This window comes from Primulina eburnea, chromosome 7 (assembly GCF_022965805.1).
Source record: "Primulina eburnea isolate SZY01 chromosome 7, ASM2296580v1, whole genome shotgun sequence".
NCBI classification, from domain to species: domain Eukaryota; kingdom Viridiplantae; phylum Streptophyta; class Magnoliopsida; order Lamiales; family Gesneriaceae; genus Primulina; species Primulina eburnea.
In genome coordinates this window covers 13,894,455-13,966,543 of record NC_133107.1, presented here as the reverse complement: position 1 = coordinate 13,966,543, position 72,089 = coordinate 13,894,455, and the positions used below count along the sequence as shown (strand labels likewise).

Sequence of the window (72,089 nt, the reverse complement as noted above, 5' to 3'; positions counted from 1 at the left end):
GTGAACCGGATCAGTAGATAGATCAGGTTGTACAGATTCTTTTAAAGCAATAGTGACCTCCGGATTGATTTGATCAGCAGAGTGATCAACTGTAGAAAATTCCTGAACGACTGACTGAATGACTTCATCAATGTTTCCCAATTGCAGCTCAGCCTCAGAATACATCTTAGGAATATTAGTTGTAGGTGCTGTCTTGGATGAAGATGGAGCAATTGATGAAATACCTTCTGGTTGAGATGAATAACCAGCAAGGTCCTTGACTAGGTTTGCGGTTGAATTGTCAGCTGGAGCTTCTTCAGCAATTTTTTGAGATATTTCTGGGATGATCAGCTCTTGACCCATTTCCCAGTCTTTAATTTCTGCTTGCAGTGTTATCAGATCTATTTCAATTGAGCATAGACTGCCTTGTCGTTGAATGCAGTTGGACTAAGGGGATTAAAGTTTTGCCTGAGTTCAGCAACTATTTGCTGCAACTTTTGTTCCCGAGATAAGTCAAAGAAATATTTCTTCCTTTGTAAAGCTTGCTGAATAGAGGAAGCCTTAACTGTTTTTAACACTAGTCGTTCTAGATCAATAAATCTTTTCAACTTGGATTTATTGCACAGTTCCTTAGCAAAAACATTAACTCTGAAATTGACCCATTCCTCAAAAACTTGGTGCTTCTCTGCTGCAAATGTATTGACTTCTTGCCAGATGAGGTCAATGTGAGTTTGAATTGCATTCGAGGGTCTGGGTTCTTCTTGAAGTTTACTCTTGCCCTTGGAGTCACTCAAAATGTGTGGGATAGTTAATCCTGATGTAGTTGCGTCAATATTTTCTCTGAGTATTATTCCGGTGGGTCTGGCAAATGGCAAAGAAGAGTAAGGTGAGATACTAATCAGTGGAGCTTTGACCCCTGGAAGTTTTGATGATTTGCTGGATGCAGTGATGTTTGGCAGAAATGAGGATAATGGTAACTGATCCTCAGTTAAGGATGCAACTGAAACTTCCTTTGAGAAAACATCCTAGATTTGCTGTTGAGCTCCTGTATCCATTACCTGATTAGTGGATGTGGGTTTATCATGATCAACTGATTTGGTCTTCAGTGTCCTTGGTTTCTTAAAAATTTGAAGAGGTAGAATCTTCTGACTATCAGGATCACTGAGAGTCAGTTTGCGTTTTGACTTTTTCTTTAAGTTCTTGGCAACTTTGACTGATTTGGGAGCAGCCTGATCCACCCCAATTTCCTTCTTGATCTTATGAATTTCTCTGGAGAAAGATCTAATTTGGTTTTTGATGGTAGAATGTTTTTAGCATGGAACACCTTGAATCTTGATAATCTGTCAGAATCATCAGCAATTAACCCTTGGTTTTTCAGCAGATAACTGAGCTGGACAGCAAAACCTTTGGATTGCTTAGGAGAAGAGAACATGTTCTTCAAAATAGTGAATAGAAAATGCTTCCAGTTGATTCGTCGTCCAGTCATGATTACGGTGATGAGTTGAAACTTTTCCAGAGTCAGAGCAGCAAGCGACCCAGCCTTCACCAAAAGCCCTTTGGCTACAATGTCTGCCAGCAGTTGCACCTCGTGCTTTAACTCCTTTTTGGGATCGGAAACTTTGATTTTCAATCCATCTGCAGAGAGTAAAGTTTGCATCTCTTCGATTTCCGATGCTTTGATCTCAGAAATTTTTGCTAGCCCATCAGAAGGCAGTGAAAATAAATCTCCAAAAGAATCTTCAGAGATGATCATTAGTTTGTTATTGATGGTAGCAGCAATGTTTTCATCAGAATTGATGAATCCTGTTGAATAGAAGTCGTGAAGCTCTTTGGGATAAATTTTCTGAGCGTAGAGACCCAAAAAGGGTTTTAAGCCTGCTGATTCCAGTTGCTGAAATACTTTCTTTACATCAGCGTCTGTAATGGACATAATTGAGTTGAAGTTGATAGCCATGGCGTTCAAAAGATGTGCTGGAATCTATTAAACCTCTGTATAGTGTCGTCTCAACTGATATTCCCCCTTGATCAGTGTCTAATTTAACTGATGAGCTCATTGAAGTGCTTGCTGATGAACAAGATTCCATGCCAAATTTCTTTAGCAATTCCTTGGTATATTTGGTTTGATTGATAAATGTTCCTGAATCCAGTTGCTTCACTTGTAAACCAAGAAAGAATGTCAGCTCACCCATCATGCTCATCTCGAACTTATCCTGCATCAACTTGGAAAATTTCTTGCATAATTTGGGGTTAGTTGACCCAAAAATAATGTCATCAACGTAAATTTGAACAAGTAAGATATGATCATTTTTCGAAAATTTAAACAAAGTCTTATCAACTGATCCAACAGAAAAATCATGATCAGTTAGGAATTTTGAAAGGGTTTCATACCAAGCTCTTGGAGATTGTTTGAGACCATATAACGCTTTGTTCAAATAAAAGACATGATCAGGGAAGTTATGATTGACAAAACCTGGAGGTTGTTCAACGTAGACTTCTTCCTGTAATTGGCCATTTAGGAATGCACTTTTCACATCCATTTGATAGACTTTAAAGTTCTTGAATGATGTATAGGCAAGAAATATTCTGATTGCTTCCAGTCTTGCAACTGGTGCATATGTTTCATCATAATCAATTCCTTCTTCTTGTCTATATCCTTGTGCCACTAGTCTTGCTTTGTTGCGCACAACTAAACCATCTTCGTTCAGTTTGTTTCTGTACACCCATTTTGTACCTATAACAGTTTTAGAAACTGGTCTTGGAACTAAGTTCCAGACATTGTTATGAACAAACTGATTTAGCTCTTCTTGCATTGCATTAATCCAATTAGGATCAGCAAGAGCTTCGTCAGTTTTTGTTGGTTCTAATTGAGATACAAAAGCTGAATGAATAAATAGATTGAGCATCTGATTTCTTGTTCTTACTGGATCAGATGGGTTACCTATTACCAGTTCTGGAGGGTGTGATTTCTTCCATCTAAGTTCAGCATTTGTTGCTTCACCGTCAGCAAATTCTTCGTTAGTTAACTGAATGTTCTCAGTTTCAGTTGGAGCTGATTCAGTTGTTAACTGATTCTCATTAGTTTGCTCCACTAACTGATTGTCAAGATTTGCTTCCAATTCAGCTGGTTGATCCAATATCTCAGGTTCAGGTGTATGAAAGATATTTTGATTATTACGACTTTTGTCTGAGTCACCATCTTCCAGACTGATATCTGTAAATTGATTAGCTAGCTCAACTTGATCAGTTGGCTTATCAATTAGTGTTGTTTCATCAAAATCAACATGTGCAGATTCTTCAACATTTAAGGTTTTCTTATTAAATACTCTGTAAGCTATGCTAACTGATGAATATCCAAGGAATATTCCTTCTGCAGATTTGACATCGAATGCTTTTAGATAATTTTTACCATTGTTATGAATAAAACATCTACAGCCAAATATTTTGAAGTAAGTGATTATGCTTTTTCTTCCATGCCAGATCTCATATGGTGTTTTCATGTGATTTTTATTAATCATTGATCTGTTCTGAGTGTAGCATGCAGTGTTTACTGCTTCTGCCCAAAATTTTTGAGAAATACCAGAATCAGCAAGCATTGTTCTAGCAGCTTCTTTAAGAGTCCGATTCCTTCTCTCAGCTACACCGTTTTGCTGAGGTGTTCTTGCTGCTGAGAGCTCATGCTTGATTCCAGTATTTTCTAAAAAGCTTGAAAGTGTTTGATTGATGAATTCAGTTCCTCGATCAGATCTGATTCGATCAATCCCAACTGATTTTTCATTTAAAAGTCTTTTAAAGAGTTTAATCAGTTGTGCAGCCGTATGGTCTTTGGATTTGAGAAATATAACCCAAGTAAATCTTGAAAAGTCATCTACGACCACCAAGGTGTATTTCATTCCCCCTAAGCTCATGACTGATATTGGACCAAAGAGATCCATGTGCAATAGTTCTAAGCATCGGGATGAAGATTTACAGCTTTTGTTTTTGAAAGAAGATCGTACTTATTTTCTATACTGACATGCTGAACAAAGTTTTTCTTTTGAAAAATTTATTTTGGGCAAACCAGTTACAAGTTCATGCTTACTCAGATAGGCAAGGGATTTAAAATTTAAATGATTTAACCTTTCATGCCACAACCAGTTTTGAGATGATTTAGAGGCAATAAAACATACTGGTGCATAAGGTTGATCATTCCAGCTGACTTTGTAAGTGTTTCCACTTCTTTTACCAGTTAGAATAATCTCTTCAGTTGAGTTTTTGACTGAACAAGAGTGTTTGTCAAACTGAACTGAGAATCAATTATCGCATAACTGACTAATGCTTATCAGATTATACTTAAGATTCTCGACTAATAAAACATCATTAATGGTGAAGTTATCATGGATAAGCTTACCCTTACCCACAGTTTTACCTTTGGAGTTATCTCCAAAACTGATGTTTGGACCAGTGTATTTGACCATTTGAGATAATAAATTTGAATTTCCTGTCATGTGTCGTGAGCATCCACTGTCCAAATACCATATTGATCCAATGCTTGTACCTGCTATCTGCAATCAAACACAAGATAAGATTGTGGTACCCTTTTCTATTTGGGTCCAAAGTTGATTAGTCCTTTAGGAATCCAGACTTGAATCAGTTTAACTGACCGTCCTGTTGCTGTATTCCATATGGTCCTTCCTTGTCTGTGTGTGCTTGGTGTATGGTGTGTGGATGATACAACATGTGTTTTGCCCTTTTTCAACTGATTGTTCAACCGATATCTTCTCTGAACTGGCTTACTGTTGTAGTAGTTTGAGTAGCTATTTGAATATTTTCTGCTGAGAGTTTTTAGTTGCTGACTCCATGAGTCAGTCTCACCCTTTGGATTATATCCAATGCCACATCTCTTGCCTTTATTCATATTCTGAGATGGCTGTTCAATCAGTTTACTCGGCTCTGCTTGTTCTTGTACCATAACTGATTTTACAAAGTGAATATATTTCCCTTTGTTCATATTCAGTTTTGGTTGAGTATATTGGGAAGACGAATCATCTTTACTACAGAATCCTAAACCAGTTTTATCATCAACTGATTTCTGAGAATTCTGTATATTAGTTAAAGTTTTAGATGATTTGTTCCAAGCCTGAATAAGCTCATTGTGCTTTGAATTTTCAAGCAACAATTTTTGAATCATTAATTGATCCCTGCTTCTTTCATTTCTGAGTTCAGCAATCTCCCTTTTCAGACTCAACATATCAACTGATTCATCAGTTTTTGTTTTATCGTCTTTGGGATCATCTTGCTTTGCTCTGGTTTTTTCAAACAATAAAGCAAGCTTTTGATACTCACTGACCATGTCATGAAGAGTTGAGATGAGTTCTTCTCTTGTAAAATCAGTTGAACTAAAATCAAATAACTGCTGATCGCTTGATTGATCTTCTATGTTATCAGCCATCAGACATTTTACTTCTTCCTCATCCTCACTAGAACTGCAAGAACTTTCTTGTTCTGACTCTTCGCTGTCAGTTTCTGCCCATTTGGCTTTGCTATCTTCAGCTAGGAGTACTTCATGTTTCTTTCTGTAAGGCTTCTTGTCGTCCTTAGATCTCCTCTTATGCTCATACACTTTCTTCTTTCTTTCAGTTGAGGCTTGATTGTCTTTTTTAGGCTTGAGACAGTTAGCAATAAAGTGACCCGATTTGCCACAGTTGTAACATACATTAGACTCTTCTCTGGAGTTGTTTCTTTGATAATTCTTCTGAAAATTTCCTTGATTTTTCCTCATGAATCTTCCAAATTTCTTAATAAATAGTGACATAGCATCATTGCTCAGTTGATCAGCAGCTTTCTCAACTGAACCAGTTGGTTCACTTCTAACAGCAGTCAAGGCAGTAGTTGCTGCTGGGGTAGATGGTTCTCCTTCTCGAGTTTGAAGTTCAAACTCATATTCTTTCAGGTCAGCAAATAAATCATGAAGTTCAACTTTGTTTAGGTCTTTGGATTCCCTCATTGCCATAGTTTTGACATCCCATTCTTTGGGAAGTCCTCTGATTACTTTCAACGCTACTTCTTTATTTGTATACACTTTTCCAAGTGCATTCAGTTCGTTGATGATACAGCTGGTTCTTTCATCATATTCGTGCATTGTTTCTCCCATCTTCATTCTGATGTTGTCGAACTTCTGCACAGCAACTGAAAGTTTGTTTTCTTTGGTTTGTTCATTGCCTTCGCAAAGTTGAATTAACTTTTCCCAAATTTCTTTGGCGGTTTTGCACATTTTGATTTTACTGAACGTTACTTTGTCCAGTGTCTTATACAATATGTCTTTTGCAACATTGTCTAGATTTGCCTTTCTCTTGTCCTCAGTAGTCCACTCATCTCTGGGTTTTTCAATTCGGTGGGGTGCCCCTTCAGTAATAGCAACAGCTGTGTTTGCTTTCAAAATCTTCATGGGTCCGTCTGTTATAACGTACCACATGTCATCGTCTTGTGCAGCTAAATGAGCCTGCATTCTGATTTTCCAGTCATCGAAATCTTCTCTAGAGAACATATGAATCTTGTTGAATGAGGACATAGTGATCAGATTGAGTATAGATAGTCTTTGATAGGATATGCCCTGCTCTGATACCACTTGATAGGATCGGATATTGACTAAGGAGTGTTTAGAAGGGGGGGTTGAATAAACACTTCTAGGAATTTAAATGTTCTTCGAAAAAGGTAGTTCAGTTTTATTACAAACTGAACCAAGTATCCCGTCGGTCAATAACAATCAGTTAAACTGAATAATCAGTTGCGGAAAGTAAACTGATTGAAAGATAGAGTATCTAACTGAAAATGAAAAACTGAAGTAAAGACAACACAATATGTTTCTGGATGTTCGGAGATTTGAATAACTCCTACGTCACCCCTTTTATCTCAAGGATAGGATATTCACTAAAAGACTTTGATCGAGTACAACACTTGTACAGACCCACTTCAGTTAGGACTTATCTACTGCCTAAACTGAAACTCTTAGTATAATACAATGATCTCTGTGAGTAACTGAACTTAGCACTTATTGAATTATCAATATTACAGAGTGCTAGTTTGCTCAACTTGTAGCCTTGATTGCTACGAATAGATCTAATAAGAGTGAGCTGAGATTTTGACAGAGTAATAGCAAGTTTGAGATTGATAGATCGTCGTCTTTTCTTCAACTGCTCTTTAGTCATATTTATAGACTTATCTTTCAACGGTAACTTTGAATTTATGTATCCGTTGATTGCCACTTCATCATTTCTTGGACAGTGTTCTTGATTGCTACTTCATTATTGATTGTAAAACGGCGTTTTAATTTCAATAGCCGAAATACGTTGTTCTATGTGGTGCGGCTTTCCATATTCAGTTGCTGTCTGATATGTCTTTCTGTCTGTTGAATGATCTTTCCCGAGGTATCTTCAGTTGAGAGACTTTAATATTTTCGGCTGAATATTTTAACTGATCAGTTCTCAACTGATCAGTTTGTGTCAGCTGATTTCAGTTGATCAGTCCAGCTGCCGAATTTGCTTTCGCGTATTAGTTGATTTAATCGATTGATTTATGTTTTTGTCAAACTCCAGAATTTAGTTTCCAACAGATATGTTACAGTCAAAGAAATCAAGAAAAAGTCCAAAACGTAAGATGTCACGTCCAAGGGTAAAACGGTCTTTTTACACCGAAAAATTATTAAACGTCATGGCAGTGCTCTATTTGCTATTTTATATGCTAATATGATTATTTCACATGTTTATGAATTTTTATATGTTGAAATTATGATTTTTAAATGTTTATGAATTATTAAGGTTTAAATTGGACATTTAAAATATATGTTTCATGCCTGGTTTCAAAATAAAAATGATATTATATGAATGTTTTTATCAAGTGATGGAAATACAACATGTTGAAGGATGTGAAGAGATTGTGACTAAATATGTTGGAAATATCGTGAGGGTTATGGTCCCAGTGGAAGCCCGACGACCGTGTTTCCTTGGATACGAATACGAATATTTTAATACATTGGCCAGGGCCCAGATGACCGGTGAGAGTGTTGCTGGTGTCCCCCGCCGCCCAGTACTGTGGTTTTATTTAGATGGATGCATCGCCAAATACGATCAAGAATACGAGGTCACAATCACGATCTAAATTCAACAAACACGAACATGAATATGAATATGAATATGGATACGAATATGGATATGAATATGCTCAGGATTACATGTTATGTTTATGAAAATATTTAAGTTTAAATTTTATGCATTATTAAAAAAATTATATTTTAAGTACAATTATTTTTCACTGTTATATGTTAACTGTATTGCGCATTACTTGATATCAAGTATATGATGTGTTGACTCTTTATACTCACTAGGTGTGTATGATGCAGGTGATGTTAATAACTATGATATTGGAGGTCTTGATGGGTGACTTGCTGGATTGTCGATGTACATAACCTGAGGATCAGCGCTTCTATTTTCCGCAGTTAAGTTTATGATTTTACATTAAAGATTTTGACGACATTTTATTTATGCTTTTGAGAGATTTTTGAGAGGTTTAGTATGGGCTACACTTTTCAACATTTATTGCTTTTTAGGTTTGGTAAAACATTTTACGATTTCTGGTTTGACTATTCCCTTTGGATTTCCAAACACTAGTTGGATGATTTATTTTAAAATGGTGCAAAAGTACGAAAATGTGAGAGTTTATTTCTAGTAATTTTTAAGACAACGAATAAGCAGACGTTTCACAGTTAATTTATCTACAATGGAGTTTATCAGTTCCTGAATTCTATGTTTTGATAACACCAAAAAGGGGGAAATTGTTGGAATTAGAATTTTGGAGTTTGACAAATAAATATTTTAAAGATTGCAGAGATTGACTCAACTGAATTAAACTGAAGATGCCCAAACTGGTAATTAATGCGCTAAATAATCAAAGGCAGTCGAACTGATCGGGAATGTATCTTCTTAGCTGCGAAACGTGGAATACGTTGTGGATTCTTGACATGTCCGGAAGCAAAGCAAGTCGATAAGCTAGGGTTCTGACTCTTTCAGGAAATTTGAAGGGTCCGACATACCTTGGATATAGCTTTTGAGATTCGCTGAATCGAGCAACTCCTTTCATAGCGGAAACTTTAACATATGTTTTCTCGCCGATTTCATACTCCAATGGTCTTCACTTTAAATTAGCCCAGCTCTTTTGTCGATCTTGAGCTGCCTTGAGTTTTTACTTGCTAAAAGCTACTTTATCAACAGTTACTTGAACAATTCGGTACCGTGAAATCTTTCTCTCCGATTTCAATACTTCCACGACAATTGTTATCGGCAAATTCAATCAAAGGGGGTTGTTTACTTCAATTTCCTCTGAAGTCTATGGCACGTGCCCTAAGAATATCTTCAAGAGTTTGTATTTTTATTCTTAGTTTGGGATTTACAAGACATGCTGGCAGTGATCTTGGTACTCATGGCTTCCCGAAAACATTTTCCAAAATCGAAAAGAATTTTTGGTTTCTATTGGACAAAATTCTTGTCGTAACACTATGTAGTCCGCGCATTAGCTATCTTGTTAGTCTTAGGTCATAATCTTTCAATAGCCCGATTCACCTTCTTTGTCTCACGTTTATTTCCTTTTGTGTGAACGGTATTTGAGGCTTTGGTGATCGGTAAATATCTCACATTTGACACCAAAGAAGTTGATTCTCCGGATCTTTGGCACAAATATAATTGAGGCTAATTCAATATCATGTGTTGGATAATTTTGCTTAGATAATTTTAATTACCTTGATGCATAGGTAATTACTTGCCCCTCTTGAAAGAGAACACATCACAATCCTCTTTTGATACGTCATTGTAAATCTTGAAATTGATGACTTATTCGAGAAGTACTAATAATGGCATAGAAGCTAGTTTCTTTTTCAGGATCTAAAACTCTTCTCACATTCTTCACTATAACTGAATTTAGAGTTCTTCGGAGTGAACTTGGTGGGAGGAAGAAAATCCTTCAACACATTTCTTAATAGCCAACTCATCCTAGAAAGCTTCGAATTTTTATTCCAGTTTTCGGTCAAGGCCAGTCCATGATTGTCTCCACCTTCTTGTGACCCACTGATATGCTCATTTCAGAGATTATATGACCCAGGAATGTGACGCTTTTTAGTAAAAATTCACATTTCTTAAATTTAGTATATAGTTATTTTTCTCTGAGCATTTGCAGAGTAAGACGAAGATCTTCCTTGCGGTCTTTCTCACTTGTTGAATATGCAGAATGTCATCAATAAATACTACGACAAACTTGTCAAGGAATTTCTTGAACACTCTGTTAATGAGTTCTATGAATATTGTTGGAGCATTGGACATAACAAAAAGAATTATTATGGACTCATAGTGTCCATAACCTTTTCTTTTTAAGGTTGTTTTAGGAACATTCTCAGCCTTGGCCTTTGGTTTTAGTAGTCTGATATTAGATAGAGCTTTGAAAAGATCTTAGCTCCTTTTATTGATTCAAAAGGACATCTATTCTTGAAAGATGACATTTGTTCTTGATCTTATTGAGTTCTTTGTATATCGACACAATATCTTGTACCTTCACCATTCTTGTGTACCAATAAGAGTGAAGATCCTCAAGGATAGGCATTTGGTCTGATTTGTTTTTGTCTAACAAATATTGGAATCTATCTTTTAGCTCATTGCGTTCAACTGAAGCCATTCGCTAAGGTTCCTTAGATTTTAGTGTTGCATAAGCTATCAATCTACTTTCGAATTCTACTTCACGGTCTGAGATAATTGGAAGTAACGTTTCTGCCTTCTGGAGCTCTCGTACCACATGAATATTTTATAACTTGATATCAATTCCTTCTTTTTCTTCTCTCATTACTGCTAATTAGACTTCTAAGCCATACTCCATGGCTTTCTAAGTCTAAGAAGCAGAAATGAAGTATTTTTGTTCCTTATCCTTGCCATGAAATACGATTTATTCTTGTATTGGAGTTTGGCATTCTTTCGCTGATAATCTATCATTGCTTGATTCTTGCCCAACTAATCAATTCCCGTAGTACACTGAATAAAATCGGAATGGAATAAATTATCATGATTATCATCTCAAAACTTAAAACCAATATAGAATCTTAGAACATAACTCCTTATCAGCTTATTGACTCAAGTCCCCAGAGTTATAACCTAGTTAAAATTTATTTCAACCTTGTACGAAAGAAACTAATTCCTCAAATAATTCTTCTTTTACTAAATCTTTCTTTAATCAAGACTATGAGCCTAGCATGCTTCAACACAAAAAAGTTTTGTTGGATGTCTTTCTCCTCAAATCTTCTCCCTTTTGTTGTACTATATGAACAGTCAGAATTTATTATGTATGCTACAATTCCTCGATGCCCATCAATATCTTACTTTATTTTCATAAGAAAATGACCTAAAAATAATATAAATTTCTTAATAGATAGTATTTCTTACGTTCATAAGATATTACAAATCCTATATATTTAAATTTAGCACTTAGCATCCTAAATTTAATGTACATACCGTTAATTATTGACACAAAAATAAAATTCTACATCTGAATATCAAAACTTATATAATTCTTATATCATATTTTCATAAATAATCTATTATCTTCGAGTCAAACATTTGATCTTAAGTCGGAAGCTTATCTTCGATAGGTGAATTTCCAAAATTGTAAGTAAACTTATATCACATAGGTATATACCTAAAAATATAAGTCAACTTATATCTTATAGGTACATTCCCAAAAATATAATTCAGCTTATCTTTGTACATTCCCAAAGAAATGTTACAATTCTTTATTTTCATATCATATAACCATAATATCATTCTAGCCTACCTTATCATCTCTCCATTGTCACTGTTCTTTTTCTGCCACATCAATAGGTGCTTCTTCTTCTTCTTCTTACACGCTTTCCACGACAAGGTGCATATAGTTATTGAAACTTCTGCTATTCGTTTTCTTAGATCGTGCTAGAAATTTTTTTTCTCCTTAATATCCATAATTCAAAATATACATATATCTAAATACTTTAAAATATCTTGACACCATTTAAAAAAAAAAACATCCAACTAACATTTAAAATCCAAGAGAAAATATTTTAAAGCATAAAATCGTCAAACGTTTTATCAAACTAAAAATATTATTTGAAAAGTATAGCACATACTATAACCTCTCAAAAATCTCACATAACATAAAAAAAAGTTTTAAAAATATCTTTAACATAACTTAAAATCATGAATCGTAAACTAGTGCGGAAAAGTAGTGTAGGTCCTCGGGTTATTTTCACCTTCAGTCCAGCAAATTCAACCATCAAGACCTCCATAAACATTATTATCATAATCACCTGTATCAATCGCACCTATTGAGTCTAAAGACTCAACACATCATATTCTTGATATCAAATAATACTTATAAAAATCACATAGAACAGTGAAATATACTCGTACTTAAAATATCGTTTTCATGAAGAAGCATAAACTTCAAACATTTACATTTTCGTAAACATTTTCATGATGTATAATCTTTAAAAATATTTTCATGATCATTTTCCATAAACAGTTTCATATATATATTCATATCATCCTCAACATATTCATATTCATATTATCATCAACATATACGTATTCTTTTTTCCTTTCATTGAATTCAGATCGTTAATTGTGACTTACGTGTTCATCAACGTCTACGTCTACGTGTTGGGCGATGGATCAATCTACATGTAACCACAGTACTAGACGGCGGGGACACCAACAACACTCTCATCGGTCAACTAAGCCTTGGCCTTACGTACTAACATATCATCGTATTGATATACATATTCATATCTGTATTCAAAGAAACACGATCGTCGGGCTCCCACTGAGACAATAACACTCACGAAATTTCCAACATATCATCATATTAGTCAAAATTACTTCACTTCTTTCAACTTTTCATATTATAATCACTTTATAAAATTTAAAAATGCGTGTAACGTTTTTCTTTTAAACCAAACATGCAACATGTCTTTTAAATGTCCATAATTAAACCATAAAAATTTCATAGACATTTAAAAATCATAATTTAACATATAAAAATTCATAAACATCCATAATCATTGAAAATAATCACATTAGCATTATAAACAGCATTCAGGACACTACCATGACGTTTACTAATTTCTAGTTGTAAAACGACTGTTTTACCCCTGGAGGTAAAATTTCCTGTTTTTGACATTTTCTTAATTTCATTGACTCTAACATGTCCTAAATAATTATTTAAGCCTACGTGAGTTTTCATATTTTTATTTAGCTTAAATCGAGGTCTTTTAATTTAATCTTTAAATATGACGTATTAACGCGTTTTAATCCCGAATTAAACCAAACCTTAATATAAAATTCCCAAATTAAAAAATTAGACTTTTAATAATTATTTGAGCTTAAATAATTTTTTTTCATAATTTATAAAGCTTGAAACTAGGAGTTTCAATTAACTCGTTAATTAGCGTTTCGTGAGGCGATTAAATCCCGATTAAATCCAAAAACTCTTTATTTTTATCCCAAACTTTAAACATAATATTTTTAGTATTTATTCTACCCTTCCAAGTCATTAATCACACCCGTGGACCCATGGATTAAATTTTAGCTTCATAATTTTCATTTTTGACCCTTTATCGAACACACCGAGCCATCTCCTAATTCACTCGAGCCACGCCCGATCCAAACCCGAGACAACCCACCTAGGAACTTTCCTGACCAACCCAGCCCGTAAAGACAGCCCTGGCCCGAACAAAACACTTCTGAAACTTACCCAATTCTGCCCGTGTGTGTGTGACCCCCAAGCACCTAATGACTCCTAGCCCACGTAGGACACTTCCAACCGAGCCACCACCAAGCCAACCTCACCCTAACCAACTCTGGACCATGCCCAGACCAACCCAAGCCTTGACCCCACGCACGAGCAACTTGGATCAGCTAGCAGCAGCTGCGCGCCTCATGTACCTCTCACGTTTTACCTGTTTGCTCGTGCCAGCAGTGACTCAAGCCACTCCAGCCCCTGTCCGAACCATGGACCACCCTACTTAGACCCTAAAGGGCCCACCTGGCTCAACCCTAGGCCAGCCGCAAGCACCCTTTTCTCAGCCATATCAAAACCTGTTGGTGAAAACTCCCCTCATGCTAGGACTCTTCCAGCACACCTAGCTTGAGCCCTAGCCGCCCTAGGACCTTTACCAAGACCTAACCATGATCCCTAGGACCCAACCACCAGGACGGGTTGAGCCACCTTCACCCATGTATAAAACCAAACCCTCTTGAATTTAGCACACCCACCAACCTACGGTTCCAGCATTGTTGTTCATGTTTGCAGCGTTTTGGTGTGATTAAGTCTCTTTAAACTTGCGTAAACACACAACCCTAACCCTTACTAATCATGGCAGCACCTTAGATAAATAAATTTTATAAATTTTGGATCAAAATACATGTTTTAAAAACCATACAATATGCATATATGAAAATATTAAAGTGCGTGCCTTGTTTTTCTTTCAAAACATGTTCAAATAATATTATGGTGTGATAGATGTTTGAAGGAAAGATATATGGCGTGTCTTTGCGTTTTAAACGCACGAATATTTGATGGCGATGCGAAGAACGGTGGCGAAAGAAAACCCTTGGCTGAATTCCTTGAAGCTTCTTCGAATTTTTCTTCAAAATATTTTGTGTGTGTTGTCGTGTGTTTGGGAGTGTTTTTGTGAGAGAAAATTCAGAAAAGCGGCATGGGAATTGTGTGATAATGGGGGAGGGTTTTGAGTATTATATACTAATTAATTCACTAATAAAGGCTTAGGCCCATTAAGCATACAAATTAAGACAATTAGTCTTTAATTAAATAATAAAAAATATTTTGTTTAATAAATTTTGTGAATTTAATAACCACGTTGCCAAACGTTCGTATTTTTGTTGAAAAACCAACACCGATAAAATTTAAGTCCCGGCGTATAAATTCACCTCAAAACTCCTTATTTTCAAAAATATGAAAAAGTATCAACCATATTTTAAATAGTTAAAAACAATTATTTAATAAAAACATTTTATGGTTTTCAGCCCTCGGTCGTCGTTCCTCGATCGCAACTCGAATAACTTTTAAAAATACATTTTAACGCAACCATATAGAAAAATATATTTTAAACATGCAAATATGCACAACATAATTAATTCATGCAATTAAAATATTTAATTAAAATACAAAATAATTTAATAATTCGAGCATATGGTTTATGTGGACCTTTAAATTTTCGGGGCGTTACAATCTGCCCCCCTTAAATTGAATTTCTTCCTCGAAATTCGCTTATCCTTGATAACCCAAAGTTTAGACATAGTTCTAGTATCCCAAACATACACGCTTCCGCTGCACTACTCTGATAAAGCTTAAGCTTTAGAATGTCCTTACGTCTCCTTGATCCCAATTAGTTTTACCTTCTAAATTGCAAATCTCAACTTAAAAAGACCCACGATGACTCAGTGATATGTTATTATAACCTCAAATTTCAACTTTTCTTAAAAATCCCAATATTAAAATATGGATGATCACGCTTATCGTATGTTACTTTCTTAATTTTATACCCAAATTTTTCATCAACCTATCCAACTTCAATCTTAAATCCCAAACACATCCGCTAACGCTTATATTTTTCAAACCTAATATCGATTCATCCCATTATACCCTTGATTAAAAATTCTTAGTAACCCAAGATATCTCAAGGTTCTGAATATTCTTAAAAGTGTAATTCATCAAAAATCTTTCCATTTAAACCATTCAATTCACACTTATTGCTGAATTAGTCCTCAAATTCCTCAATAATTGCAAAATAAATTCTAAATTTCCTCAAAAATTATCTTGTTTGGTCCTTAATTTCAATAATCTTATGATTAACACATAAGTTCTTGGCATTCTTAATTTTAAACTTATTTACCCAAAAATCATTTCACATAACCAATTTTATCTTACATCTAAACTTAAATTCACAATTTATACATTTTTATACTCCCAAAGTCGTTACAGTCCTAGAATAATTATTCTTTAGGTGAAATTCACAAAATTAATTCAGCTAGTACCCATGAGTCATCCGTTTTTCCTTAGAAAAATCTATGTGTCCCAAAAGCATTCATAATAATCACGGTTAACTTATGAGCCAAACAGTAGGACGTCAATACTAAAACCCCAAAAATCAACATAGTCCAATTCCACCACAAAGCCAACATGCATTAAAATCAATTAATTTCTTATTTCATATCGAATCACGTACAAACATTTCAAAGCATATAAATCTTATATCCTCATAAAGCTATTAAACATGTGACCTAAACATATAATTCATTTAATCATGCAAGTAACAACATGTAAATCATATAAAGCATGTAAACCTACAATTTGAGGCTTGACGACTGATCTTCCCGACGCTGATAGTGGCACAACCCTTTACAGAACCATTGCTCTTATACCAACTGAAACGTCTGCTATTTGTTTTTCTTAAATCGTGCTAGTAATTTTTTTTCTCATTATTCTTCATAATTCAAAATATACATATATCTAAATACTTTAAAATATCTTGTAACCATTTTAAAAATAAACATCCAACTAACATAAAAATCCAAGGAAAAATATTTTACAGCATAAAATCGTCAAACGTTTTTCCAACCCAAAAACATTATTTGAAAAGTATAGCTCATACTATAACCTCTCAAAAATCTCTCATAACATAAATAAAAGTCGTAAAAATATCTATAACATAACTTAAAATCATGAATCATAAACTAGTGCGGAAAACTAGCGTAGGTCCTCGGGTTATGTTCACCTTCAGCCCAACAAAGTCAACCATCAAGACCTCCATAAACATTATGATAATAATCACTTGAATAAATTGCATCTAGTGAGTCTAAATACGCAACCCATCATATTCTTGATACCGAATAATACTTATAAAAATCACATACAATAGTGAAAAATAGTTGTACTTAAAATATCTTTGTCATAAAGATGCATTAACTTCAAACATGAACATTTTCGTAAACATTTTCATGATGTATAAACTTTAAAAACATTTTCAGGATCCTTTTTCATAAACATTTTCAAAACATATTCATATCATCCTCAACATATTCATATTCATATTATCATCAACATATACGTATTTTTTTTCCTTCCGTTGAATTCAGATCGTTAATTGTGACTTTTGTGTTCATATACGTCTATGTCTACGTGTTGGGCGATGGATCCATCTACATGTAACCACTGTACTGGGTTGCGGAGACACCAGCAACACTCTCATCGGTCAACTGGGACTTGGATTTACGTAATAACATATCATCGTATACATATACATATTCATATCCGTATCCAAGGAAACAAGATCGTCGGGCTCCCACTGGGACCATAACCCTCACGAAATTTCCAACATATCATCGTATTAGTCACAATTACTTCACTTACTTCAATGTTGCATATTATCATCACTTTATAAAATTTAAAAATGCATGTAACGTTTTTCTTTTAAACCAAGCATACAACATGTCTTTTAAATGTCAATAATTAAACCATAAAAATTTCATAGACATTTAAAAATTATAATTTAACATATAAAAATTCATAAACATAAATAATCATTGAAAATATTCACATTAGTATATAAAACATCATTCAGGAACTGCCATGACGTTTACTAATTTCTAGGTGTAAAATGACCGTTTTACCCCTGGACGTAAAATTTATCGTTTTTGACATTTTCCTAATTTCATTGACTCTAACATGTCCTAAATAATTATTTAAGCCTACATGAATTTTCTCATATTTTTATTTAGCTTAAATCGTAATTTTAAATTTAATCTTTAAATATGACTTATTAACGCGTTTCAATCCCAAATTAAACCAAACCTTAATATAAAATTCCCAAATTAAAAAATTAGACTTTTAATAATTATTTGAGCTTTAATACAATTTTTCCATAATTTATAAATCTTAAAACTATGTGTTTCAGTTAACTCGTTAATTAGCGTTTCGTGAGGCGATTAAATCACGATTAAATCCAAAACTCGTTATTTTGATCCCAAACTTTAAACATAACATTTTTAATATTTATTATAGCCTTCCAAGTCATGATCCATACCCGTGGACCCATAGATTCAATTTTAGCTTTATTATTTTTGTTTTTGACCCTTTATCGAACACACCGAGACATCTCCGAATTTACTCGAGCCACGCCCAAGCCACCTCAAGCCAACCCACCTAGGGACCCTCTTGACCAAGCCCAGCCCATAAAGACAGCCATGGCCCGAGCAAAAAACTTCTGAAACTTGACCCAATTCGGCCCATGTGTGTGTGTGTGTGACCCCTAAGCACACCGAGCCACCACCGATCCAACCTCACCCTAACCAACCCTAGACCACGCCCAGACCAAGCCCAGACCAACCCAAGCCATGGACTCCATGCACGAGCCACCTAGATCAGCTACCAGCAGCTGCACGCCTCATGTACCTCTCACGTTTTACCTGTTTGCTCGTGCCAGCAGTGACTCCAACCACTCCAGCCCCTGCCCCAACCATGTACCACCCTCCTTAGACCATAAAGGACACACTTGGCTTGGCCCAAGGCCAGCCACGAGCCCCCTTTTCTCAGCCATATCAGAACCTGCACGTGAAGATTCCCCTCACGCTAGGACTCTTCCAGCCCACCTAGCGCGAGACCTAGCCATCCTAGGACCTTTCCCAGGACCTAAACATCACCCCTAGGATCCAACCACCAGGACTGGTCTAGCCACCTGCCCCCATGCATAAAACCGAACCCTCTTTAATTTAGCACGCCCATCAACTTACGGTTCCAGCATTGTTGTCAGGTTTGCAGCGTTTTGGTGTGACTATGACTCTTTAAAATTGTGTAAAACATAACTCTAACCCTTCCTAATCATGGCAACACCTTAGATACATATATTTCATGAATTTTGGATCAAAATACATGTTTTTAAAACCATACAATATGTAGAACCCGAAAATCAGATTACGTATAAGCCATGCATAATTGCTACTATTTAAATTAAAAATGAATATTTTATATAGATATGAAGTGTTTGATTCATTTTAATAAATTTTAAGTCATGGTTATTTATTTTAAAGGTAGATGTTTAGTTTTATCTTTTGAAGATAAATACGCGAGGTCGGACCGGAGTTTGGAGATTAGAGATAAGATTAATAATAAGAAAAATATTCCTAAATTTAATTTAAGTCAAAGAATGATTTAATTTAAAGAAAAATAAGGTCTTTGGGATTTAATAAATTAATTAGAGCTAAGTTGGTAAATAAGTTCTTTATGTTAAAATTTAATTAAAGCTTAATTGAAAATATGTAAACATAGGTGAGTGAATTAATCTAGGTATAAAATATTCAAGAAATTAAATATAACATTTAAATACTTAAATGGTTAACCATGCAATGCCATACAAGAGTTCATTTTAAATTAAGGTATAAATCCACTAAATCATATAATAGATGTATTTAACCTCAAGAATTTAGAATACAAGATTTAAACAATAAAATACCATGCAAATTAGTAATAATAATTTTGGGTCCAACATTTAAAATATTTCAAAGGTTGGTAACCCTCAAGTCAAACCATCTCTAATTGCACTTCTATAGTGTATTCATTCTCCACCTTTAAGTCACCAATTATTATTAATTCAAATACTATAATACACCTTAATCCTACTCAAGCCACTATCCTAGCAAATAAACGTGTTTATGCAGTAAAATGAGAACAAAATTATCGGCTAGTATAGGCATGAGAAGCAATTAAAAAAAAAAAAAAAACCATTCCACTTCTTGACTTGTAACTCCCACCTTAATGCTTATAACGGAACCTTTAACACCTCCTATAACATCCCTCTTCATTGCCTAACAAGCCTGCACCCTCACCTTCGAAAAACATCATAAGAATAGCAACTGGAATCGTGTAAACAGCAGCAGGAAGAGTAGGAAAGAAAAGAATCCTCAACTCTGATTCCGTCATGTGGTATTGTCGTTTTGATTTGTTTTCTTCAAAACAAATTCCAGGCATGTATATATTATTCCTTTGCTCTACAATCAAGTTATACTAGCTATTTTAAATATGTATATGTTCATAAATTAAGGGACAAACCGAATTTTGACAGCAACACTCTCCAAAAATTTGTACAGCTTTTCGGTTTATGATGTGTGCTTCACGCTTCAGTGTTTTATGTTGTTGACAGGGGGTTGCTCGAGTCCAGGTTTACAAAGCTGCATCTAGACATCATTTAGATTGTGTTAGGGTGGTTTTGGTTCATTGGTTTGAGTCCATACAAGTCGAATAAGGGCATGACAGCAACTAAATTACATAAGCTACAGAATGTGGTTCAATATTCTGTCATGTGATGTTTAGAGTGGGTTTTCGAATCCTGGCTGCCCTAGGGGCTGTAGCCATGATTAGAACCCTACCTTAACATGTTTAGGACGTGACCAAATCATCCTTCCAAGGAATGGTTCATAGATCCATCAGAATTCCATCAAAAGCAACACAAGTGCATTTCGTTTTTTTTCATTGCTGTGAGTGCACCCCTTCGGTTTTCAGTGTTTGTATGGATGATGGTTGGCTCCTAGCCCATAGCCATGGTTCACACAACACTCCATCATGTCTAGATCGAGCCATGTTCAATCAAATGGCCATTGGAACGACCCAAGACAGTAAAACAAGTCAATACATCACACTACACAAAAAGTTGTATTCCCATTTTTGTGCTGTAATTGTCCTAGGTGTTTGCTTGGGTTGTGGTTGGCTTTTAGCCCTTAACCATGGTCCAAGCCATGTCTTTGGATGTTGGTAAGAGTCTCTGGTTGGTGGTTCCAGCCAATGGTCATGAAATTTTGGATTTTTCCCTTCACACACGCTATAGCCACTGCTGTATTTTAAAATTTTGACAGCAGACTTCAGTTCGGTTTATGAATTGATTCTCACGTTTTTGTCTCTTGGTTGAAGGGCTGCCTGGATGGGGAGGTAGGGGAGTAAAACACGTCTGAATTATGGTGTTTAGATGTTAGGATAAAATCGTGGGTAGGTTTTGTGATGGTGCGATCGGGTTCCTAGATTTAGGGCTTTGGAAGGCTAGGTTGTGCGAAGGGTTGAGGGCGACGTGCATGGGGCTAGGGACTATGGCTAGGTCGATCCAGGAGTGTCTTAATGTGGGCTAGGAAGGGTTGGTCCGAGCCTAGTTCGGGCTAGTTGAACGTGGGGTAGAGGCTGGCTTCAAATGTTCCTTGGGATTTTTGATCCGTAGTCCTTTAGGCGCCGCAACACTCGATCTTCGGGGTTGCTAGCGCTGCAGCGCTGTTGCCGAGCGCTTAGGCGCTAGTCAATATGGATGGGGTATTGGTTTTATCTCTTATGCCTCATTTTGGTTGTTGATAGGTCGATATGACTGAGGTTACTGACAGTTAAATAAGGTCATATAGAGTTTGATTAGGATTCATCGAACTATGGTTTAAGTTTGACTAAGTTATGGTTAAAACCGGGTTTCTAGTCCAAGTTTTATAACGAATCGTATAAGTTATAGAACGGGCTCGAGGTTACGTCTAGAAATCGATTATAAATATTTTTTGAGGTGTTTTAAGAAGTTTGGTTTACTTCGGGTCGAAATATTAATGTCCAGGGGTAAAATAGTCAATTAGGGTTTACAGGGGCAAAATGGTCATTTTGCACCCCGGTCGAGTAGCAGTCCTGGCAGCGCCCTGATCACCAAAATTTCATGTTTAAATTTATATGATATTATGAACATGAATTTCTATGAAAATACGTTGCATTCTTGATTTTAAGGAAATTTACATAAGTGCATGATTTTTATAAGTAATGAATATGATGATATGTTTTGAAAGATAGGAGTTGGTTGTGACGAACACGAACACGAACATGTAAGGCCAAGGCTAAGTAGATAGGTAAAATTGTCGCTGATGTCCCGCCGCTGGGTACCGCGGTTATACGTAGATGAATCTATCGATTAGATTTTATACGAAAGTCACAACTAATGATCTGAATTCAAATAAAGAAAATGAACACGTATATGCTGATATTATGAGATATGTTATACACGTTATGCTTTGACATGCTATGTTTAAATTCATGTTTTTAAGTTCATGAAATGTGTGTTAATTACATTACTTTTCACTGTTGCATACTATGTATGTACTTGTTATGACGATTCAGATGTGTTGAGTATTTAGACTCACTAAGTATGAATGATGCATGTGAGCATATTCATCACGAGACTGGAGGCGCCGAAAACTGAGTACGTAGAGCTGGATGTGCAAACGCTAACCCGAGGATCATACTTTTCCGCATTATATGTTTATGAGTTATGAGTAAAACATGAATATTTTTATACATTTTTATATTTTACATGTTAATGGTTTGTTAGGACTTTGCATGTTATTTATTTGAATTCTTTTAAACTACAATATTTTTACCTAGTAGTCGAGTACTTAATTTTTAATGTGTGATTGTCGGAAATTATTGCGGGCATGCATTTCTTTGTGTTTTTCGAAAATAAGTAAAAAAAATCTAGTTGTAATTTAATAGTAGACGTTTTAACTTTAATACTTGAAAGTGTGTTTAATCCATTGAATTCTGTGTAATTTATGATGGTGAAAATCTTGAAATTGCTGTCCCACAATTGACTTTCATTAATTCACGCAAACTGAACTCCTATTGAAAAAGGATTATTATCACAACAAATCAATTTTCCTCATTTTGTTAATTGTTTATAGGATTATAATATGTTGATTGAATAATTTATTGAATGATAAAATTTTCTCGATATTCATAATAATAACTGCAAAACGCAACAAAAAATTAAATAAACATTAATATATACAAAATATAGTAATAATTTTTTTTAGCAAAGTCTATTGTATATTATCAATTTTACCCATTATATTCGGATTTTTTTAAATCTAATTTTGAAATTAAACCAAATTTTTCTGTTTAATTTGCTTTTCTGTTCTATTTTACTCACCCCTACTATACACATACATCATCTCAAAAAAAAAATTAGATGCCACATGTTGTAGCTGACAATCTTTAGGCATGACCCAGATTCAAAAAAATTGAATCTCTCAACAATTAATAATATTAATTTTTTTTATAATAATATGATTTTTTCCCAAAAAAAGACAATGTTAAATATAAACTAAAATATAAAATAATTTAAATATAATATTTAAAATATATGTAATAAAATCAAACAACATAAAAAAATCTTTAGATAATTTTTTAAAAATACATATCTTGTCTGCCGTACGTCTAGGCAGCAAACGCATTAACCAAATTTTCAAAGTGTCAATGTTTTTCCTTTTTGGAGAGCCAGACAAATGTTTAGAGGGAATTTTTTGTAATTATTCCTAACAAAGTATTAAAAATTATGCGATCATAATTTAAATTAGCACTATATATATAAGACATTTAGATTTTAGAGATTACTTTAACTGTATTACAATTAAAATTTTAAATTATTAAATAAATAGAAGGAAAATATGTATATTTAGAAAAGTAAAATATTATGTGTTAAATTATTCGAAATAAATATCCATTCATATTGATACCCCATGGATGAGCCCACTACCCCCAGCCCATCCCAAGCCCAAATGAAAGGCAGATCCACAAAGGATCCATGTATTCTTCTATAAATATCAGGTTTGAGTGTTCAGTTGATTCATTCAATATATTGTTTTCAGCAGCACCCTTAGCTGCTCCCCCCATATATCCTCAGTCTCTGACTTTAGCGTAGGAGGAGCTACGCCAGGACACCCTCCTGGCCCCTTCTAACGATCTTATTTGTGATTTCAGGCTCAGGGTAATTTCAAAACCTGCATCTGGACTAGTGACACTTACTGGAAGCGGACCCTAAATTTCTCGTGAGTATCACTTAGCACCGTCTGTGGGAAAGTTTGAGTTGAGACGTAGAGATGATAGGCAAGAGAGAGAGTATAAGAGCTACCTCAGCATCATCGCGTCCTCAGAAGGGACCCGAAGAATCTTATGTTGAGACAAGACAGGAGCAACCGCATCTTGAGACGAAACATGAACAACCTCGTCAAGAGACCAGGGTTGAGCAACCCCGTCCTAATGAAAATCTGGGGAACTTGACCCTGGAGCAGTTGGGTCAATTTATTACCCGGATGGTGGACGAGGCCATGAAGAGGAATCAAAAATCTATGTTTGCTGAAGGACAAGCCACTCGCCAGGAGCGAGAGGAGAATGCTGAGGTCATCAGAGCAGGGCTGAAGAGACGCAACCCCTCCAAGGTGGGGAGAATCCCGAGGTAGAGGAGATGTGGAAGAAGATAAAAATGTCGAGGCAACAATTGGGAAACAGAGCTCCAGTGTCCAAGAAGGAGAGTCCCTTTTTCCCCGCCATTTTGGAGGAAGGGCTTCCTTCAAATTTCCGATAGTCAAACGTGGAAGAATATGATGGACATACGGTCCCCGAAGAATACTTGGGGAGATTCGAGAATGTGGCTTTGTTGCACCAATATTCGGATGGTGTCAGGTGCAGGGTGTTTCTGGGCACGCTGGTGAGGTCAGCCCAGCAATGGTTTAATACCCTGCAGCCCAACTCCGTACAGTCTTTCGAGGATTTTCTACGGCTTTCCTGCATCGATTTGCTAGCAGCAAAAGGCACCAGAAAAATTATTTAAGCATGTTCGAGATGAAACAGCAAGAGGCTGAAACCTTGCGAGAATTTGTCCAGCATTTCAACAGTGCAGCGCTGGAGATACCGGCGGCTACCCCTGACATCTTGATAAGTGCCTTTACACAAGGACTGATGGGAGGGGAGTTTTTCAAGTTGCTGGTCAAGAATCCTCCGTCGAGCTATGATGATCTATTATCTCAGGTGGAAAAATATGTAAATCTGGAAGATGCCCAGCGGCATAAGAGGATGGAGCAGCGGCCTGAGGGAAGCAGAGTTGATGGAGCAGAAAGAGGAGATAAGAAGAGAAGCGCGGGCGAGAGGGAAGATGATAAGGCTAGGGGCAGAGGAAAATTCTCATCCCATGTTCTTCTAGATGGGAGTCATGACAAGTTGATGGAGGTGAGGGAGCGTGAGGGGAGGTGGGAGAAGTCACAAAAGGTTGAGTGTAGTGCTAGATTGCCTTCGCGGGATAGACGATAAGGATCCTCATCCAGGAGTCGACAGAGGTTTCGCTCGTCCCCTAAGCGTGGTGAAGGCCCTCCATGGATAAATAAGAGGATCGTGGAGTAGAGAAGGGAAGGTCGAGTTCAAGATGTCCCACAGGAGCCCGTCGAGCCGAGAAGGGGAATGAACGATGATAACCACCATACGAGAGGAATTATTCATTTATCTTGGGGGTGTTACTGATGGAGACTCTGGGCGAGCTCGGAAGGCACATGGGAGAAGGTTGGAGAACTTTGAGATATCTAGGGGTGCAGACTTACCACAAGATCCCGCCATCAGCTTTGGACCGGAAGACCTCCGAGGCGTTGTGACTCCACATAATGATGCCTTGGTGGTGACGGCCACCATTGCCAATTATGATGTGGCGAGGATATTTATTGATAATGGAAGCTTTTTAAACTTCTTGTTCAAGAGCACGTTGGATCAAATGAAGGTGGAAGGATTTGAATTTGAGCCGGTCTCCACCCCGCTGTATGGGTTTGCAGGACACGCCATCCCGCCTTTGGGTTAGATTGTGCTTCCCCTATCCTTGGGGACTGATCCTCGGCAGGTAAAAAAAATGATAGCATTCACGGTGGTGGATACCCTTTCAGCATATAATGGAATCCTAGGACGGCAAACCCTGAATGATTTCAGAGCCGTAGCTTATCATCAGAAGCTTAAGTTTCCTATGGGAAAAGGAGTTAGAGTCTTGTGCGGGGACCAAAAAGTCGCGCGTCGGTGATATGAAGGGGTAATGAGGGATGAGGAAAAAAGAGCGCGCGTGGAGCTTAACATGATTAGGAAAGGAAGAAGTGGGTAACTTTGTCCTGTGGAGGTACAAGATGAGCAGAGATTAAAGTTGGAGAATGCGCCGTGCATGGCTCTAAAGAGGCTCGGGAACGCTTACTGCCTTAGAGAATATTTCTTGACTTGAATTTTGCTGTATTTTGTTTCTGAATTTGTTTTACGTAATCAGTTGAAATTTAATAAAGCCAAGTTCCTGTATTAAGTTCATGGATGCTGTTGTATTATGAAGATGATATGAATTAAATTTTATTTTCCTACTAAGGCATCACCTAGTAGAGGAGCATAGTTGAGGAGAGAAATCTTATTTTCCTGCTAAGACATCGCTTAGCAGAGGAGCAGAATGTGGGAGAGGAAAAAATTTATTTTTCTGCTAAGGCATCTCTTAGTAGAGGAGGAGAGTGGAGGAGAAGAATTAAATTTTCCTGCTAAGGCATCGCCTAGTAGAGAAGCAGAGTGTGAGAGAAGCAAAAATTTATTTTCTTGCTAAGGCATCGCCTAGTAGAGGAGCAGAGTAGAGGAGAAGAATTAAATTTTCCTGTTAAGGCAGCGCGTAGCAGAGGAGCAGAGTGTGGGAGAAGAAAAAATAAATTTTTCCTGCTAAGGCGTCGCCTAGTAAAGGAGTAGTGTGGAGGAGAAATATTTAATTTTCTTGCTAAGGCATCGCCTAGCAGATGAGCAAAGTGTGGGAGAAGAAAAAATAATTTTTTCCTCCTAAGCCGTCACCTAGTAGAGGAGTAGAGTGGAGGAGAAATATTTTATTTTCCTACTAAGGCATCGCCTATTAGAGGAGCAGAGGTGAGGAGATTGATATTAAAATTTTCCTACTTGGGCTGAGCCTGGTAGAGGATCAGAGGTCACGAGGCGGAGAATTTTTATTTACCTACTTGGATTGAGCTCACTAAAGGAGCAGAGGTGAGGAGATTAAGATTGAATTTTCCTATTAAGGCATCGCCTAGTAGAGGAGTAGAGGTGAGGAGATTGATATTAAATTTTTCCTACTTGTGCTGAGCCTAGTAGAGGAGCAGAGGTCAGGAGGCGGAGAATTTTTATTTACCTACTTGGGCTGAGCCCGGTAGAGGAGCAGAGGTGAGGAGATTGAGATTGAATTTTCCTACTAAGACATCGCCTAGTAGGGGAGAAGAGGTCAGGAGAGTGATATTAAAATTTTCCTACTTGGGCTGAGCTTGGTAGAGGAGCAGAGGTGAGGAGATTGAGATTGAATTTTTCATTCTAAGGCATCGCCTAGTAGAGAGTAGAGGTGAGGAGATTGATATTAAAATTTTCCTACTGGGGCATCCCCTAGTAGAGGAACAGAGGTGAGGAGATTGAGATTGAGATTGAATTTTACCTACTTGGGTTGAGCCTAGTAGAGGTGCAGAGATGAGGAGATGGAGACTAAATTTTCCTACTACGGCATCGCCTAGTAGAGGAGCATAGTGAAGCAGAAAAATTAAACTTTACCTACTCTGGCTGAGCCTAGTAGAGGAGCCAGGGGTGAGGAGGGGAAACCTTTATTTTCCTGCTAAGGCATCGCCTAGCAGAGGAGTCAGAGGGTGAGAAGGTGGAAATTTTATTTCCTGCTGAGCCATCGCCTAGCAGAGGAGTCAGAGGGTGAGAAGTTGGAAATCAAGTTATTTTCTTGCTGAGGCATCACCTAGCAGATGAGTTAGATGGTGAGGAGGTTGAAATTTTATTTTTCATGCTAAGAACTATTTTAGCAGATGAGTCAAGAGCGGAGGGATGTGGAAATTATTTTTCCGCAAAATCTTAGTAGATGACCTTGAAGATGGGGGCGACGAGGGCATGCCGGGTTAGAAAAAATTATTTGGTTTGTCGATAACGAACGATATTTGTCGCTGCGAAAATTACGGGGATCGACCTGCCCGGTCAGATCGCGGGGATCGACTGGGCAAGGAGACGGCGAGACGATGGCTTGAGCGCTGCGAGGGTAGGAGGGCGAGGCGAGAGCGTGCGTGCGTGGGGTAGGGCAACGGTGATGGCGGCACTGGGCGACCGTGCGCATGGCAGGAGGGCGAGGTGGATAAGCACCCAGGGAGACAGCTCGGCTGGAGCACTCGTGGTGCGGCGGCCAGGCGGTGGGTAGGAGGCAAGGCTGGCGGCGGCGTACGTGAGTGATGATAGTGAGGTGATGATGAAGCGGTGTTATGGTTAACACGCAGATGAGATTTAGACGGGAGAGAGCTGGTGGATTGAAGAGAAAATTCTGTAGGGGAAAAGTGAAATTGAAGTGAGTATGGGACTTCTATTGATGGGGGAAGGCCAACCAAATCTTTCCTTTCAAAGCAAGATTGCGATTTGATTCATTTCCAAATTTTTGGAGACTGACGGACGGCTGGAAGAAAATGCACAACTCGCACTCAGTAACACGAGGACAGCACAACTAATCGAACTTTGAACCTGAGATTCAGTTCGACTCGGAAGGCGGAGACTGGTGATACCCCATGGATGGGCCCACTACCCCCAGCCCATTCCAAGCCCAACTGGAAGGCAGGCCCACCAAGGGTCCAGGTATTCTCCTATAAATATCAGGTTTGAGTGTTCATTTGATTCATTCAATATATTGTTTTCAGCAGCACCCTTAGCTGCTCCCCCCCATATATCCTCAGTTTCTTACTTGAGCGTCGAGGGGCTACGCCAGGACACCCTCATGGCCCCTTTCTAACGATCTTGTTTGTGATTTCAAGCTCGAGGTAATTTCAAAACCTGCGTCTGGACTAGTGACAATTACTAGAAACGGACCCTAAATTTCCTGTGAGTATCAATATATATGTAAAGTTTTAATATACTAAATGCTATAATCCTAATTATTTCAAGAATAAATATTTTTTTTAACTATCTATGTTAAAAAATAAAAAAATAACTATCACATTGTCGGATCTCGGTTTTCTCGTGCCCAAACGCAGCGGAAAATTTTTTATTTTATTTTTACAATCAAAATATTTGGACACTCGTATGGTCTTTATAATCAAACATACATAGGATGTTTAGTAATACACCTTTAGTGAATTAATTCACTTGGCTTCAACTATTTCGGTGTTAACGGATATAGCTCTTGTTGAATTTCCCTACGATTTTTCTTTGATCTCCGAATCTGGTCCACGACTGGAATATTTTTTTCCTCTTCTAACTTGCAACACAATTTTTGTTTAAAATCTTTTGAGAGCACAAAGAAGTTGGAAGAGCCGAAAAGTTATCTGAAGCCAAACTTTCGGATGCCTTATCTCCATATAAGAATCAAATCCTTATTGCTTTATGAAGCTTCGGTGATCTATTATATTGACCAAAGTAATAATATATTTTATTATTTTGATTAATTGCAATTAAACAAATAAACCAGTGCTTGTGTGACCTTGAATGGTTCAGGGATATAGCTAGCAGTGGGTTCACAACTCTTTGTGATTTAGGACATAATCTTTTATTCGGGCTTACCCTAATTTGCATCATTTCATACACCAACATTTGATCATGAGAATGTTGGAAACTATTTTCTGATTAAACCCATCGAATCATGGTAAGAGCGTCTAGTAGCATAGTCCCATGACTCCCTAGGTATCACTGATAGTGCCTGTAAGAACCAGTCGATTATGATTAAAGTACAGTACGGTCCCTTCATCTCATATATCCCGATCGAATCTGCAACCATTGGTTCATCGAGGGTTGCATAATAATTCGATCACTATGTGATAACTATAAGTAGTGGCATCACATGTACTGTTGGAGAACTCTTTTTCTAACGTACATCTCATACTCTAGTCAGATATTCCACGCACTATAATTTCATCAGATCACATAAGATATCCACACTCGTAGGTGAGCGGTGAATCCCCAACTACAATGCACTGGCTCCTATATGTGTCGCAACTGTACCCAACCTCGCCACCTGATGACTCTCTTGGAGCCAATAAACGAGTCAAAGCATAGCCCTAGCATATAGAGCCCCAATGTTGTCCCGGGTCGTAAGAACTAATGGTGTACCATCATAACCACAGACTTATCCTCTCGATGAATGATAATCACTTGGAAAGTCCGAGGGAGGGTTGTTCGGTATAATCATCATATGATTACCCATCTGCATGTTTGGACGTCTCCATGCCCTTACCAAGAAACACAGTACACAACATCACAGATGCTATTCCGAAATCAAGAGACCTTTATCCATGTTTTAGGCGGCTGAATCGATTAGGAGCGAATTTAGAATATGTAGTGTTTACAAATGAGTTTCAACATCGAATTACGATTCATTTGTATTAAAGCATAATCAAGGACTTTATCTATGCTGATTGCATAGGTATACAGATAAAGTATAACGAAACCATTAAAAAGTTAAATTATATTAAAATAAATATTGTTTATTTCACTTGAGTCCATAAATTTCCTAGTCAACCGTTGGTTTGCAAGACATCTACTCTAACACACATAACCTCTATTATAATATGAACAATCCCTTCAAATAGCAATATAATTGGCTTCCTAAAAAAAATTTAAAGTTCAGACCTAAATTTGTTATTTTCCCCAGACATAAGCACTTCATGCCTGCAAAATTTTGGGCTGAGGCAGGGGCCTAATTACATCGCCTCAAATCCGGTTCTATTTGTGATGTAATGACCAAAATCTATCTCACGGCTTGGTTTGATTTTAGGTGATAGCGTAATAATCCCACTTCATTATGGTAAAAGGAAAAATATCTTAACAAAGAATATCAGAACTCGACAAATCCCTTAAAATTCGGGATACTAATCTCTAAAAATCATAAGTTTTAGGGCTTCACGTTTGTCATGCTATTCTAAATTTTTTGAAACTAATGATAGTTTTTTAAATATTTTTATAGGTTAAAGACAACGATAGTAAATATATAACAGTCTCCATAAAGGCCCCTAGAATAGGAACATTTTTAATTAGAGAGTCCATACAATGTGCTTTACGAAAATATGAGTAAATTTATCGTGAGACGGTTTCATTCGATCTGACGTGCTCTATATTTATAAAAAAAATTGAAAAATAATATTACTTTTTCATGGATCAAGTCAAATAGAAAATCTTTCTTACAAACTTATTTCATGAAAAAATCTCACTAGAGTTCTCGTGAAAAAGATGTCAAGTTGTGAAAAAACTATAGTTTGAAATATTGTTTATTTGTACAGTTGTATGCTTAAACATAACTTATATTATTAGATATCATTTAAATGTTTCACGTGAGTGGTAGTGGGTCAATGCACACTCTTTTTTTTTTTTTTTTTTTTAAAAATATCAATCATATTTTTCTAATAAAAATTACATGTGATTTGTGATAAGAACAGTTGACTTTAATGGAAAATACATGTTGTTAGGCATAAAAATTTTGATTATTTTATTAAGTTTAACAGCTTTAATCTCGCTAATACACGATCATTGAAAGAGTTGTTTAATATAAAACTCTGGAAAATATTGAAATTGTGTGTATCAGATTTTAAGTATTGTATGCAGATGTTGTAACACATATCCATAACATTCAGCGAAATATATTAATTAAACTCACAAATAAACTTTAATGAATAAAATATAACATAATTGATCATGCATAAATATAACTACTTATACAGTGCCTTAAGGTAAAATATTCACTAGAAATCATAAATAATTTACAAGACCAATACTAGTAAAATTACGAAAAACGATATTTCTTAACAAGTAAAAGAAATAAATTGCATCATAAATAAACAAAAACAAAACCAATGATGCAACAATTGTATCGCAGAAACACGGAGCCCAAATAACTCTTCAACCAACATTTTACATGAGTGTTGTCTTCTAGTGTCTCCAACACTTCATGGCAACACTACAAACTTCGTGATCCGATCACGCAAAATCTTAACTAATATAATTTTTTGTTCTTCCTATGGTGTTTCACTACTCTCCTTCTACTCTAAAAACCACACCCACAAGATCAATGACCCCATTTTTATATACTTCAAATATCCTAGAGTTTATTCCTTGTATATAGTCCTACACAAATATGGAAATAAGAATTTCATTAGAAAATAAACATTTTTAATAATGATATAATATCTAGAAATAAACATCAATATTAAAGAAAATTTTATTAGTCTAGAAAGGAAAAACTAATATTTTAACATCCCATTATTGATAAGATGGGAAAAATTAATTAAGGAATAAGGTATTCCATTCAATCTCCCAATTTTGGGATGTTTTTTCTATTTTTGGGTTTATGGACAAAACATCCAAAAATAATACTATCTTCCGTATATGCATTATCTCCTTTGTATAATAACCCCTCTAAGTTAGATAGTTGTCTCCCCTTGAATTAAGACAAATGAGTGCAATGTTGTTAAATAGGTGTTGTAACACGTAAACCAGAACAATTAGAAATTTTATTAACAGAACATGATAAATGATCAAAAAGGGCTAAAAACTCATAGATAGAAAATAAAAAAAAAAACTACAGAGCATCTCTAACATTATCTTTATCATGATCAAATAAACTATGAAGTATGTACAGTAGTATCATGATCATCATCAGACTCATCCATTTTTGAATCACCAGCAGCTTCAGCTTCATCTTTGGCTTCTACTCCTTTTTTTTGTTCAGCTAAGGAATGAACACCAACTTCCAACAACTCATACTCAGCCACTTGGGGTTCATAGAATTCCACGACCTCTCGTGCAGTCTGAATTTGTTATCGGATAAAATCTATTTGAGCTTGAATATGAGAGGTAGAGAACATAACAAACTTAGAAGGTTTTTCCCCAGAAACAAATTTAGCTTCAAATGGTTTGATTCCAGAAGCTGAAGCACAAATGTTGTCAACATCCTAGGCAACACTAGTCTCAAACCAGGAAAGATCAAACTTTCTGTGTCCATTGAAATATGCAGGTACAATCTTCAGTTGAACACCCGCATCAGATAGTTCTTCATCTATATATGCTTGAAAAATCCTTGGGATTCAAATATCTCATAGATCAAAGAGGGAAAAGATAGATTGGTTGATTTGAAGCCTCCATATGCAAACTTCAAAACATTATTGAATAATATCTGGCCAAAATTAAAAGTGATACTACCAGTACAAATATTATAGAGAACAATGGCCTGAGGTTTAATAACCACCGTAGTGTTGGTAGAGGGAGTCCAGTTTTTATTGCAGTCTTGTGCAAAACAGAATACAATGAAGTTAAATCTGCTTCAAACATCCTTTTGGGATGATCTGGAAACATCTTTGTTATACCTCCAATGAGAACATCTGTAGTGACATTGAAATCAGGTGACTTCCTCGTCGTCTTCTTCAGCAGGGGTTTTTTAGAAGACATTTATCACTTCGGGATTAAAATAGAAAATCCAGTCATGGAAAAACACCCTGCCAAACTTCACTGATATTTCATCTCTAGCACTGGATAGGAGATTGTAGTAAAATTCTAGAACATATCTTCTGGCATAATATGTAGTCGCAGAGCTAACAATAGCTAACATCCTCATTTTCGAAGAAAACAGTCAGATTTTGTTGTCCACACATCCACATCAATATTTTTTTCTTCAATAAATTCTTTATTGATGTACAATGGCCACAAAGGTAAAGAAACTTCAGAGCAGAACTTAGTGGAGAAGGACTTGCTCACATCATAGTCCACGGAGTCAATATTATCTTCGGTGTTGATAACATCAGCCTCAACATCGACAGTAGCATCAGCAAAGTCATCAACAAACTCACTTTCTTCAGCATCACTAACTTCTGACTCGTGATCATCGGTATTTTCCTCATACTCAAAATTAGATTCAGAAGAGGAAATGTTAGAAGCATTAGCATGATTTTCATCAAATTCTTGTAGCATCTCCTCATTGAGCTCCTCATCATCAGAGGTACTTTTCTTGCACCATTTTCTATTTTTAAGCGAGCTAGAAACTCAGCCAAGGATTGTTCATCGTCAGTAGAATAAACATGATCACTAGGTCCTGGAACATCCTTTGGTTCTACTTTAGAAGATGTTGAACAGTAGCAATCGAAGATGTTGTGTTCTTCATAGCAAAACAAGGTTTTGTTCGTGCGAATAACTCAAAATACTCATCATTCGAGTCATCTCCAAAAGATAAATTGGGGTCCAAAAGGTTTGAGGAGGAGGATGATTCTTTTAATTTCTTAGTTGGGACAAAGTCAGGATACCTTACTTGTCTCTTTGATCTTCTTAGTGGTGGATGAGGAGGAAAAACTCTACGCTATGCCTCGTGATCTTGTGGGTCGTGGATCCTTAAATCCTTCTTTAGCTTGTAAACATGATACAAGTGATGTGGATCCTTAAATCCTTTTTGTTGACTTACATAAACTTCTTCATTTAAAATACAATTTAAAAAACTCACTCTTCACATCCATTTTATGCAATTTTATTCTCATATGGCATGCAATTCCAAGCAATAGTCATACAGAATCAATTCAGGCTACAGATGCAAAGGTTTTATCAAACTCTACCCTCAACTTGTGTGTACTGTTGAGCGACCAACAATGTCTTGTTTCTAATAATATTATGAATTAACTAGATCAAAGTTTTGGGGTAGGATCCCCTTCAATCCCAACAAATATGAAAGTTTAGCTACTAGAATTCATAATTAAAATAAGCAAAACAATATTTAAATAAAGGAAAATAATCTAGAACTACGAGACGTGACGAAATCTGCGAAGAACGATGCCCGGAAACCGTCGAATCTTCAATCCAAGTGCCAAAGCTCTCTCCAAACTCGATCCCCGCTGCCAAAATCCCTGAATGATCCTCAAAAGTCGACCAATAATCTTTCCATAGCAGCCACACTCCCAAATTAAGGTAAGAAATCGCGCACAATAATCTTCCAAAAATAGGCGGCGCTCGGGCGGTAGAAAAGTACTGCTCGAGCGCCACATTCTCTGTAACTTCCCTCGGCTGGTGCGGCATTCGCGCTCGGACGGTAGAAAAGCACCGCCCGAGCGCCAACTTCCTGTCTTGGCACTTCAACTTCTCGCGCTCGAGCGGTATAAAAGTACTGCTCGGGCGCCAACTTTCTGTAAGGATGACTTCGGAGGCATTTTCTCACGCTCGGGCGGTAGAAAAGCACCGCCCGAGCGCCAACTTTCTGTCTTGGTCCTTCAGTTATTCACTTCTCGCGCCCGGGCGGTAGAAATGTACCGCTCAGGCGCCGCTTGTTCTGTCCAAATTCTTGAGTCTTCCACCTTTCGCTCTGATTTTCGTTCTCCGACCATTTTTTCCTGCAGATTCATCACACACAAGTGAGACATGATAAAATGCAAATAATTACTATAAAATGAACAAAATGTAAATGAAATGCATGCATGCACAATGTAAACACAACTAAAACTAATGCAATAAACACGTAAAAACACCACCTATCAACCCCCTCATACTAACCTTTTGCTTGCCCTCAAGCAAAATAGGTTACAAACCATAACCAATCATTACGAAACAGACTCAAAACGAAGGTATGAAGATAACGAAAGTGATGGTGAAGTAGCAAACTGACATCCTGCCTCAGCTGGTTTGTGAACCACATACAATTAGTCAAATCACAACATTCATCAATGCTCCTTTCAAAGCACCTTATAGCAATTTGATTTTGACCAGAAAGTGTGGTCGTGTGTGTGCTGTGGGTCTCACTAGCTCGTGCTTCTGACAGTTTCATTTGCAAATCATGCGAGCCACCAAATCAACAGTTCAATGCAAGTTTCCCTATCCCGAGTTCTGTTTCTAGTCGTGACCAACAAGTGAACACAAAGCGGCTGATTTTCAAGGTTGTACACCAGGAATTGGGAAGTCAATTTCATGAGGTTTCGAACGGCTAAAGAAGATGGGACGTACACTGATCATTTTCATTATGCACTTGTCAGAATTTTTATCTGACATTCCTCAACGCCTTAGTTCTCCATCTATTTAGCCTTGGGATAGGATTTCATCCCTTTTTGGCTCCCCCACACCTTACATCCCCTTTTTTCATTTACAACACTCTTGTTGTAATACTTCTCATTTTTTTTTTTGGTGCATAATTTTCTCAAGTGTACTCCCTAACTTTTGAGTATATGGAATGCTTGTTTAGTTGGCTTAGGGATAACTCTTGAGGTAGTATGCACAATTGGGACGGAAGTTATTCCGGTGGGTTCAAATGATCTACGCTATGTCATGTTACTGGTCGGTCGCTACTGTCAACACAATTCATTCAAGTTCGACTTGCATCTCATGTTATTTCAGTTCCTCCCACAGATTCTTAAACTCGACTATCGTGTACACTACTAATAATACCCACAATGTACGCATAAAAAATAAACATTTCATTTCACTGGGGTATTCATAACGTGTGATACGACTAAGTAACATGCAGTTCATTCATCCCACAATCATCATCGGCTACCAATTTACTAATGTCACCATCACTGCTACTCATGCAAGACACAGACGAATGCAAACAACGAAGAAGACGTATAACGACCCCCTCGTACTAGACGTGTGCAATGTCCCCATTGCACAAAAGACTAAAACATAGACATGCAAACACAAATGCAGACTAATAAACATGAAAGCGAATAAACATGCTAAACGGAAACAACGAAAAGAAAGAAAAAACAGGAAACAGCTAAAAGGAAAAAAATAAATGTGCAAAAGAGGGGAAACAGTAAACTCCCCTGATCAAGTGTCATCCTCATCGTGCTCCGGCGGTGGCACTCCTGCGGCCTCCCCATGTTGAGAATAATCATACTGGAATTGGAATGGGGGGGGAGGTAGCAGAGTCGGTGGAATGGTCGACGGGTCAACGCCCCCATGCACAAGCATCGAGCGCATCAAGTAGTCCAGGTGAGACAAATGGTCTGCGACGTACGAATTGAACTGGCCCTGATTAGCTTGGAAGGCTAGATTTTCATCTATTTTATCATTCGTCGTTCGCCTGCGGGGTTGTGGTGGGCGGCGGCGTGGAGCGGCGGCACTAAAGCCACCTAAATTTTCCTCCTCAGTGGGGAAGTCAATCTGTCGCTTGGCATGCTTTCGCTTATCGTCTTCGATGGAAATCGGCTTCATGGGTTGAATCCCTCCTCGTCGTCCCGGAATAGAACTCCCGCACGGGCACACAACTCGGATATAATTGTCGGGAAGAACAGACCGACGTGACTGTTGCGAGCACACAACATGATTTGAGAGTGGATAAGTGTGCCCACATTCACGTCGTAGCCGTGAGTTAACGCAAAAAGGAGAACCGCTCGTTCCTTTTGGACCTCGCTCTTATGCGAGACCGGCATCATCCATCGGGCCACAAATAAGTACCACATGGCAGCGTCAACGGTCAAGAATTTCTCGTCGAAACAGCTCGGCGGTCCGCCCACTGGTTTCCACATCGCACCCGCACCCGGATGGCATAGCGCGGTGATAATCAAGTCATAGTTTGGGTCAGCAGCTAAAGCCTCAAAACGAGAGTTGTCGACCTCCGCCGTTTCCAACAGTGCATTGATAGTTGCCGAGTCACACGGGACATGTACACCCCGAACAAACACCGTCCCATTTCTCCCCTCCATAGCATTCGCGTAAAATTCACGCACCACCGAAACTACCGCCGCCTTAGGTTGATTGGAAAAAGTTTCCCATCCGCGCCGTTCCAATTCTATCCGAGTTCCTATGTGCCTATCGGCAGATTCTTTTCGGAATCCCGTCTCTACTATCGGATTTCTATTTATCTTGGCATGCTCATACCTAGCCCGAGCTCCCTCACTAACAAAGCGATGCCTATCAAAAGTCGAAGAAGAGGAAGAAGCGGAAGTACCTCTTTGTTTCTTCTTTGGAGCCATGGTAGTGGATGAGAGAGATTTTTGGGGAATCGGAGAAGATGACGCTTGAATTCCGAAGGAGGAGCTTGCCCACGATGCTTGAGTCTTGATGGTAGGAGAGATTGCCTGCAAAAATTTGAGAGTAGAGTGGAAGAGGGTTAGGGATTTGGGGAGAAATTGGGGGAGATGTACGCGCAGAATGAAGAAAAGGAAAGGAAATCGCGCATATAAAGTAATCGCGTTCGAGCGGTAAAAAATTACCGCTCGAGCGCCAACCTCTCTGGACGTAAAAGTCAGAGGTAAGCGGGCGCGCTCGAGCGGTAGGAAATCAGCGCCCGAGCGCCAACTTTCTGTAAGCCAAGGGAAGTTTCGCGCTCGAGCGGTATAAAAATGCCGCCCGAGCGCCAACATTCTGCCAGAATCGAGAAATTTTTTTTTTTTTTTTGAAACAAAATTGAAGAACAAGAAACGAGATTAACAATAAATACGAATAAAGATGACAATAATCGAAATTGAATTAAATGCAAGATAAGGGAAAAAGAAGAGTTCTCAATTTATAGTCGAGAGCTTGACTGTCGGTCCGTCTCAGTTCGGATTCTCTTGGAACCGTGTGATTCCAAGTTGTGGCTCAACTGTGCCACCCATGTAGTGCTTTAGGCGCTGGGCATTGATCGTAAATGTCCCATCTTTTCCATCTTTCAATTCCACAGCTCCCGATGGATAAACTTTCGAGATCACGAATGGACCGGACCATCGCGACTTCAATTTACCGGGAAACAAGCGCAACCGGGAGTTGTAGAGCAGAACACTTTCACCCTCCTTAAATTCTCTCTCGATGATTCTTTTTTCATGAGCCTTTTTGGTTTTCTCCTTGTAAGACAGTGCAAGATCGTAAGCCAAATTGCGGAACTCCTCCAACTGGTCCAATTGAAGCAAACGTTGTTCATCTGCATCAGTAAAATTAAAGTTCAGCGCTTTTGTTGCCCAATATGCCCAATGCTCCAACTCGACAGGTAAATGACATGCTTTACCAAATAACAACCTATACGGTGTAGTGCCTATAGGTGTTTTAAAAGCAGTCCTATATGCCCATAGAGCATCATCTAACCTCACCGACCAGTCTTTCCTACTGACGCCTACCACTTTCTCCAAAATTCTCTTTATCTCTCGGTTCGACACTTCCACTTGACCACTCGTCTGGGGGTGATAAGGGGTAGAGATCTTATGTGTGACACCATATTTGCTTAAAAGTTTTCAAAGAGTTCGTTGCAAAAATGAGTGCCACCATCACTAATGATTGCTCGTGGTGTTCCAAAGCGGTTAAAAATGTTTTTCTTCAAAAATTTTAGAACCACTTGAGCATCATTAGTGGCGTATGCTTCCGCCTCTACCCACTTAGACACATAATCCACCGCCACCAAAATGTATTTTTTCGTGAAAGAACTGGGAAACGGTCCCATGAAATCTATTCCCCACACATCAAAAACCTCACACTCAATGATATTATTTAAAGGCATTTCGTGACGGTTAGAGATGTTACCTGTCCGTTGGCATTTATCATATGCTAGCACATAAGAACGAGCATCTTTAAAGAGGGTTGGCCAATAAATGCCACATTCGAGTACCTTAGATGCCGTCCTCGTTGGTCCAAAGTGACCACCTACCTCACGGTCATGGCAATGAGTAAGAATCGATCTCATCTTTTCCTCCGCCACACATCTCCGAATCATAGAATCTGCACAAATCTTAAACAAGAAAGGTTCCTCCCAAAAATAATATTTCACGTCCGAAAAGAATTTCTTTCTTTGGTGAAATGTTAGATTTGGGGGAGGTGAGCCTGTAACAAGAAAATTCGCAAGATTTGCATACCATGGACAATTTTTTACCTCAAACAACTGCTCATCCGGAAGCCAATCATTAATCGCATCAGTCACACAATCATTACTGATAAATTCTAATCTAGACAAATGATCTGCAACCACATTCTCAACACCCTTCTTATCTTTTATTTCCACATCAAATTCTTGCAATAATAAAATCCACCGAAGTAAGCGTGGCTTTGCATCTTTCTTTGCAAGTAAATATTTAAGGGCAGAGTGATCAGTAAACACAATTACTTTCGACAAAACAAGATAAGCATGAAACTTGTCAAGTGCAAACACTACTGCAAGTAACTCTTTTTCGGTGGTGGCATAATTCAATTGTGCTTCATCTAGAGTCCTACTTGCATAGTATATGGTGTGAAATACCTTGTTTTGTCTTTGTCCGAGGACAGCACCTACCGCAGTATCGCTGGCATCGCACATGATATCGAAGGGTAGATCCCAATCCGGTGCCACCAAGACAGGAGCCGTCACTAAGCGCTCTTTCAACTTCTCGTATGCCTGCAAACAATCAGAATTGAAATCAAAAGGCACATCTTTCATGAGTAAAGAAGATAAAGGTTTTGCAATTTTAGAAAAATCTTTGATGAAACGTCGGTAAAAACCGGCGTGGCCTAGAAAACTTCTAACTCCCTTTATGGACGCCGGAGGTGGTAAGTTCTTGATAACTTCAACTTTCGCCTTATCCACCTCTATTCCGTGCCCCGAAACCTTGTGCCCTAGGACAATTCCCTCTTGTACCATAAAGTGGCATTTTTCCCAATTAAACACCAAGTTTGTCTCCTCACATCTCCTCAACACTACCTGCAAGTTTTGCAAACAATCATTAAAAGACGAGCCAAAAATCGAGAAGTCATCCATAAATATCTCAAGAAAAGTTTCAATCATATCATGGAATATAGCAGTCATGCATCGCTGAAAAGTGGCAGGGGCGTTACACAAACCAAATGGCATCCGTCTAAAAGCAAAAGTGCCATAAGGACAAGTGAAAGTGGTTTTCTCTTGGTCCTCGGGCGCAATCATGATTTGGTTATACCCAAAATACCCATCTAAAAAACAATAGAACTCATGACCCGCTAACCTCTCAAGCATTTGATCAATAAAGGGAAGGGGAAAGTGGTCTTTACGGGTAGCATCATTCAATTTCCTATAATCAATGCACACACGCCATCCCGTAACAGTCCTAGTGGGTATTAATTCATTATTTTCATTTGTGATAACAGTAATCCCACCTTTCTTTGGCACACACTGAACAGGACTTACCCATGCACTATCAGATATAGGATAGATAATACCTGCGTCGAGAAGCTTAATTGTTTCAGCCTTTACTACCTCTTGCATCTTTGGATTTAATCGTCTTTGAGGTTGCACAAGAGGTGAGTACTTCTCTTCCATCAAGATCTTGTGCATGCAGACAGATGGATTTATTCCTTTGATATCTGCCAGCTTCCATGCAAATGCACCCTTGTGCGCTTTCAAAACTTCCAACAGCTTGTCCTCCATCACATCTGTCAAAGCAGCAGAAATAATGACAGGTAAAGTGTTATTCTCACCTAAGTATACGTACTTGAGGTGTGGAAGCAACGGCTTTAGCTCAAGCGTTGGTGGATCCTCGATGCTTGACCTTTGAGGGGTCAAATCTCTTCGTTCTCCTAGATCCTCCAGTCGCATCCTCATTGGCCTTCTCCATGGTTGGTTGGCATTAAAGTGTGCCACAATTTCAGCTCTTTCTTCGTCTAACTCCTCTTCTCCCAATTCAGTATTGATAGTGGCCTCCAAAGGGTCCCTAAGAGCATCCTGCACATAGTTGGATACAAGAGAGTCAAACGCATCAATTCTAAAACAACTATCAGAATGCAGTGTGTGCCTAAGTGCATTAAAAACATCAAATGTAATCTCTTCTTCGCCCACTCTCAATCTCAACTTTCCCTCTTGCACATCAATAAGTGCCTTGCCAGTTGCAAGGAATGGTCTCCCCAAAATTAGAGGCATCTCTGTATCCTCCTCCATGTCGAGCACCACGAAGTCTGCAGGAAAAATGAATTTGTCCACTTTTACTAGCACATCCTTAATCACTCCGCGGGGGTACTTGACAGACCTGTCAGCCAGTTGCAAGGACATCCTCGTCGGCTTAGGCTCTCCTAATCCGAGTTTCCTGAAAACAAATAGAGGCATAAGATTAATACTTGCACCAAGGTCACACAATGTTTTACGAAAAACTACATCACCAATCATGCAAGGGATAGAAAAACTCCCTGGGTCTTTTAGTTTTGGTGGGATTTTGTTTTGCACCAAAGCAGAGCAACTTTCGGTCAAATTTACCGTCATGTGATCCTCCAATTTTCTCTTGTTGGCTAAGATGTCCTTAAAAAATTTAGCATAACTAGGCATTTGCATCAAAGCATCGGAAAAAGGAATATTAATATGCAATTTTTTAAATACCTCTAAAAACTTACCGAATTGTGCATCTAGTTTTGCCTTTTTTAATGCTGCAGGAAAAGGCGGAGGGATAACAATCTTAGGTTGTGCAGTGAGTGCTGGTGTAGAGTTAGATGACTTACCTTGAGATGTCGCAGCATGTTCATCCGGCACTTGGCTTTTCTCTTTTTCTCTAGGCTCCAAAACTTTTCCGCTCTTCAACTCAATGGCCTTCACTTGCTCTTTTGGATTAGTTTCTGTGTTACTTGGCAAGGTGCCCGGCTCTCGATTTGCTATCATCTTGGCCAACTGTCCAATCTGAGTCTCTAGTCCCTTTATTGATGCGTCTTGGTTTTGGAGTCGAGTTTCAGTGGACGAAATAAATTTAGACATCATCTGTTCCAAGTTAGACTTTTCTTCTTTGGGAGGATCGGATCTGTACATCGGCTGTTTTCCATATTGTTGTCCTCCCTGTGGTCGATTCTGACTGTTTTGGCCACCCCATGAGAAGTTGGGATGTTGCCTCCATCCAGGATTGTATGAATTCGAATACGGATCATTCCTTGGACGGTGGTTGACTCCCACTTGATTGACCAATACCCCGTTTTGCACATAGAAGGGGTTGTCAGCTTGACAGTCCGGCGCATCGTGTTCACCTCCACATTTCTCACAGAATATCTCTTGAAGACGCATAGCCGTGCCACCCATGTTCAAGCCATCCAGTTTCCTGTTTAAGACATCAAGTTGTGCAGTAATAGCAGATAGATCAGTTACCTGGTGAACCCCTGCACTTTTCCGCTGATTGTTCCTGTCAGATTGAGGGTGATAAGTGCTAGCAGCCATCTCCTCCAGTAGCTCATATCCTTCCTCAGCATTTTTTCTCAATAGATTTCCACAAGCAGCAGCATCTATCATAGTACGATTAGGAGTAAGTAAGCCATAATAGAAAGTTTGAACGACTAACCCAAGTGGCAACTCGTGATGTGGGCATCTTCGTAATAGATCTTTGAAACGCTCCCACGCCTCATATAGTGACTCTTGATCGAACTGAGCAAATGTTGTGATGTCTGCCCACAGCTTCATGGTCTTCGATGGAGGAAAGTATTTGATGAGAAACGCCTTCGCCATGTCCTCTGATGTAGCGATCGAACCTACAGGTAAACAATTCAACCAAGCTTTAGCTTTATCACGCAAAGAGGAAGGAAATAAACGCAGTCTAACAGCATCATCAGAAACTCCATTAAATTTAAAAATATCGCAAATCTCAAGAAAATCCACGATGTGTGTGTTTGGATCGTCCACAGCAGTTCCTCCAAATTGGACGGTGTTCTGAATCATCTGGATAATGGCTGGTTTGATTTCGAATTGGTTTGCCCGCACAATCGGCCTCACAATGCTGGGGCGTGCACCATCCAAAGAAGGCTGGGCATACTCTAACATGGGTATGCGGCGTGGCATCTCAATTCGTCTCTCGTTTTGGCGCCGTTGCCGGGGAACTGTTAATCTACAATTATATTTCTAGTTATTTTCTTTAGTGTATTTTATTTTTATTGAACTAACACTCCATATTTTAATTCAGATATCTCTTCTGGTGCATGCCAACAAATATGAAAGTTTAGCTACTAGAATTTATAATTAAAATAAGCAAAACAATATTTAAATAAAGGAAAATAAACTAGAAATACAAGACGTGACGAAATCTGCGAAGAACGATGCCCGGAAACCGTCGAATCTTCAATCCAAGTGCCAAAGCTCTCTCCAAACTCGATCCCCGCTGCCAAAATCCCTGAATGATCCTCAAAAGTCGACCAATAATCTTTCCATAGCAGCCACACTCCCAAATTAAGGTCAGAAATCGCGCACAATAATCTTCCAAAAATAGGCGGCGCTCGGGCGATAGAAAAGTACCGCTCGAGCGCCACACTCTCTGTAACTTCCCTCGGCTGGTGCGGCATTCGCGCTCGGGCGGTAGAAAAGCACCGCCCGAGCGCCAACTTCCTGTCTTGGCACTTCAACTTCTCGCGCTCGAGCGGTATAAAAGTACCGCTCGGGCGCCAACTTTCTATAAGGATGACTTCGGAGGCATTTTCTCGCGCTCGGGCGGTAGAAAAGCACCGCCCGAGCGCCAACTTTCTGTCTTGGTCCTTCAGTTATTCACTTCTCGCGCCCGGGCGGTAGAAATGTACCGCTCGGGCGCCGCTTGTTCTGTCCAAATTCTTGAGTCTTCCACCTTTTGCTCTGATTTTCGTTCTCCGACCATTTTTTCCTGCAGATTCATCACACACAAGTGAGACATGATAAAATGCAAATAATTACTATAAAATGAACAAAATGTAAATGAAATGCATGCATGCACAATGTAAACACAACTAAAACTAATGCAATAAACACGTAAAAACACCACCTATCAATAATATTATCTGATTCATCAGTTTTTTTTCTTAAAAATCCATTTAGTTCAAATTACATTCACATTTTCAGGTCTTACAACTAAATATCATGCATCATTGTGGACAAACTGCTCAAGTTCTTCATCCATAACATTGACCCAAAATTCATCTTTTAATGCATCAAAATATTTTTTGGTTCAATGTGTGACACAAAGCAAGAGTGTGTTACCTAACAGTATACAAAACTCATGCATACTAAACAAATCATTTTTCGGTAGTCAAATTTCTCATTTCTTCTAGTTTGCATGTCCCAATGTACTTCTCCAATGATCTTTGATGATGGATGATTCTTCTGAATTTTACTGTGAATATATTTCCCATCATTGATCACGGTATCATCATCATGTTCATCCTCCTTCGTTTCTGTCTCAGTCAAAGGCAGTGTTGTGCTGTGTGTTGTAATATCTGGCTCAACATCTTTTCTGACCAATGACTTAGATGTATCCAACAGTCCGTCTACATCTTCCTCGACTGTCTTAAATGCCAGATCTAAAAGATCGTCGAACACAACATTAGTGGATTATATAGTTGTTCTAGTTCTTAAATTAAAGATTCTATATGCACTATTATTGGTAAAAAATTCAGTTTTAGAATTAAACTTAGCAAGATGATCTCGTTCATTCAACACATAGCATACACATACAAAGACTTGAAAATACTAAAGGTTTGGCCTCTTTTCTATGGTAACATCATAGGAAGTCACATTGGAATCACTCCTTAAATATACACGATTTGAAATATGACATGTTGTCTTTAAAGTCTCAGCCCAAAAACGTTTTGTAAGATTTTTAGAAGTCAACATGACCCGAGCCATCTATTACGCTGTTTGATTCTTTCTCTTGGCTATACCATCATGTTGGGGAGTCTTTGGATATGCAAATTCATGAGTTATGTTTTTCTTATCACACAAAGTTGTAAAATTTGAATTCTCAAACTCCTTATTATGGTCGGTTTTGATGTTATCAACCTTAAAATTGTGCAGATTAATAATCTAGAATGTAGTTTCTTAAAAGCATCAAATGTGTCAGTTATCTCTCTAAAAAAGCTTACACATACAAAACGTGAGAAATCATCAACACAAACAAATGAATACTTCTTACCACCCAGGATTTCCAATTCCATTGGACCCATAATGTAACGACCATGGGCTATCCCGATCATGGGCCTTTTCTCTCACGGGCTTTCCCATGCGCCATTACTCATAGGACTTCTTCATCCCAGGTACTGAAGCTTTTATCTTTTCAGGATTCGAACCCAAGACCTCCTGGATATATAGGTCTTGGCAAAGTAATCCTGGTACCAGTTGAGCTACTTTTATTTTAACGACCATTGGATATCCCGATCTTGGGATTTTTTCCCTCACGGGCTTTCCTATGCGCCATTACTTATAGGACTTCTCCATCCCAGGTACTGGAGCTTTTACCTTCCCAGGATTCGAACCTAAGACCTCCTAGACATATAGGTCTTGGCAAAGCATCCTGGTACCGAGTACTAAAATCTGACACCGTACACTTACAGGTAAAAAATATAGCAACAAGTTTTTGCATCGTTGCCGGATAGAGCTCTAATTAATTTTTATATTAATATCGCTATGAATTAGTCTAAACTTTAATTTAGATTTGTTTTATTAATTATTTATTTTTTTACTAATTTGGTTCTCTGTTGTTGCATTTTATGCGAAAAACTCAAAGCCTTGACTCGTTGCTTCTTGAACAAGAAATTGAAAAGACTACAAGTGCCTTGAGAAAAGCAAGAAGAGAAGAGGTAAAATCAATGGCTGAATACAGAGAGAATGAAAACCTACTCCCTCCTATGGTACCTATCAGAGACCATTTCAAACCAGTGATCAACGCCCACTACTCTAGCATAACACGTGAAATGATAAATGCTTACAATTTCGAGCTAAAGTCAGCACTGATTGACATGGTTCAGCAGAACAAGTCTGGGGGAGCGAAAAATTGCAGATCCGCACTTGCATTAGAGAACGTTCCTGGAGATTACAGACACAGTAAAATCTAATAATGTTCTTAACGATATTATTAGATTGCTTCTATTTCCATTTTCTTTCAGGGATCAAGCTAGAGGTTGGCTCCAATCATAGTCGCTAGGGAGCATTATCTGCTTGGAAGGAATTGGATACAAAATTCCTTGCAAAATATTTCTCACCTGCCAAGTCTACACAGCTGAAGATTGAGATCAACACCTTCAGGCAGAACGAATATGAGCAGTTGTATAAAGCTTGAGACATTACAAGGAACTGCTCAGAAGATGTCAAAACCATGGATACGAAGATTGGGTGCATATTGAGTTGTTATATAACATGTTGAATGGCCAGACACGGACGATGGTTGATGCAGCCGCTGGTGGTACAATATTTGTGAAATCTCCAAACCAAGCATACGATTTACTTGAGCAGATGACTATCAGCTGCTACCGAGTGGCCCAGTGAGATATCAGTAGTGAAGAAGATGGCCGGGTTTTATGCAGTGGACGCCATCACTTCAATTACTGCACAAGTTTCTAATCTGAATACCCAACTCGCAGCTATGAATAAAGGACAATATACATATGAATTAACAGCTATAGCTACAAAAGAAGGTCCAAGCATGGAAACATGACATTACGTCAATAATCATGGATATAGCGGCTATCGAGGTAACTCTTCTCCTAATCATAATCATCCTAGCCAACGTAACCTATAGACACACATGACCAATGTTGGTGCTTCCTTGAAAATCCTTCAGTTGTAGGTTGGGAAGATAACAAGGCAACTCATGTCTCAATCTTCAGGAGCAGTACCAAAGACTGCAGAGACACAAGTTTGAGATAAGTGAACGCCATTTTGATATAACATGATGAGATTGGAACGGTAGATGGAGAAGGAGAAACTGTTGATCCCACACCCATCCGGGAAGAAGAGTCAACTCCAAACAAAGGCATCCGAGGTAAGAAAAGAAAGAGATATGATTTAGATCAGTGCATTGATATTTCCTTACTTCCTTATGCCCAAATATTTATACAGTTGAATCCTGAATTTCAAAAGAAAAATTTCATGAAGATTTCAAGAACCAATAAATTAACATTCAGTCTGCAGATCTGGAGGAAGTGACACTTATAGAAGGAGACGATGAGAAGATAGAAAGAAATTTTCCAAAGAAGCTGCAAGACCCCTGGAAACTTGCTGTACCATCACTACAAAAAAAGGCTAAAGACAACGGTTTTTCACAGTTGTCGTAGGTCTTGTCAAACCGTTGTTAAATGCCATGTGGTTAAAGGGTGTGCTCAAAGACAACGGTGAAAAACCATTGCCGTAGACGTATAAAGGCGACGGTGAAAAATCGTTATCGTAGGTCTTGTAAACCGTTGTTAAAGGCCCTGTGGGTAAAGAGTGCGCTAGAAAAACCGTTGTCGTAGCTACAAAGCGATTCATAAAGTTTGTACCTAATTTCAGCGACGGTTTTGCATGATATCTGTCGCTAATTTTAGCAGGAAAAAAAATTGTACTTTTAATAATTTAATAAATATAAAAAAAACTTACAATCTTACTATGCTAACAATATTCATGATCTTAACTAACACTTATAAAGTTACTAAAAATTAAAGCGAAAAAATTTAATCTAAATCGAAACTACAATAGTATAAAAGAGAAAAATTTTATGTGTTGTGAAGTGGTGTGGAGGAAAATGGACTGAAAACACTAATATTTTTACAGACAATTTGCGACGGTTTTTGGTGTAACGGTCACTAATTTCTTAAACCGTCGCTATTAGCGACAGTCAAACAAACACCGTTGCTATTAGCGACGATTGTGAGTCAAACAGCTGCAATATAGCGACGGTTATGCATAATTGTCGCTAAATTTAGCGACTGTTTTTCTACAACCATCGCTAATTTAAAAATTGCGAAGGTTTTGCTTAACACCGTAGCTAAATTTAGCGACGGTGTTGTATAACAGTCGCTAAAGTTAGCGACGGTTATACAAAACCGTCGTATTTTTTAATTAGCGACGGTTTTAACCGTCGCAAATTTTAATAATTTTATAAATAAAAAAATTCAAAGACAACGGTTTTCTACCATATAAAACAATAAGAAAAGACAACGTTGTACAAAAATTGTTGTCGTAGAACTGAAAAAACCAGCTGAAAGACAATGGTTTAAACAAACCGTGGTATTTGATCTTTTACAAAACACATATAGTCAAAAACCGTTGTCGTAACTCAAAAAACACGCTCATAGACAACAGTTTTTAAAAACAGTTGTCATAGAATATCAAAGACAACGGTTTTGAAGAGACTGTTGTCTGTTAACGGATTTTTTTAGGCTACGACAATGATTTTGTTGAAACTGTTGTTAAAAGTAAAAAGACAACGATTTTTATTAAAACCGTTGTCTTTGATGTGTTGTTGAATGTGTATTTTCTTGTAGTGAATGTGCAATAGGGAGCCAAACGGTTGGAAAAGCTTTTCGTGATTCAGGGGCGAGCGTGAATGTAATGCCATGTTCTCTTTACAAGAAAATTGCACTGAGCAAGATGAAACCCACAGAACTTATTTAGCAGTTGGCAGATAAATCTGTCAAGGTACTGTTAGGTTTTGTGGAACATGTTGAAGTCCAAATCTATAAACTGAGGCTTCTAGCAGATTTCATTGGGCTTGACATGGAGAACAATTAGGATGTTCTTTTAATTCTAGGACGACATTCTTGGCTGCTTCTAGAGCCATCATTTACGTGAAGCAAGAAGGCTGAGCATAGAGGTTGAAGGTCAGAGGGTGGTAATCAAGGCATCCAAGAGATCACATGATCCACCTTGAACAGGAAGAAGAGTCAGGCTCATGACTTAAAATAAAGCGTTGCATGGGAGACAACCCACGAAATTTTATTTTTCTGCAATTTTATTTTATTTACTTATTCATTTTATTTATAATTTTTTTAGTCACATATTTTAACATCATTTAAGCTAATAATATTTTAATGATCAGATCTGTGCGATGAGCGGAATACCCCAACGATGAAAAAAATGATGATAACGACAAGTATTGACGCTCGTTGGCACAATTATGAGTTGTCCTAATTTTTTATTTTTACATACATTGAGAACAATGCATGTTTTAAATTGAGAGGGGTTTAATTCTTGCTACTTGAATTTTTGCAATCAGTTAGTCTAATTTTTGCCAAAAAAATTATTAATCAATGTCAAGTAGGCCAATTACAATAATTTTTGCCAAAATGGTTGAGTCATGGTGCTTGTGTACAAATTCTTAAATGTTCACAACCATTTATGCACTTTCGCCATGATCATTGATACACCTAACAAGGAGATAAAATTTATTGCATGCTATGTATTACTGAATAGACGACATAATTCTGAGACTTTTTGTGATTTCTTTTTGTTATGAAATAAATGTTACAAACACAAAGGTGATTTAGGGATTCATTGAATTTCTTTGGGCTTGTTTAAATTGTTATAACATATCATTTGAAGACATTTGATCCTGTCAAAAAAATATATGCAATTGAATTTATTCAACAAAAACACGCCATATCATTATTTTGATGCACATGGCCCGTTTGTACAAATTGATTAGTGAATGAATGGTAATCCAAAACTCGATTTAACACTCTTCAAGACGAAATACGGATATAAAAGGAGGAATGTATGGTGTGGAGATGGTGAACATGAGAGAAGAAAAAGACTGGAGTTGAAAAGAAAAATTATGAAAAAAATCAATTAAAAGTGGAATACGAAAGATGGAGGAGTTGTTGAAAAAAATTATTTGTTTGTTTTTTCTTATCTTTGATTTCCATACCTTCATTGAAGCTGTGAGTCGTAGCCTAACGATATAAGCTTACAAGACCTATTAACCAAGTCACGCATATCCAATATACTAGTGGAGAAGAGTCGTTAAAGTTAAGCCTATAGACACTTCAAAAGCACTGTCAAAGAGTATGGAATTTTACCATTTACACATACACGTCTCATGAAATCACGTTACACTTTGGTATGATTCTCCTTAATATCTTTTGGACCAAATGTTTAACCAAATTCCTGGTGATCTATGTAAGTAGATAATTATTTCCATGGATGATAGTTTGAAACTTGAGCTAAACATTCTATGTTTCTATGAGGTAAAATAGAAGCTTAAATCTATCGATATGCTGAGTTGGGTAGATGAGATTGGTGATCCACAGACACACGTGAATTGATAAGTAATGTGTGCATGCATCAAACATGAAAACCTTAGACATGTGCTATTTGAGGCCATAGTGATTACGATATTCCACTGCTTTCGTTTTGTTAACTTCAACATTGAATGTATTTTTTACAATTTTCTCGGGACCTAGCAAACTTTGAGTTTGGCGGAATTTGGTATGTGCAAGTTTTGCACTTAAATTATCCAAGGAATTGGCATGAAAGTGTGCAGTTATCGAGCAGATTTATGTGTTTTTTGTTGTTGTTTATGTCACTGCAGGAATCAGCATAGACGCATAACTTGTGACCAACGAGGAACTAAATTTTGAGTTGGAAGAATGAAGGGCCGAAAAAGAAAGCAGAGCAAGCGTGAGCGCGAAAAAAATTCATGAACATTAGCACGCACGCACGCGGCTGCGTGGAATCCTGTGCCCCTACGCACGCAACGCGCAGAAAACTGAAGTCTACATGCGGCTGCGCGAGATCCTGTGCACCCGCGAGCGCATGTGAAAAATGGAGAATTTGTTGGGATTTCCTTGGGCTTTTGCCACTATTCACACACTTACAATAATTTAAACTCTATCCACAAAAACAACAGAGAGGAGTAGCCGGGGTCACACAATAAAAATTTTGAGAGCGGAAAAGAGAACGAGAACGAAGAACGAAAATGAAGAACGAAGAGCGCATCTACCGAGGATGGAGACGCGATTCTGATTCGATTCTTCTTCCCTTCTTCTTACTTAATTTTAGTCTATTAGTTATGTCGGAAAAACATGAATTTTTTTTATCTTTTTTCCGTTATGAACTAATTTCTTTAATCTAGAGGACAACGTAGCTTGGTCGAATATTTATTTTTAAATTATTGATTGTTATATGACAAGTTCTTCTTGTTTTATTCATATTTTCTGAATTTTATTGCTTCCAATTTCTTGATCAATAATTGCATTTTCATATTTATTTGAGATCTTTCACTCGGGAGATGAGATTTTGAATATGACCGTAGGAAAATATATCGTTGGTTTTTATAGGGCTCAGAATGCCAATAACTTCAACGGATCTATTAAAAGAATTACTGTGCAATTGAAATTATTTATTATTTGATTTTTGATAGAGATATTGAAATTGACTTTAAATAATTGATTTATACACACCACTACTTGAGAAAGGGTGTAGAAATAGTTGAGAATTCTTTTTTAGTAAACGAAAAATATAAAATATGATGTTCATGATAATCTAATATAGTAAAGATCAAGTGAAATCATACGTACCTCTAGATTTTTATTCTCACTGATTTGAAAACATTTGGGCGCTTTCATTAATTTTAGTTCATAATTAACAACAAACATTCTAGTGAATTTTCTAAATAAATTCTGATTATTTTAATTGTGGTAATTAATATCTAATTAAATTGCACTCTATGTGAGATCGACATTTGTGCTCTACCGAGTACTAAAATCTTACACCATACACTTGCGGATAGCAAATATTGGCACACCACAATATGTAGCCGAATATATTAATTAAACACACAAATAAACTTTAATGATTAAAATAAAACATAATTAATCATGTCCAAGTATAACTACTTGTGCAATGTCTCAGGACAAAATATTCTGTAGAAAATTGTAAATAGTTTGCAAAACCAATACTAGTGAAACTACGAAAATCGGTCTTCAGTAACAACTCAAAGAAATAAATTGCATCTTAAATAATAAAAAAAAAACAAAACTATGGATGCAACAGTTGTATCGCCGAAACCCGAAGCCACAAATATCTCTTCAACCAACACTTTATAGGAGTGTTGTGTTCGAGTGTCTCCGACACTTCACGGCAACACAACAAACACTGTGAGTCGATCACGCAAAATCTTCACTTATGCAATTCTTTGCTCTTCTTGCGGCGTTTCACTTTTCTCATTCTACACTAAAAACCAAACCCGCGGCAGCAATAACCTCTTCTTTATATACTTCCAATACTCTAGAGTTTATTCCATGTATAGAGCCTTACACAAATATGGAAACAAAAATTTTATCAGGGAATAAATTTTTTTGAACAATGATAAAATATCTACACAGAAACATCAATATTAAAGAAAAATTTATTAGTTTAAAAAGATAAAACTCTATATTTTAATATCTCAATATTATTAAAAATTTAATTAAAAAAATAAAAATTTCTCATGGATCATCTTTTAAAATATTTCACATGATTAGAATATATGGTAGAAAAAAGGACATACATCGATTCTTCCTCCTATATATAGACACACGACTTGCTTCTCCAATCTCACAAAAGAGATCTTATTTATAGGAAAGGAAAAGAATAAGAGAAAAATGGAGAATAAATTTGGATTAAAATCACGCAAAAATATGATTATGGCAGTACTGACAGTGGGCTTAGCATTTGTTTTTGTCTGCACGCAGGTGCCGACCACCATGGCGGCGATAGGAGATCCAGCATGTTCCGCGACGACAGCTCAAAATGCTCTCGATATCGTCAGTCTTTGTGTGCTTCCGGTGGCGCCATCTTTAGGTCAGACACCAGATTGCTGCACTGCGGCAAAAAACTTTAACTTTAGCTGCTCATGCAGCCCTGTTGTCGTAAGCCTGGTAAAAATGGAGAACCTTGTCACATTTAGAGACTTGCTGGCTAAAGCAAATTACTGCAATACAGTTACCGTACGAGAGGGATTGAAATGCCTAGGTAATTAATCATTTATTTATTGTATCTAACTTTGGAAATATTTGAGTTCTCAACCTACAATAATTTTATGACAACATTTCTTTTTCAATCTAACATATCTATGTATTCTAATTTTTTTTTTCTCCATTGTTATATCATTCATATATCTCTTCTCTATATATGAATGTAAAAATGCGAGGCCTTAGTTTAATTGATTTCATCATTGTGCTTTTCAGGTGCTCGAACTCCATGAAAAGAGAGGAAGTATTCAACAATGAAGAAATATATAGATATTATGTTTGTGTGTGTTTGTGTGTGTGAAAACTAAATTAGATCTGGGATAATTTCTTTTTAAAGGTCTGGGAATAAATAATAAGCAAGAAATGTTGTAATTTCTTGAACACCGTGATGTGTGAGAATGGTTTTTTCTCATTTTTTGCGTTATCATATGTTGTATCGAGTATATTCTAAATGTTATGTTTGCAAAAACAAGAACTGAAACACAATTAAATATAAATCTTTATTAATTTTCATCAACATATAGAGTGTTAGGTGTTAAGATTAGTGTTCTCTCGTGCCCAAACACAGCGGAAGTTTTAAAAAAAATTATTTTATTTTGACAATCAAAATATTTGGACACTCGTATAGTTTGGATTGAATAAACATACGTTGGAGATTAGAATATACCTCTAGTGAACAATTTTCACTTAGCTCCAACTAAACCGATATAAGCAAACGTAGTTCTTGTTGTAAATCACACGTACATTCTTTGAATATCCTTTATTCAATATTCGAATCATGGTAAGAACGTCTAGTATCATCGATGCTTTGGTTGTACTTGAGTTGGTGAAAAACGTTGTTTCTATTTCTATGCTTGATAAAGATGGATATTCTTGTTTATTTAGCAAAGGTGTTTGCAACATTTACAAGAATGATTATTTAATTGGTACGGGAGAACTTGAAAACGATCTCTACAACTAAAATTTGAAAGATATTCCACTAAATAATGTCCAAGCAATAACAACAACAAACAAGCGAAAACAAGATACTCTAAATTCGGCACAATTATGGTATGCTCTATTAAGACATATTTCTCTAAGAAGAATGAATAAGCTAGTTGGAGTAGGCATGTTTGATATGTCTGATATTAATTCTCAAACGACTTGTGAATCCTGTCTGAAAGGAAAGATGACCAAAATTCCCTTTAAGGGCCATATGGAGTGTAATGCCCGAGATATTATCTATTAATCTATGAAATGATTTATTGATAATTGATGTGATAATAGACGGAAAGGATCGGACCGGGATGACAAAAAAAGACGTGAATTATGTGCGAGAACAGTACCCCTCGTGCATATGCACGCTCTGAATTATGTGCGAAGACAGTACCCCTCGCGCATATGCGCAGCACTGATGCGCGTATATGCGTGAGGCAGGCAGAGGACCTCGCGCATATGCGCGAGATAGGACGCGCATATGCGCGAGCATGTGGGATTAACAATGCCAAGTCCAGAGAACCTCGCGCATATGCGCGGCGATGGGGCGCGCATATGCGCGAGCTGCTGAGAAGAGTTATGCATAGACCAGTAGGTCTCGCGCATATGCGCCGGTTGAGGTCGCGCATATGCGCGAGACGTGCAGATTGCAGGATGAGCCATTTGTCCATAGATATGCATGGTATATATATATTAAGTAACATTTCTTCAGCTAAAACAAGAAGGAACAGAGGAAACGGCTAGGGAAAAGTTTCAAGTTTTAAAATCATAGATTGTGATTTACGAAGAATCCGTCCGTCTGATTTTGAATGCGACTTCAGTATTGTGTTCCTATCGACGCAGGCTTCATACGGACATAAGTTTCTTATGTTTTTGATATGATTTGAAATTATGCTATTGAAGGAATCGGATAGGATTCATATATGGTGTTTCTGATATGTTAAACATCGTATAATCGAAACCGGATTGAAGAACAGACACTGTATGAAATTGTTATAATTTTCTGAGTTGATTTGATTGGGATTTGTATCGAGTACGAGATGATGGAATTGATATATGGTATTGCTGGGTATATTGAGATTGTGATGTTATGCCGTTGAAACAGAATTTGAGTTAGTTCTGATGATATCCAGTATTGATTGAGTGGAGCATTGATATTATACTCCTTGATATTGTCAATGCCAGATAGAGTATTGACAGATCTGGATCAGATACTTCGACAGAGTAAATCGACAGAAAGAAATGTATAAATCAATGTTGATACGGGATTGCACAACTCGAGTCTGATTTGACTTGAGTTTCCCAAAATCACATACTAAATTGCCATTGCCTTGATTTGTTGCAATATGTGATATTGATATACTTATTCTATTGATTTATAGCAAAGCATGAGTTAGAGTCTTGGACAGATATGTCTAGTATTTGGCAGAACCGCCAAGTCACTGGACTTTTGGGTATATATCGATGTGCTTAGGAGTAGATTGACTTCTATTTCAGATATTCGATATAGATAGCCAAAGTCTGGGAATAAGGACGTACCACCATCTGGCTGGGGAAAGTAGGTGGGAGAACGTTGCATTCTTATTCAACCGGGATCCCTAGATTAGAAATGAGTCGAGTCTGAAGTGACGAGTCCAGAGTTTTATTTACTACTTCATATCGATGCATGTCTTTCAGATTTAATACATGCTATGGATATGTGTTTCATGCTTTTATATATGCTTTTATATGATTGCATGTTTACATTGTTTATTGATCAAGCAAAACTTGCACTGTGATATCCTCAATAAAATTATGTTTTTATATGCTCAAAATGTAATCGCAAGTGCACGATGTCAAGTAATAGAATAGTGTACGTGAGTACGAGTATCGATCCACTGAAGACTGTGTTTCACAATTATTATTCCAGTTATTAAACTTTAGCAATGAAAATTGAGTGATTATTTTATAACTAATAAAATTTAATGAAACTAAACAAACAAGTTCAAGAATTTAATGATGAGATATGAATTCTAGATCAATTGATTAAATTTCAATGATAAATGAATTTGTTGGGAATTCTGGTTCACCTACCCCGTATTAATTCGTTAATTCGTTCGATCGTGTTTATATGCTTCCGACATGATTTCCTATTCTATTGAACACACCCTCTCGAGCTATGTCAAATTAATTCGACTCAATGAAGTAATTAAATATCATTAATTATTTATCACGAGTGAATCGCATTTCGATCTATGAAATCCCCTAGTTTTCGACCCTAAGGACTATGACTATCGGCGCGTATCTAATTTCATATATCTATGTAAATTGTAGATCCGCAGATTATACTACTCGATCCTATCACTCGTTATTCTCTCGAACTCACTCGTGATATGAAAACGCGTTAAAGTTAGCTACGCTTTAACGACACAATAAAAAAACAGTATAATCAAGAATCACACAACAATCGAATGTAAATTAATTCAAATCAAAGTTTGGGGTAGGATCCCCTTGAATCCCAACAAATATTAAGGTTTAGCTACTAGAATTCATAGTAAAAATAAACGCAACAACGTTTAAAATGAAAGAAACTAGATTAGAAATACTAGGCGAGACGAAATCTGCGAAGAACGATGCCCGGAAAATCACGAATCTTCAATCCAAGTGCAAAGTGCTCTCCAAAAGCTTGTGGCTCCTCTAGAAATCCTTCTGAATGCCCTCCAAGTCGTCCCCCAAAAAACCTTCCATATCATTCTCCTTCTGAAATTAAGGAATGGAATCGCGCATGATATTTTCCAAAAATAGGTGGCGCTCGGGAGGTAGAAAAGTACCGCTCGAGCGCCACACCTTCTGTAAAGATGTTTGGGAAGTGCGGCATTCGCGCTAGGGCGGTAGAAAACTACCGCTCGAGCACCGACTCTTCTGTAAAAATCCTTCAGCTATTCATCTTTCGCGCTCGGGCGGTAGAAAAGTACCGCTCGGGCGCCACTCATTCTGTCCCTGGCATTCTATTTTGTACACTTTGCTCTCTTTTTTGGTTTTCCGACCATTTTTCCTGCAGATTCATACCCAATAGTGAGACATGATAATATGCAAATGAGTACTTTAAAATGAACAAAATGTAAATGAAATGCATGCATGCACAATGCAAACACAACTAAAACTAATGCAATAAAGCGCGTAAAAACCACACCTATCAACCCCCTCATACTAACCTTTTGCTTGCCCTCAAGCAAAATAGGTTACAACCCACACCCAAAATACGAAATAAACACAAAATGAAAGAATTAAACTAACGAAACTGATGGTGAAGTAGCAAACCGGTATCTCCTGCCTCAGCGGATGTTTGAACCACATCCAATTAGTCAAATCACAACATTCATCAAGACCCCTTTTAAAGCACCTTATAGCATTTTGATTTTACCAGAAAGTGTGGTCGTGTGTGTGCTGTGGGTCTCACTAGCTCGTGCTTCAGACAGTTTTGTTTGCAAATCATGCGAGTCACCAAATCAACAATTCAATGCAAGTCTTCCTATCCTGAGTTCTGTTTGTAGTTGCGACCAACAAGTGAACACAAAGCGGCAAAATTTCGAGGTTGTACCACAGGAAGTAGGGAGTCAATATCATGAGGTTTCAAACGGCTCAAACAAATGGGACGTACACTGATCATTTTCATTATGCACTTGTCAGAATTTTTATCTGACATTCCTCAACGCCTTACATCTCCATCTATTTAGCCTTGAGATAGGATTTCATCCCTATTTGGCTCCCCCACACCTTACATCCCCTTTTTTTCATTCACAACACTATTTTTGTAATACTCTTTTTTTTTTAGTGCATAATTTTCTCAAGTGTACTCCCTAAATTTTGAGTATATGGAACGTTTGTTTATTTGGCTTAGGGATAACTCTTGAGGTATTATGCATAGTTGGGACGAAAGTTATTCCGGTGGACTCAAGTGATCTACTCTATTTCATGTCACTGGTTGGTCACGACTGTCAACAAAAATTCACTCAAGTTCGACTTGCATACCATGTTTTTCCATTTTCTCCCACAGATTCTTAAACTCGACTGTCGTTAACACTACTCATAACACCCACAATGTGTGCATATGGAAAATTTTCAATTCACTGGGGTATTTATAACGAGTGATAAGACTAAGTATTATGCAGTTCATTCATCCCACAATCATCATCAGCCACCAATTTTACTAGTTTCACCATCACTGACACTCATGCAGGACAATTACGAACATAAAAAAATAGAGGACGTGGGACGACCCCCTCATACTAGACATGTGCAATGTCCCCATTGCACAAAAACTCAAAACACAGAAATGCAAACACAAATGCAGACTAATAAACATGAAAGCTAAAAACATGCTAGACTGAAACAACGATAAGAAAGAAAGACAGAAAGCGGTAAAGAAATAAAGTGCAAATAAGGGAAAACAATAAACTCCCCTAGTCAAGTTTCATCCTCATCATGCTCCGGCGGTGGCACTCCTGCGGCATCCCCATGCTGAAAATAATCATACTGGAACTGGAATGGGGGAGGAGGTAGTGGAGTCAGTGGGATGGACCCTGGGTCAACGCCCCCGTGCACAAGCAAAGAGCGCATCATGGAGTTAAGGTGAGATAAATGGTCTGTGACGTAAGAGTTGAACTGACTCTGATGCGCTTGGAAGGCGAGATTTTCATCCATCTTATCATTCTGAGTCCGCCTGCGGGGTTGTGGTGGCAGACGGCGTGGGACGGCAGTGCTAGATCCACCGGCTTCCTCCTCCTGAGTGGGGAAGTCCGCCCGTCGTTTCGCTCTTTTCTCTGTTCATCCTCCTTACAAATTGGCTTCATCGGTTGAAGCCACTCCTCGTCGTCCCGGAAAAGTACCCCAGCCCGTGCACACAGTTCGGATATGATCGTCGGAAAGAAAAGCCCGATGTGGCTGTTGTGAGCACTCAGCATGATCTGAGAGGTTATAAGTCTGCCCACATTGATGCTGTATCCTTGGGTCAACGCAAACAGTAGCACCGCTCTTTCCTTTTGAACCTCGCTCTTATGCGAGACTGGCATCATCCGCCGGGCCACAAATAAATACCACATGGCAGCAGTGGTGCGCAAATACTTCTCGTCGAAACAACTCGGGGGTCCCCCTAGTGGTTTCCATGTAGCCCCCGGAAGACACAAAGTCTCGATAATCTCCGTGTAGTTGGGCTCAACAATCAATGCCTGGTAGTTGGAGTCGTCAACCTCCGCTGTTTCTAGGAGGGCGTTAATCGTAGCCGAATCAAACGGCACAAGCTTGCCTCTAACAAAAGCTCTCCCATCAGTTCGCTCACAAGCATTTGCATAAAACTCCCTAACTACCGACACCATTGCAGCTTGAGGGTGCTCACTAAATTTTTTCCATCCCCTTCGATCCAAGTCCACAAGGGGCTCTAAATATCTATCCTCAAATTGGCGACGAAATCCCCTTTCGGGAATGGGGTTTCGGTGAAGCTTTGCATGATCATATCTATTCCGAGCCGCCTCACTTACAAAGCGGGTTCTATCAAACGAAGAAGAGGAAGAGTAAGAACTGGGGTTACCTCTTTGCTTCTTGGGAGCCATTGTGTTTGAAGAGTTGAAGATGAAGATGGTGACCGGAGAAGAAGACCTGATTGATGGAATATGCGTGTGTTCCTACGAAGAAATTTCGCCTTGCCGAAGATTGGAGGAGGAATCGACAACCTGCACAAGAAAATCGAAGAAAATAGTGAGGGGGAATTAGGGATTTGGGGAGAGATTTTGGGGGAGTTGCGTGCAGAATGAAGAAAGGGGATCGGGTTTCGCGACTTAAAAGTAGTCGCGCTCGAGCGGTAGAAAGTTACCGCTCGAGCGCGAACCTCTCTGGAATTTTTGTCCAGAGGTAAGCGTTTGCGCTCGGGCGGTAGAAAATTACCGCTCGAGCGCCAACCTCTCGAGAACTTTTATCCCGAGGTAAGCGTTTGCGCTCGGGCGGTATAAAATTGCCGTTCGAGCGCGAACCTCTCTGCCCATTTCAAATTTTATTTTTTTAAAAAATAAAATAAAACAAAAGCAAGAGAGAATAAATAAATGGACACGAAAGAAAATTTAAATCAAATGCAAGAGAAGGGGAAGAAAAGTAGTTCTCAATTTATAGTCGAGAGCTTGACTGTTGGTCCGTCTCAGTTCGGCATGTCTTGGAACCTTGGAACCGGGTGATTCCAAGTTGTGGCTCAATTGTGCCACCCATGTAGTGCTTTAGGCGCTGGGCATTGACCGTAAATGTCCCATCCTTCCCATCTTTCAATTCTACAGCTCCTGATGGATAAACTTTCGAGATCACGAATGGACCGGACCATCGTGACTTCAATTTTCCAGGAAAAAGTCGCAACCGGGAGTTGTAGAGTAGGACACTTTCACCTTCTTTGAATTCTCTCTCGATGATCCGCTTGTTATGGGCCTTCTTCGTTTTTTCCTTGTAGGTTAGTACGAGATCATATGCTAGATTTCGGAACTCCTCCAACTGATCTAGTTGAAGCAAACGTCGTTCACCTGCATCAGTAAAGTTAGAGTTTAGTGCTTTTGTTGCCCAATATGCCCGATGCTCTAATTCGACAGGTAAGTGACATGCTTTACCAAACAATAATCTGTACGGTGTCGTGCCTATTGGTGTTTTGAACGCAGTTCTATATGCCCAAAGAGCATCATCTAACCTCACCGACCAATCTTTCCGACTCACACCTACCACTTTTTCCAAAATCCGCTTAATTTCTCGGTTAGACACTTCCACTTGACCACTATTCTGGGGGTGATAAGGGGTAGATATCTTATGTGTGACACCGTATTTGCCCAAAAGTTTTTCAAAGAGTTTGTTGCAAAAATGAGTGCCACCATCACTGATGATTGCTCGGGGTGTTCCAAATCGGTTAAAAATGTTTTTCTTTAAAAATTTTAAGACCACTTGAGCATCATTAGTGGCGTACGCTTCTGTCTCTACCCACTTAGACACATAATCCACCGCAACCAAGATGTATTTTTTCGTGAAAGAACTAGGAAACGGTCCCATGAAGTCTATCCCCCACACATCAAAAACCTCACACTCAATGATATTATTTAAAGGCATTTCATGACGGTTAGAGATGTTACTTGACCGCTGGCATTTATCACAATGTAGCACATAGAACGAGCATCTTTAAAGAGGGTTGGCCAATAAAAGCCACATTCAAGTACCTTGGATGCCGTCCTTGTTGGTCCGAAATGACCACCTACCTCACGGTCATGGCAGTGGTTGAGAATTTGATCAAATTCTTCCTCTGCAACACACCGTCTAATCATGGAATCTGCACAAATCTTAAACAAGAACGGTTCCTCCCAAAAATAGTATTTCACGTCAGAAAAGAATTTCTTTTCGTTGGTGAAATGATAGGTTTGGTGGAGGTGTGCCTGTGACAAGAAAGTTAGCGAAATTTGCATACCAAGGGCAATTTCTCACCTCAAAGAGTTGCTCATCAGGGAACCAGTCATTGATAGCACGATCGACCGAATAATCACAAATAAGTTCTAATCTAGACAAGTGATCTGCTACCACATTCTCAACCCCATTTTTATCTTTGATTTCTAAGTCAAACTCTTGCAATAATAAAATCCACCGAAGTAAGCGTGGCTTTGCATCTTTTTTAGCAAGTAAGTATTTAAGGGCAGAATGATCAGTGAATACAATTACTTTGGACAAAACAAGGTATGAATGAAATTTGTCAAGTGCGAATACTACTGCAAGTAATTCCTTTTCAGTTGTTGCATAATTCAATTGGGCCTCATCTAAGGTCTTACTTGTATAGTAAATTGTATGAAATACCTTGTTTTGCCGCTGGCCAAGTACGGCCCCTACTGCAGTGTCACTGGCGTCGCACATGATCTCGAAAGATAGATCCCAATCCGGTGCTACCAAGACAGGAGCCGTCACCAAGCGCTCCTTCAATTTCTCATATGCCTGTAAACAGTCAGCATTGAAATCAAATGACACCTCTTTCATAAGTAAGGAAGATAGGGGTTTGGCAATTTTTGAAAAATCTTTTATAAAATGCCGATAAAAACCGGCGTGGCCTAGAAAACTTCTAACTCCCTTTATTGAGGATGGTGGTGGTAAGTTCTTGATGACTTCTATTTTCGCTTTGTCCACCTCAATCCCTTGTTCCGAAATCTTGTGCCCTAGGACAATTCCTTCTTGTACCATGAAGTGGCATTTTTCCCAATTCAGCACCAAATTTGTCTCCTCGCATCGCATCAACACCACCTTCAAGTTCTGCAAACACTTATCAAAAGAAGAGCCAAAAATCGAGAAATCATCCATAAAAATCTCAAGAAAGGTTTCTATCATGTCATGAAATATAGCGGTCATGCATCGTTGAAAAGTGGCAGGGGCATTACACAACCCAAAGGGCATCCGTCTAAATGCAAAAGTGCCATAAGGACAAGTGAAAGTGGTTTTTTCTTGGTCCTCGGGTGCAATCATAATTTGGTTATACCCAGAATACCCATCCAAAAAGCAATAAAACTCATGACCCGCTAACCTCTCAAGCATTTGATCAATAAAAGGAAGTGGAAAGTGATCTTTACGGGTAGCGTCATTTAATTTCCTATAATCAATGCACACACACCATCCCGTAACTGTCCTAGTGGGTATCAATTCATTTTTTTCATTTGTAATCACAGTAATCCCACCCTTCTTTGGCACACACTGAACTGGACTTACCCATGCACTATTAGATATAGGATAGATAATACCTGCATCGAGAAGCTTAATCGTTTCTGCCTTTACTACCTCTTGCATCTTTGGATTTAATCTTCTCTGAGGTTGCACAAGAGGTGAGTACTTGTCTTCCATCAAGATCTTGTGCATACAGACTGATGGATTGATCCCTTTGATATCCGCCACCTTCCACGCAAATGCACCCTTGTGCGCTTTCAGAACCTCCAACAATTTGTCTTCCATCACATCTGTCAAAGCAGCAGAAATAATGACAGGTAAAGTGTTATTCTCATCTAAGTACACGTACTTGAGGTGTGGAGGCAACGGCTTTAGCTCAAGTGTCGGTGGCTCCTCGATGCTTGACCTTTGAGGGGTCAAATCTCTTCGTTCTCCTAGATCCTCCAGTCGCATCCTTATTGGCTTTCTCCATGGATGGTTGGCATTAAAGTGTGCCACTATTTCAGCTTTTTCTTCATCCAATTCCTCTTCTCCCAATTCAGTAGTGATGGTGGCCTCCAAAGGGTCCCTAAGAGCATCCTGCACATAGTGAGATACAAGAGAGTCAAAAGCATCAATTCTAAAACAACTATCAGAATGCAGTGTGTGCTTAAGTGCATTAAAAACATCAAAAGTAATCTCTTCCTCGCCCACTCTCAATCTCAACTTCCCTTCTTGCACATCAATAAGTGCCTTGCCAGTTGCAAGGAACGGTCTCCCCAAAATTAGAGGCATCTCTGTATCCTCCTCCATGTCGAGCACCACGAAATCCGCAGGAAAAATGAATTTGTCCACTTTCACTAGCACATCCTCAATCACTCCGCGGGGGTACTTGACAGATCTGTCAGCCTAGTTGCAAGGACATCCTCGTCGGCTTAGGCTCTCCCAACCCAAGTTTCCTAACACAGACAATGGCATAAGATTAATACTTGCACCAAGATCACATAATGCCTTATGAAAAACAACATCACCAATCATGCAAGGAATAGAGAAACTCCCTGGGTCCTTTAGCTTCGGTAGGAGTTTGTTTTGCACCAAAGCAGAGCAATTTTCAGTTAAGTTCACTGTCATGTGACCCTCCAACTTCCTCTTATTTGCTAAAATGTCCTTCAAAAATTTAGCATAACTAGGCATTTGCATTAAAGCATCGGCGAAGGGAATATTGATATGCAATTTTTTAAACACCTCGAGAAACTTACCGAATTGTGCATCTAGTTTTGCTTTTTTCAATGCAGCAGGAAAAGGAGGAGGTATAACAATTTTAGGTTGTGCAGTGGGTGCTGGTGTGGAGTTAGAAGACTTACCTTTGGATGTCTCTGTTAGTTCATCCGGTATTTGAATTTTTTCCTTTCCCTTCGACTCTAAAATTTTCCCACTCTTCAACTGAATGGCCTTCACTTGCTCTTTTGGATTAGTCTCGGTATTACTTGGCAAGGTGCCCGGCTCTCTAGTTGCGATCATCTTGGCCAACTGTCCAATTTGGTTCTCGAGCCCTTTTATCGATGCATCTTGGTTTTGAAGTCTAGTTTCAGTGGATGAAATAAACTTAGACATCATTTGCTCCAAGTTGGACTTTTCTTCTCTAGGAGGATCGGATCTGTACATCGGTTGTTTCCCATATTGTTGTCCTCCTTGCGGTCTATTCTGACTGTTTTGACCGCCCCATGAGAAGTTGGGATGTTGCCTCCACCCAGGATTGTATGTGTTCGAATAAGGGTCATTCCTTAGGCGGTTTTGGACTCCCACTTGATTCACCGGTGCCTCATTTCGCACATAGAAGGGATTTCCATCTTGACAGTCTTTCACATAGTGTTCTCCTCCACATTTCTCACAGAATATCTCCTGAAGACGCATAGCTGTGCCACCCACGTTCAAGCCATCCAGCTTCCTGTTCAATGCATCAAGTTGTGCAGTAATAGCAGAAAAATCAGTTACCTGGTGAACTCCTGTACTTCTCCGTTGGTTGTTCCTGTCAGATTGAGGATGATAACTGCTAGCAGCCATCTCCTCCAACAATTCATATCCTTCTTCCGCAGTCTTCCTCAAAAGGTTTCCACAAGCAGCAGCATCTATCATAGTACGGTTAGGAGTGAGCAAACCATAATAAAATGTTTGAACGACTAACCCAAGTGGTAACTCGTGATGTGGGCATCTTCGTAGTAGGTCCTTGAAGCGTTCTCATGCCTCATATAAAGATTCCTGATCGAATTGAGCGAATGTTGTAATGTCTGCCCGTAGCTTCATGGTCTTGGAGGGAGGGACGTATTTGATGAGAAATGCTTTCGCCATGTCGTCCCATGTAGCGATCGAACCTACAGGCAAACAATTTAACCACGCTTTAGCTTTATCACGTAAGGAGAAAGGAAATAAACGCAACCTAACAGCATCATCAGAAACTCCATTGAATTTAAAAGTATCGCAAATTTCAAGAAAATCTGCGATTTCGTGTTTGGGTCATCCATTGCAGTTCCTCAAAATTGGACTGTGTTCTGAATCATTTGGATTATGGCGGGCTTGATTTCAAAGTGATTTGCCCGCACGATAGGCCTCACAATGCTAGGGCGTGCATCCTCCAAAGAAGGTTGGGCATACTCCAGCATCGGTATGCGGCGTGGCATATCGACTTGTCTATTTTCATGCTGTTCCTCCTCACGTTCTGGCTCGTGTCTCTCCATCAGTTTTTTAAGCCTCTGTTGTTGTCTTCTCCTGCGGAAGGTTATTTCAATTTCAGGATCGAACTCAAGCTCCACGTCAAGTGACTTTGGCATGCACTGGAAGGGATATCTGTAATAAAATATGAAGTGTTATATCAAGAGAAATAAAATAATGCTGAAGGAAATAACTAAAAATAAAATTGTAGATTAACAGTCCCCGGCAACGGCGCCAAAAACTTGATCGAGCAAAACTTGCACTGTGATATCCTCAATAAATTATGTTTTTATATGCTCAAAATGTAATCGCAAGTGCACGATGTCAAGTAATAGAATAGTGTACGTGAGTACGAGTATCGATCCACTGAAGACTGTGTTTCACAATTATTATTCCAGTTATTAAACTTTAGCAACGAAAATTGAGTGATTGTTTTATAACTAATAAAATTTAATGAAACTAAACAAACAAGTTCAAGAATTTAATGATGAGATATGAATGCTAGATCAATTGATTAAATTTCAATGATAAATGAATTTGTTGGGAATTCTGGTTCACCTACCCCGTATTAATTCGTTAATTTGTTCGATCGTGTTTATATGCTTCCGACAGGATTTCCTATTCTATTGAACACACCCTCTCGAGCTATGCCAAACTAATTCGACTCAATGAAGTAATTAAATATCTTTAATTATTTATCACGAGTGAATCAGCATTTCGATCTATGAAATCCCCTAGTTTTCGACCCTAAGGACTATGACTATCGGCGCGTATCCAATTTCATATATCTATGTAAATTGTAGATTCCGCGGATTATACTACTCGATCCTATCACTCGTTATTCTCTCGAACTCACTCGTGATATGAAAACGCGTTAAAGTTAGCTACGCTTTAACGACACAATAAAATAACAGTATAATCAAGAATCACGCAACAATCGAATGTAAATTAATTCAAATCAAAGTTTGGGGTAGGATCCCCTTGAATCCCAACAAATATTAAGGTTTAGCTACTAGAATTCATAGTAAAAATAAACGCAACAACGTTTAAAATGAAAGAAACTAGATTAGAAATACTAGGCGAGACGAAATCTGCGAAGAACGATGCCCGGAAAATCACGAATCTTCAATCCAAGCGCAAAGTGCTCTCCAAAAGCTTGTGGCTCCTCTAGAAATCCGTCTGAATGCCCTCCAAGTCGTCCCCAAAAACCTTCCATATCATTCTCCTTCTGAAAATAAGGAATGGAATCGCGCATGATATTTTCCAAAAATAGGTGGCGCTCGGGCGGTAGAAAAGTACCGCTCGAGCGCCACACCTTCTGTAAAGATGCTTGGGAAGTGCGGCATTCGCGCTCGGGCGGTAGAAAAGTACCGCTCGAGCACCGACTCTTCTGTAAAAATCCTTCAGCTATTCATCTTTCGCGCCCGGGCGGTAGAAAAGTACCGCTCGGGCGCCACTCATTCTGTCCCTAGGCATTCTATTTTGTACACTTTGCTCTCTTTTTTGGTTTTCCGACCATTTTTCCTGCAGATTCATACCCAATAGTGAGACATGATAATATGCAAATGAGTACTCTAAAATGAACAAAATGTAAATGAAATGCATGCATGCACAATGCAAACACAACTAAAACTAATGCAATAAAGCGCGTAAAAACCACACCTATCATTTATACTGAGATTATATTCTCACCGGAATTATCCAGCTGTTTTCTTGTTTGTATGTGTGCATGACAACAGGTGGGGCAGGATCAGGATCAGGAAGAGGATGAGAGATTCAGAATTAGCAGTGGAGATCCGAACTTAGAGTAGATCGATTTTCAGTACTTGATATAGTGACGGAACTTGATTTCGAGATAAATAAATGTTGTAGAAGACTTGTACTTTTATATTGACATGTATATCAGATCGAATACATTACGTTTCCGCACTTGCATCTTTTAAGAAAAAAAATTTATCTCCCACATTATTTAATTGTTATATCGATTCATTAATAATGATTAAGAAGACGAATTAGGTTCGGGTCCACACAGCAGGTGGTATCAGAGCAATAGGTCTAATTAGACTGAGATAGGAGCTAATTAGCGGGGTAGAATGAGTTTTCTTTCCTTGCACTTGATTTCTAGCATGTTTACTTGATTTATCTGATTTGATTTAGTAATATGTATTGTTTGAGAATGAATCAGAACAGATTCTTGATCAGCAGTAAGATGATCGGAGGAGGACTGAAACAGAATTGTTGTATTAAGTAACTAATCATTTTGATAATCAGATATGCCTCCCCGAAGAGTCCCAGAACAGGGCAGTACATCTGCTAATCCGATGGATGTGATAGCAACTTCGATGGAAACGTTACTGAAGAGGTTTCAGTCGTTCAAACCGCCGACTCTGAAGGGTACTGAGACTTCAGTTGATTGTGAATGTTGGCTAGATAACATTGAGATGCTGTTTGATTCGTTGGATTACACTGATGAGCGTAGAGTTCGATTGATTGGGCACCAGTTGCATGACTTTGCAAAGAACTAGTGGATTACGACGAAGAGAGAGTTGGAGCATCGACGGACGAGTATCACTTGGAATGTCTTTAAAACTGGGTTCTATCAAAGATTTTTCCTAGTGTCGTACAGGAAAGACAAAGGGGCAGAGTTTGCCAACCTGAGACAGGGTCAGTTGAACATAGAGGAGTATGTGGCCAAGTTATCTACTTTGTTGAGATTTGCTCCACACGTGACTGAGAATGACGAGGCGGTTGCTGATCAGTTCATCAATGGGCTGAATCCCAAGATATTTACATTGGTGAACACATGGCGACCAAATAACTTTGCTGATGCCCTGAACAGAGCCAAGGGAGCCGAAGCCGGTCTGATGAGACAGAAAGGAGATTCGTATGTTGCCCCAGCACCGAGACCACAACAACCACCTCCCAGATTCTAAAGTGGCAGCAGCAGTCGAGCTCCAGTGGTTCCGGACAGAGCCAGAGTTATACCGGGGTGTATTGCAGAACTTGCGGATGGAGACATCCCACAGAGCAATGCCAATGAGTATCTGGTAGTTGCAATATCTGCAGATAGCAGAGACACTTTGCTAGGGTGTGTCCACAGAGAGGTTCCAAGAGATCTCAGGGAGCGAGTCATCTGGATCAGTGGCCCAGACGGGGGGAAGATCGTCATGCTGTTCATTCCTTTCAGCCACCACCGAATACTTCCGTCATAGCAGAGGCCAGGAGGAAGCCAGACTATGAGCCAGCCTCCTAAAAAGTAGGCCAGAGTATTTACTTTGACAGAGGAGTAGGCCCATGAAGGCACCAGATGATGTTGTTGCAGGTAACTGTTCTTTACGTGGTTACCTGCTTATGTATTGATAGATACGCGTGCTTCTCATACATTTATTTCTGAACAATTTGCATTGAGTCATGCATTGCCTATTGAGTCATTATCTGCTGTAGTGTCTGTCTCTTCTCCTTTGGGGACATGTTTGATATTAGTGAATTCTGTGAAACATTGTATGCTACAGTATGACGGGCATGAGATTGAGTTAGACTGCATTGTACTTGGGTTGTCTGATTTTGACTGTATTATCGGTATTGATATGCTGACCAAGTACAGAGCTACCGTTGATTGTTTCCACAAGATTGTGAGATTCAGACCTGATATGGCTGAGGAGTGGAAATTTTTCGGTAAGGGTTCCAGATCTAGAATCCCTTTAATATCCGTATTGTCTATGACTCGATTATTGCAGGAAAGAGCAGAAGGATTCCTTGTCTATTCAGTTGATTTACTGAAATCGAGTTCATCATTGACTGACTTGCCAGTGGTGTGTTAGTTTGCTGACGTCTTTCCAGATGAGATTCCGGGTTTGCCTTCGATTCAAAAGATAGACTTCAACATTGAATTGGTACCAGTTACAGTTCCGATTTCTAGAGCTCCGTACAGAATGGCACTAATTGAATTGAAATAGTTAAAAGAGCAGTTGGAAGATTTACTGGCCAAGGGATACATCAGACCAAGTGTTTCTTCTTGGGGTGCACTAGTATTGTTTGTGAGAAAGAAAGACGGTTCGATGAGACTCTGTATTGACTATCGGCAATCTGAACAAGGCAACGGTAAAGAACAAATACCCTTTGCCTCGTATTGATGATTTATTTGATCAGTTGCAAGGTTCTTCTGTATATATCTAAGATCTGGATATCATCAGCTGAGAGTCAGAGATTCTGATATCTCAAAGACAGTGTTCAGAACCAGGTATGGACATTATGAGTTTATTGTCATGCCGTTTGGGTTGACTAACGCCCCAGCTGCATTTATGGGTCTGATGAACCGTGTATTTCAGAAATATCTCGATGATTTTGTGATTATATTCATTGACGATATTTTGATTTATTCGAAGAATATGATTGATCATGTTGAGCATCTGAGAATTGTATTGAGAATTCTGAGGGCTGAAAAATTGTATGCCAAATTGTCGAAATGTGAATTCTGGTTGAAACAGATTGTGTTTCTGAGTCATATTATATTCGTAGATGGTATATCATTTGATCCCAGCAAGATTGAAGCCGTGATTTCTTGGTCGAGACCAACATCTGTGCCAGAGATTCACAGTTTTATGGGTTTGGCAGGATATTATCGTTGATTCATTAAAGATTTCTCTAGGTATTGCCAAACTGATTACTTAGTTGACTCATAAGAACGCATCATTTGTTTGGTCAGAGGAATTTGAATCCAATTTCCTCGAATTGAAGAAGAGGCTGACCAGTGCTTCGATCTTGACTATTCCATCAGGTACTGGTGGTTTTGTTGTATATTGCGATGCTTCTCATAGAGGTTTGGGTTGTGTTCTGATGCAGCGAGGACATGTTATCGCTTATGCTTCACGACAGTTGAAGCCACACGAGACTCGCTACCCAATTCATGATCTTGATTGGCTGCCATCGTCTTTGCATTGAAGATATGGTGACACTATCTATACGGTGAGAAGTTTGAGATTTATTCTGATCATAAAAGCCTGAAATATGTGTTTTCACAATCAGAGTTGAATATGAGGCAGCGAAGATGGCTTGAATTATTGAAAGATTTCGATTGTGAAATCAAATACTACCCAGGGAAGTCCAATGCAGCAGCTGATGCACTAAGTCGTAAGGTATGTTCTTTATCCTTATCGACGATTGGCGTTTCGAATTTGATTGAAGACTGCTGCTTATCTGGATTGGTATTTGAGACAGATCGTAAACCATTGAGATTATATGCTGTTCAAGTCGAACCAGAACTAATTTTGAGAATTAAAGCGGCTCAGAATGTTGATCAGAATGTACAGAATTCGATATCGATGGTCAGAACAGAGCATCAATCAGAGTATCAGGTACGGGATAATGTATTGTATGTGAATAATCGTCTTGTTATGCCATATGTTTCAGATTTGAAACGATAGATCTTGTCAGAAGAACACAACAGTCGATTCAGTATTCATCCTGGTGGCAGAAAGATGTATAATGATTTGAAAAGACAGTTATGGTGGAAACAGATGAAAGCGGATATTGCTGAATTTGTGTCTAGATGTCTGAATTGCCAACAGATAAAAGCCAAAAGAAAATGACCAGGAGGTTTGTTACAGAGCTTGTCGATTCCTGAATGGAAATGGAATCACATTTCCATGGACTTCGTGACAAAGCTACCGAGATCCTCCCGAGGTTGTGATGCGATTTGGGTCGTGATTGATAGATTAACCAAATCTGCATGCTTTATTCCGTACAAGATGACGTACCGACATGATCAGATGGCAGAGATTTATGTCAGAGAAGTGGTCAGATTGCACGGAGTGCCGAAGTCGATTGTTTCAGACCGCGATCCTCAGGTTTACTTCGCACTTCTGGCAGAGTTTACAGCAGGCTCTAGGTATGAGGTTACATCTGAGTACCGCATATCATCCACAGACCGACGGACAGTCAGAGCGGACTATCCAGACACTGGAGGATATGCTTAGACATGTAGTGCTTGAGTTTCAGCACTAGTTGGCAGGATTCATTGCCACTTTGTGAGTTTTCGTACAACAATAGCTATCATACGAGTATTGAGATGGCTCCTTTTGAGGCGTCGTAGGGTAAGAAATGTAGATCCACTCTTTATTGGGACGATATCTCTGAGGTACCTGAGATTTGATCTGATATGATCAGAGATATGATTGAAAAAAGTGAAGCTGATTCAGAAGAGAATGAAGGCAGCTCAAGACAGACAGGCTAAATATGCCAATGTTCGACTGTAGACCATTGGTATTTGAGGCAGGAGACCGAGTATTCTTGAAGATTTC

General features: G+C 38.4%; 2 non-coding genes across 2 annotated transcripts; both read left to right on the top strand.

The window, feature by feature from the left end:
* Nucleotides 1-43,067: 43,067 nt before the first annotated feature.
* Nucleotides 43,068-43,173, top strand: LOC140837542 (small nucleolar RNA R71). Its single transcript, XR_012119372.1, has one exon. It is a non-coding gene; the product is annotated as a small nucleolar RNA R71 (small nucleolar RNA).
* A 22,102-nt stretch (nt 43,174-65,275) lies between these two features.
* Nucleotides 65,276-65,381, top strand: LOC140837524 (small nucleolar RNA R71). Its single transcript, XR_012119355.1, has one exon. It is a non-coding gene; the product is annotated as a small nucleolar RNA R71 (small nucleolar RNA).
* The last annotated feature ends 6,708 nt before the right edge of the window (nt 65,382-72,089 follow it).